The 72,089-nt window shown below is 41.5% G+C and overlaps 2 protein-coding genes across 6 annotated transcripts in view; one reads left to right on the forward strand and one right to left on the reverse strand.

The window, feature by feature from the left end:
- The first annotated feature begins 3,060 nt into the window (after positions 1–3,060).
- On the forward strand, positions 3,061–52,981 carry PSIP1 (PC4 and SFRS1 interacting protein 1). 5 transcript variants are annotated; one of them, XM_019554944.1, is made up of 17 exons: positions 3,061–3,082; positions 3,382–3,500; positions 4,740–4,816; positions 12,052–12,190; positions 15,345–15,458; positions 16,562–16,666; positions 21,046–21,108; positions 30,173–30,290; positions 33,383–33,458; positions 35,378–35,603; positions 36,047–36,165; positions 38,988–39,043; positions 40,611–40,681; positions 43,442–43,543; positions 43,789–44,008; positions 49,368–49,479; positions 52,198–52,981. In XM_019554944.1, exons 2-17 carry the CDS (start codon positions 3,429–3,431, stop codon positions 52,259–52,261), a joined length of 1,734 nt encoding a protein of 577 aa, XP_019410489.1. In that variant the 5' UTR covers positions 3,061–3,082; positions 3,382–3,428; the 3' UTR covers positions 52,262–52,981. The 5 variants fall into 5 exon arrangements, with proteins under 5 accessions (XP_019410489.1, XP_019410491.1, XP_019410492.1 ...); XM_019554943.1 differs by lacking the exon at positions 3,061–3,082 and adding an exon at positions 3,110–3,150; XM_019554945.1 differs by lacking the exons at positions 3,061–3,082; positions 15,345–15,458 and adding an exon at positions 3,109–3,150.
- Positions 52,982–63,033: 10,052 nt separating this feature from the next.
- Positions 63,034–72,089, reverse strand: part of SNAPC3 (small nuclear RNA activating complex polypeptide 3) — a 24,384-nt gene continuing 15,328 nt past the window's right edge. Inside the window, exons 4-7 of the mRNA XM_019554737.1 lie at positions 68,889–69,080; positions 67,447–67,611; positions 66,666–66,773; positions 63,034–63,329 (exon numbers count right to left, since the gene is read on the reverse strand). Coding sequence (XP_019410282.1) covers positions 63,182–63,329; positions 66,666–66,773; positions 67,447–67,611; positions 68,889–69,080 — 613 coding nt within the window. The 3' untranslated portion in view covers positions 63,034–63,181. The remainder of the gene's footprint in view (positions 63,330–66,665; positions 66,774–67,446; positions 67,612–68,888; positions 69,081–72,089) is intronic.

The following is a 72,089-nucleotide window of genomic DNA, read 5'->3' on the forward strand; positions in this document are numbered from 1 at the left end:
GGCCTGTGCGTGCGGGGCTAGCCTGGCTGCGTCAAGGCAGGGAGACTCGGAGCCTGTTGGGTCCTTTCCTCCCTCACATACACCTACAGATAAGGGGGGGGTAAGCTAGTTGTGTATTAAAAAAACCCCCACCTTTCCAATACATACAAGGCCATAGACCGAAATTGCTGCATGAGTTTAAGTCAGAATAGAAATCTTTTTGGAGAGGAAAGCAAATGAAAATGTGTTTCTAAAATATGTTGAACTGCAACATGAGCTTCCTTTTATTTTTATGGTGTGCATAGAAACAAATTACATAATTGCCGTATGGGGTTTATATTGTTGCTTTTGTTTGTTGTGTGGGACTGTTAAGTCTGGCTACCTTTGAACAATGTTTTGATGTGTCTGGATCTGTTTGGTTTTATTTTTACATAAAGAACACATAAATATGATTCTCTAGACATAATATTTGGATTCAGATTGAACTGCTTACCGATTTTAATTCATAACAAAGTTGTGACACTGAGCTCAATTACAAATAAAAATAACCTCTTTAATCCTTTAAGATACTGTGAAATCTTTGGGGTTTTCATTTCCTTTATATAATACATTGTTTTAATGGACTCTATTTAATTTGTATATCACTTTTTCATTACACTATCTCTTGGATTTTAATGGTATCTTCTTCAAAAGCCATTTTGACAGGAACTGAAATGTATTTAATTACAGATTTCAGGAGACTACTTCAAAGATGTAGAAGGTCACAATGTTCTCTGGGGAGTCCAGAAACATTCTTTTAAAAAGTTAATGTTTTGAACATGATATGCAAGACAAATTTAGTTACACAATTAAATGAAAAACTGTGTAGCCAAGGAAATCCATATGCACATTGATCCTTCATGTAGCATGGGACAGGACAGTTCTTCATATGTGAAAGAAAATTCTAACTGGGAGTATTTTTAGAGTACCCAACACTGTCTTTTAAAAGAAACTTATAAAGCCAGTTTGGACAGTGTAGAATGAAATCTTGATTCACATTTTAATGGAAATGGTCCAAAGTGAAGGAGTATTTGTCATGGATTTTGAATTTAATAAATGTAGTAAAACAACATTGTAGATGATGGTGAAAGCATCTCCTGTTGTTTCTCTTAAAAAATACTGTTAGCAGTTGCTTATATATCTTTGCCAAATGTTAACTAGCCTGCAATTTTCAATACCGACTATCTTGGCTTTGGCTGATTTGTTTGGTTATGTTGTGGTTTTAATTTTCAGCCGTATAGTTTAGCCATTGTTGAAAATGAGTTGAATGGAAAACATAATGCTTTCCTCATGTTAAAAAAAAGTTTGTGCCCCTCTGTTAGGATAAACCTTTGTCCCTCCCATATTTTGGAGTGGGGCCTTGATTTTGATAAGGGAGTGACTTTTGTGTCTCGGATGTGCCTTCTACGGTCTCCACAAAAATTTGGCCAAATTTGACAGTTATAAAAGACTGCCTTTTCTACATAGTCAGTAGACAATTGCTAGAATTTAACAGCTAAAACTGCTTAGATTCCTATTAAACTGAGCACGCTGCATCTTGCTGCTGAGCAGGACTTCCCTTGCATTTCTAGTGGCCTAGGTTGAGTTTGGAAACTCTGAGCTTCTGCATCTCAAAAGCCTCCATTGGTTCAGGCAGTATGGAGGAAGCTCCCCAACTTGACTGCAGAGTGGACAAGAGGTCAGGAGGAGTAGATTTAGAGAAGTAGATTTGTGGAGGAGTAGATTTGGAGAAGGAACAGTAGTATAGGGAATTGCAAACTACTGAGTTTGGCAATGGCTGGGAGGGCCATGTAGAAGGTGGTGCTGGGGAGAAAACTAAGGCCAGCTGAGGAAAGGGACTGGGGCTGACAACCAGTTAAGTGATGGAGAGCAGGTTGTGAGGGGGTACAAGAGGCAGATTTGAGAAGGACAGTTGGGCAAGGCTAGACCTGGCACTGGGTGAGCACAAGAGTGGGGGGAGAGGAAACTGAGGCTGAAAGAGAAGCCTGGAGAGGGAGAGCAGGAGCCAGGGGGCATCAGTGGCTGGGCCTTTGAGGGAGCAGGAGTGAGAGCGAGATGGAAAGAAGGGGGAACATCTTACAGACAAGGAGACCAGGAAGAACAGCAAAGTAGGATGCAGACAGAGAACAGTGCTGGAGGGAAGTCACAGGACCTGGCTGTGGCAGGACCACCGACAGGCCAGACATGAATTGGCGAAAGCCGTTTGTACACAGCCCCTGGTGCAAGCCAGCCCTTCTGCCCTAGCATTTGGCCACCAGAGCAGCGGCATGCCCCTGGGACCATGCTTCAGTTCAGGGACATGGCGCAGGGGTTGTGTGCTGGTCTAAGGACCAGGTTCTTTGGGTAGATGTAATATCTTTTATTAGACCAACCCAATCATTGGAAAAATTGTTCCTTGCAAGCTTCTGGGCACAAACGCCCTTCTCCAGGCAGAGGGGCAGCGTGGTGGTGCTATGTGCGTCTACTCTGGGAGGGTAGTCTCGGCTCACAGCCCCTGCGTCTACCCCGGCGGGCAGGAAGGGAACGAGGGAGTCTCAGCTACTCTAGCGCCCTCTACAGCGGCATCTCCGGCGGCGGCGCCCTGACCCCTGTCGGCGGCAGCAGACTTTGTTTTTTCACGTGGGGCCGGTGACTCCCCGGAGGGGGCGGCGGACTTGAGGCATCGGCGGCCACGGGAGCACGAAGACGCATGTGACGGCACAGCCCTCAGCAGAGCACCGCCTCCCCACTGCAGCTCGCGCCGCCAGCGCTAGGCCAACTGCAGCAACCGCGCGCCCGACTCGCGCCGCGCAGCCTCAGTCCGGCCCCGCCCCCGCAGCAGCAGCTGCAAGAGCCGCGGGAGGAGGAGGAGCGAACCACCTGGCCTGGGGCGGGGGGAAGGCGGGCGGGAGTGCCCGGCGCGCGGGGCTTCCCCTAGGTGCCCCCGGGCAGGTGGTCCGTCTCACTCGCCTCTGCTAGGTCTGCGCGCGCGTGCGCGTGCGCAGACAGGTTGGGAGGGGGCGACTCATCCCGCCGAGCTGCGAGGCCGTTCTTTGCTCCCCCCCCGGTGTTTCCGCAGCACTTGGTACGGGCCGGGCTGGCGGGAGGGCTGCAGCGCGGCGCTGGCGGCGGCGGGCGACTGGGCTGGGGCAGGTAAAGGGCGCGCGCGGGCGGGTCTCCCGCCCCTTGAGCGGCGGTCGCGTGCACGCGGGGGGAGGGGGCGCGTGGCGGGAGTCCCCTCGGGTGGGCAAAACGGAGATTACGAGGTGGGGCAACTGAGTGCGGGGGGCGGAGCCGTTGCCAGGGGAACGGGGGGGGGGCTGTGCGCGGGACGCCCCCTTCCTCCGCTCACGCGTGCTCTGCGCTCCCCCCCACCCCCCGCAGCGGCATCTCTGGTGGCGGCGCTGTGACTCCCGTTGGCGGCAACAACCATGAGCCGAGACTTCAAACCCGGAGACCTGATCTTCGCCAAGATGAAGGGCTACCCGCACTGGCCCGCGCGGGTAAGGCGCCCGCCCCCGGGAAAGGACCGTGCGGGGGCACCCGAGCTCCCCTGCGAGTGCACCTGGATGGGGGGGGGTGAGCCCCCCCACAGCAGCGGGCTGGGGGAGGGAGGAGGACAAGCTTCTTCCAGCTGCCTGGGTCTGGTCCTGCTCCTACTCGGTTACTACAAGGGCATTTTTTTTCCCTTCACACTGCGTTTTCTGGAACAACATATGTGTTATATGTGGGTGTGGGTGAGAGAAGATCAGCTACTTCTTTTCCTTATATAATTGTTATCTTACATTACTAGCATAAGCAATGAAGGGCTCCTACAATGAGGCTGCTTGGGCCTGTTTTGGCTTCCCCACCCCCTCCTCCCTTTCTCCTTCTGGCCTGGTCAGCAGGTGGGGCTTTCCAAACATTGCTGCATCTGGTTGTGGTAGTTGGCAAGCCGGGGCCAAGGGGTCTTGAACAGAGCCTTGCAAGCTGTAGAAGCAGCTTTAAAGCAGCAGTGCCTTCAGCATCTGTTTTTGTGTCCATCCATTTGGGAGCCAAAGCAGATTGTGGATCACGTGTCCTGTTCCCCTGCCCCCAGCAGCGGTTTTCTGTTCATCTCCTGTCTTGTTTTCCTAGTGGATTTTATTTTTGTGCTGCTGGTGTCTTAAAGTCTTTTCCACCTACCGTTTTCAGGAAGAGAGTGGTCAGTTGCCAGCCTGGTACCCTAGCTCTCGGGGAATGGCACCTACTCTAGTTGGGTTGGTACTGGTGAGGCTGCAGAGGCAAGGCTGGTGGTGTATACACAGGGTTAGGAATGGTAGAAGCCTGGGGTTTCCTTTCTGTTTTTGTATTGTGTTATTTTTTTCTTCCTTTTTCTATACCCTTTTTCCTTAGATATGTAAGGCATTGTGTCAGTGCCAGTCATTGGTTCAGCACGGGATAGGAAGTGTTGCTATGGATTGTGGTAAGAAGGAGGTATTTGCATTGGATCAAATACTGCTTACGCTCATCCTGCCCCCGTTTTTTTGAAGAAAACATTAGTCTTGGAACCTGCAGGTGCCCTTTTTGCTTTAAGGGCTGCTAACACAATTTGAACATCATCCTTGATACCTGCGTTTTGTTATGTTACTGCGTTAAAGTTGACAGAATAGTTCTTCTGTCAAAAGTTCTTTCTTTACCATTCTCGTTTGATATTTCTTAAATGTTTTCCCACACGTTCTGCATAATTACTAAATGTTTTGATTCTTGTCATCTGTCCCTAGGTGGATGAAGTTCCTGATGGAGCAGTAAAACCTCCTACGAATAAGATGCCCATTTTCTTTTTTGGCACCCATGAGACGTAAGTCCTGTAGATTAAAAGCAAAAAGGAAATGAGAACAATCTGATGGTTGTTTGTCTGCCTGCATTTGTAGCATTCACAAACTATACCATTCAGCAGTAGACAACTAAACTACCAACAGTTAACAAGTTAGGCACCTGAAGATGCATGCTAGTTATTTATATTACTTCAGTTGTGAAATACGGAGGTGGACACTGGTCTATAATCATTCCATGAAACTTGATGAATTTTTATTCAACTTTGTTAAATTAGAGTGATTATGATTGTCCTATGTACTGTATTTCCTTGCATATTATCTCCCCCCCCCCCCCAAACCACCTGGTGGAAATTGGAATGTGCATTATATGCAAAAAATACAAATCCCCACGGGTCTGGAAATTTGGTGATGGAGAAGTAGTGGCAGCTTTAATTGCTGCTGCTCTGGACCTGGCAGACAGGGGCCACACATGGAGCTTGGCTCCCTTCCTGCTGTTACTCAGTTACTATGAGGCAATTTTTTCTTTAACTTCATGCTGCCTTTCTAGAACAACATTCATGTTATATATGAGGTGTGCTATATATGTGAGAAGATATATTATTTCCTTTCCTCCTTATTTATATAACTTTTATCCTTAGATATCATTGTTTCTTTATTTTGTCCTTGAGGAAAAAGATATTTGCAATAAAGCTGAAATTTACAGTATATACAATTTTTGTGTATTACTGAGCATTATTCTTTAGAAAAGAGATAAAGTAGTCAATTATGTCTTTTCTGTAAGTTCTTGATCCCTTTAGTTTCATGACTGTTGCTCTGTGAAATATCCAGGTAAAATGTTAGCAACACAAACATTTTGAAATAGGCTTTAGAACTGGAATTGTGATGTTATTTTAAAAGCACATGCTATTTCTAATCTCCTATCATGAAAGCTGTTAACTGGTAATTACACAGCAACTTAAATGTACTATATGTTTGTGAGTAGTCTCATTTCTTGGCCCTTTGTTGTTGTAGGCTAGTGATTCTTCACCAAGGTGTCATGGCAGCTTGGGGTACTTCGAGATCATTTCAAGGGTGCCACACAACGTTAACATGCTAGGTGTTCAAGTGTGATTCACAAAATAAACCCAGAGATTTTGAATAGGAATCCACTATGCTAAAAACATGTTTCCCCGTTGTGCTCTTTGTGAGTTTTTTATGACAGAAAAATTACTCTTTTGTAGTCAAGAAACAAATGAAAACTGAGTTAGCATTTTCCAAGGAGTGCCTCAGGTTTAAAAATGTTGAAAACTACTGGTGTAGCATGTGTAGATAGCCAGTTGGAAGCTAGTCTTGGTATACAACACTTGAAAATACTCTTTGAATATTTTTATTATTTTGTAAGGGGCACTTTTTATTGCTGTTAAATTTCTTCAGAGGAAGAAAAGCACAAATTTGAGAACCTTATGAGGCTTATGAATTTGTAAAAATAAATAAAAATATTATAAGGTAAAGAAAACATGCATTAGCAATCTTCACTGACTTGGTCTCTCTTTTGTACTTAAATAACTTGGGCCTGACAAGTTGTTGTATACATGTTTAGTTCAGGTAAGTGTCACTGTTGTCACTTTTTGCCCATATAGATCTCTTTACCAGCTCAGAGCCTTTTTGTTTTGTTTTGCTGTACTCTTGTATATTTTTAAAAATAGATTCAGACCTCTTTGGAGCAAGAACCATTTCTTTCTGTGTGTGTGTGCTAGGTACTGTGTAGTGGAACCACAGTCCTTGTTGGGGTAGCTGTGCATTTATAATATCATCATTCTGTTTCTTTCCTGTCTGGTGAAATATCATTTATTTATTTATTCATTCATTCATTCATTTGCTTTTTTGGGGGTTTTTTGTTCTTCTTCTTTAAAGGATACAGCTCTCCATTTAAGTTAATAGCTTTGGGCCTGAAGAAATATCTATGCCCTTACCTAAACTTAATGTAAACGGGCATTTCCCAACCAGTGTGCCATGGCATGTCCAGGTGTGCTGCAGCATTTTGGGATGGAGCCATGCCTCCTGCCTGCAGCTGCTGCAGATGCAGACAGACGGGGAGCTTGGCTCCACCCCAGAATGCTGTCCAGCTGGTCCTGTCATGTCCCTTTCCCCACCTCCTGTGTCCAGTGTGCCACGGTGCTTTTTTATTTAGGTAAGTGTGCTGTGGGGTGAGAATGGTTGGGAAATGGTGATGTAAATTTTGCTTATTAAATATATAGTACTGCAATAGAAACAGCCACAATACTGACCTGTTCCTGTCATTTTCAAGGCTCCTAATAATTAGTTTTGGAACTGCTCTTAGAAGTTTTGAAAATGACAGGAACAAGTCAGTTTGGGGACTGTTTATATTACAATACTGACAGTACTGTGTACTTAATGAGCCTGCATAGTATTTCACTTAGGAAGAAGCAATTGATTGTACAAATACGAATTGAGGTATTGCTGGCAATGCTTCTAATCTTTAGAAAAAGACAAGCTGACTATGAGTCAACGGTGTGCCATTTGGTTCCAAAAAGCCAGTGGCAAATAAAGATATATTACCAGGAATCTCTTATGCAAGTCATGGGAAATGAGTGTATTTCATACCATTCAGCTGTGGTGAAGCCTCAGCTGGAGTGCTGTCTGGCTTAGAATCCTAAGCTTCAAAAAAGACATGAACAAATTTGAAGAGAGTCTAGCAGAGAGCAACACAAGTTATTTGACTCCTAGGAAATTCAGTGCACAGGAAAAGTTTGGAAGAACTGAGTTGGGTAGCCTGGAGAAGAGAAAACTGAAGGAAGGATGGACTATTGAGTTTTAAAGTATCAAAAAGATGATGGCGGACTTCTCTGTCCGCAGGAGACAGGACAAAAAGCAGTGGTCTTAAATTGCAAGACAGGAAGCTTGTTTGATATTTGGAAGAACTTTCTAATTCTGAGAGCGGTGAAGGATTGGCTTTAGATTACTGAAAGATTTTGTGGGATATCCATCATTGGAAGGTTGGGGTTTTTTTGTTTTGTTTTGTTTTTTTTAAATACAGGATAGGCCAGTGGTTATCAATCTCTTTAGAGTTGAGGCACCCCTCCATAACCTTTCTGAATTTAGTGGCACCCCATTTCAAAAACATTTATACCAGCATCCTTCCTGTTAGATGGTCCTAATGGATGGGGCGACTACATAAACACATAATATAAAATGTTCGTAATTGATACTACTGTACCTTGGTTCACACTATATTTTGATTAGTCAAAATGGTCTTAAATCACCTTTTCTGGTTTGCTTAATTGCTGTTGCCCCACTGTCTCCTCAGTATCTAGCAGTGCAGTATCTATTCTTAGGGGCTTACCGAAATTGTGGCAGAAGTTTGTGGCATAGCGATTCATTTAATCTCAGTCTTTTTGCTGCACACCCCTTCCTGCTGCTGAGTGGCCACGAAGGAATTACTGCTGTGGTTCTTTTTGCCACACCGGGGGGGTGGGATGCAGTGAAGAGAATGAGATTTAAAATGCTGCTGTGCTACAAACTTCCACCATGATTTTGGTAAGTCCCTATTAATTCTTCATGTAGACTTTCAGTCTGTGATTCAAGTACTTTTTTGTTGCATCAGATACCACTGAGGTGGAGTGACACACCAACTCTTTGATTGTATGCTTTAAACTGAGCAAGAATTAAAGTTATGTGAGATCCTCTATTTCTGCTTATTGGGTGTCTAGATAGAGTAGTTTTATTCCCCCACCTTTTTATTGTACTGGACACCAGTTTTCCTTTTAAGGTAATCCAATATATGTACTAAGTTTAGGGTATTCTCTTTCAAAGTAAAGACTGGTATTATTTTGTTGTAGTTTTTTTTAATCTGATAAACCTCATACAGGCTGGACTGCCCCTTCCTGTCACAGCCTGTTTGGCTCCATATGCCCCTGGAAATAGGGGTCTGGGGCAGTTGAGGACCACTAAGTTGCACAAACACTTGGTTGGGATAGTTTATGGAGAAGTTTCTGACTTGAGCAGATGGTTGATTAGATGATCTCTTGAGGTTCCTCAAAGCCCTATTATCCCATGATTTTGTTAGTGCTGTAGTATTAGTTTCCTTAAACTGTTAAAAGCCTCAAGAATGACACCAATTAATAGTTTCAGGGCTGATATTAGAACAGTGGTTTTCACCATTTCAGGGACAGGGCACCCGTCTACCACTCTTTTTGAATGTGGTAATATTTCTAGATGAGAACTGTTGCCGGTCCTGCTTCAGCTTACCTCAGTGCTTCTCAACAGGGTTCTGCTGCTTCCCTGTGCACCTGTTTCACAGCCAGTCTGAAAGGGCTATGGCACATGCACACTCTTCTGCTGCAGTCAGGCTGTGTTAAACCTAAAACCTGCTGCTGCAGCCTGTCCAGTACCCTGTACGTTCCTCCCAAAAACAGAAATGCACGGGTATAACTGTCCTGTGTGCCTCTTTCTGGGAGGAGCATTGGACAGGCCCATCCAGGCTGCAGCAGCCCAATTCCTGCCTGCTTCAGGCTGATCACAGCCCAAATGCAAGGAGAAGTGGGTTTTACCTGGCTGTTGCCATGGCAGCAGCACCTGCATCACAGCACCCAGGTTTGAAACCACTGTATTAGAAGCATTAAAAATTATGGGACATAGCTCGTTTTAGTGCAGCACTCGCTTATTTTCAAGGCCTCTAATAATGGCCCTAAAACTGACTAACCACTTCTAAAAGCGACACTTTAACAGGTACTTTCCTTTCATCACTTTCTATACATTTAACCAGAGTACATGTATATAAAGTAGATGATGAGAGTAGGTGATAGTACTTAAGTATCTGAATTACTTACCAGTTATTAGCAATAGGTGACAAATGGGGATTGGCAGTAAGTACCTTTCTGAATAGAAGCTTTCTGTTTATTTTCAATATGACGAGGGGCCTGTCAAATTGCTTGAAACTTAGACTTAAGTGAAAAGATACTTCGATATTTCTGAGAACTTGCTCTTAGACACTGTCACAAAAAATAAATATGGCTGAAGTCTAGTTGGTTGCATGGTAAATTCCATGTTATAATAATAGTGTCTTTGGAGGTTTCTTTAAATGATCTCTTAGAATTTTTTTTCTCTAGAACTTTAAATCTTTCCCTCATTGTGCAGTGTAATTTAGTGCGTTGTAGTTTTGCAATTTACCAAAAAGTATCAAGAGTCTGCTTGCTAAATTTCATACATTTGTAGATTTCTTTGCATGCTACAGCAAAATTTAAAGTATGATTGCCTGCTTTGCAAAGAACAGGACATGCCTCTTGGATTACAGTGGGTTTTTTAATAGTTTTGTCTTCCATTGATGCCTTTCCATCTAGAAACTAATGAGGCATGAAATGGTACCTGTCTGTTAATTAGTAATGTATTGCTATCTGTTATTCATATTTTAACCAAATGTTGGTCACATCTGCTTGTAGAGATTTGCCATTATCTTTCTACTGGTTCACTACAGTAAGTGAATTATGTATTTAAAGTATTTAATAAATCAGGGTGTCAAACATCTGGCCTGCAGTTTCACCCAGCCTGCAGGACTCTTAGAGTGGCTGAGAATTTGGGGGTAGGGACATGGGTGGGGCCTGCCATCAAGAGCCCCATTGGCCACACATGGTGGGAGACAAGCAATGGCTGTGGTCACTGACAGACATCTAAATTCAAGGCAAGGTGGGATCTAATGCCTTCTGCCATGTTACGTGTACATGGCAGGAGGCAAGACTGTGGGATTGGGGATCAGTTCCTGATGCTACCATATTGCTGGTACAGGGGGAGCCCAGAATCATGATCCCAAGCTTCCTCCACCAGCAAGTTCCAAACTTGGTTTCCATGTGCTCCCATGGCTAGGAGTACCAGCTGATTAACACTCCCAGGCATTCCCATGGCTGGGAGCACCACCTGATTGGAGCTGTCAGGTGGGGGAGGACAGGAGACCCAAGGGCACTGGTGCACTTCCCTTCCTAGGAGCACTATTTAGGTCTCTCAGTAAGGCAGTGTATCAGAGTTCTTGACTCCCCTGAACTCCCCACCAGCTGGGAGCCTTGATCAGCTGGTGCTCCTGGCTTGGATCACACAGGAGGCAAGGGTTTTCATGCGTTCTCTAGCTGGGAGTGCTGGGCAGCTGACTGGCAGTCCCTTTCTCTGGAGCACACCAGAATCTTGAAGGGATCTGGTGTGGTGTGCTCTGGAGGGCTGGGACTGCTGGCCATATACTCAAGGGCAGTGGGAACCAGACATAAAGTCATGTATTTTGTGTAATACCGCTCCTTAAGATGTAATTAACCAGTTAAGCATGTCTTAAGTGTAACATCTGCCAGAGGCCTGTATCAAACTAACTCCTGCACTGATGTTTGCCCTGCTGCTGGTAGCTGAAATCCAGCATAGGAGGCCCCTTGTAGTCCAGATCCAGCCCAAGAAAAACCCCACAGTCTGTATCTGGCCTTAGGAAGGCAAAGGTTAGTTTGACACCCATCATAAAGTTTTGTAACTTAAGTAACAGGTTCTTTATACTTAAAGCACGTTTAGCGGACAGCAAAGTAACTTACAGTGAGGAAAGGTTTAAGTGCTATTTATTCATTCTCCTTTTACTAATTTGGTGTGTTGGATATGAGTTTCAGGTAGACCTAAATATAAATGACGAGGAAAAAGTGCAACTAGCTTCTATAGGATTTACAGATTTACATTTGGTATAGACCGCTGTGGCCACAGCCTTTTGAGCAGTTGGGTCTTGGATTTACACTCTCTCAGACAGCACAGATTAAAAATGAGAATATATTTCTAAACTCTTCATTTGTACTGTTTATCAACAGACATATTCCTCTTAAGAAATGTAACCCTCAAGAACAAGAATGCAAGAGAAGTCTTAATTTGTCTTAATATTTTGCAGTGTAAAGCACAACATTGAAATGGACCTTTTTTACTTTGTTCTCCCAAGTCCAACTTAGAAAAAATAGTGTTGCTTATTATTTGACTCTGACCCTATAAAAAAAGGTCCTGAATGGACTGCTATAGTTCTTCAACTCAAACCTAATGTCTGTAACTTACCTAGCATCTCAAATCCCATTTTTAAGATTTACGGACTCTTAGTCATCTGATTTCTTTATTTCTTACACCTTTTATTACTTCAGATAACTTGGTAGTGATTTTTCCCCTTTATACTATATGTGCACATGTTTTGGGCAATTTTAAAGATTATGATACTGGAGTAGAAAAATATTTCTCTTAACATTTTTTTCACCTCTTATAGGGCATTTTTGGGACCAAAGGACATATTTCCTTATTCTGAAAATAAAGATAAATATGGCAAACCAAATAAAAGAAAAGGCTTTAATGAAGGGTTATGGGAAATTGACAACAACCCCAAAGTGAAATTCTGTCATCAGCAGGTAACTGGTTTTCATATGTATAGCTTACTACTAATGTCTACAAGATATTCTGGTCTAATTTGGTCAAGTAGTATGCATTGTCTGGCCATTGTGGAATGTAATGCAATAGCTCAGATGATGGGATAAATGTTACGGCTGTGTTCAGTTGCAGGTCAGACTGTGATAGTGGTTAGTGTAGCTTAGAATTGGTTGGTATAAAAGCAGGAGAGACAAGGGTGCTACTGATGCCTTGGTTGCTGCACTGGGAAAGACACAAGGTAGAGCAGGGTGGCACCTCTAGAGCCTAACTGGTTTGAAGGAGCATATGCTTTCGTGTGCTTCACCAGATAAGGCATTCCTGGTATCTGACAAAGAAAACTGCCTATAAAAGCTTCATTCCTCTTTGAACCAGTTAATCTCTGAAGCGCTGCCTTTTCCTGTCTTTGGTCTGACCTCAGAATAACATGGTTAACCACCTGTGTGCAGTGGCAAGGAATTTGTTAAAACATACTGGTATCTTAAGAAGAATACTGTCTACAGATGAAGACAGCCCTCTCATACCATGGCACAAACACAGTACCTTCTCACATATACAGACCATGCAAACTGTGAACTTAATGAACCTTGATGAAGAGGGCCTGCTCCTTCCTTGCTAGGATAAATCCTGCTTAAACTCCCCTGTTTGCTCTACCAGTTGCAAACCAACAAACCTAGGATACCATTTCCCTTTCTCTTGTGCTGTTGTCATGCTTTAGTAGTTGGGAGCAGTGTTGTATTCTAGTCTTTTATGAGGGACCTATGATCAAGTCCCTCATGTTTGCCAATTTGACCTCCTTTGCAAACTGAGGGGAAAAATTGATAGATTGTTAGGGGCTGGAAGGGACCTTGCAGATCATCAGGTCCAGGCCCCCCCCCCTCCCCCCCTGGTTTAGGCAGGAAGACAACGGGTCAAGTGACCCCAGCAAGGTGACTGTCCAGTCTCCTCTTGAAAACCTTGAAAAATATGTATCCATTCAAAGATTAAAAGCTCATATATTGAATCAGAACCCAGGAAAATTGGCTACTTTTGTTCAGTATGTGGATTCCAGTCTGGTTAGGGCAGATACCATTTCATGTCTACTGTACCTAGTACAATGAATCTCTTCACAAGTGATTGGAAGAAGTGCTAGTTTGTTCCAATAACCTCCACGTGTGGGAGTGGGCTCTGCCATAGAAGACATGCCCAGAGAAGATGAAGGACAGCCAGTGTCTGTACAGGCCTTTTCCATCTGAATCATGTGGTGTTGATGCATGCCATTCTACCTATGTCCCACAAAGAAAGAAATTAAACCCTCTACCTTGCTCTTATAAATTCAGTCAAATGAAAGCTCATTTTGAACTGCTGTTTCTGTGAGCTTGAAGGTTCTTACAGAGAAGATAACTTTCCTGGTAGTGGTGACTTCAGCTATTAAAGCAAATAGAATAGACTTAAGCCCCTAATATCCTGTCTCCGCCTGCAAGCCAGTTTTTAGAGAATCAAGTAATGTTGTTAAATTGGGCAATTACTCTTTACACGGTGGTGTTGATTTTCCACATTAAGTATCTTCATACCCTCTTGACCATCTCAATGATTTCTTCCTCTGCTCTCTGCTGAAAGATCTATGTATAGGAGGCTATGCCTGTGGAAAATTTAACTTATAACCAGTTTCCTGAAGAATGCTGAAGAGGATCAGGTCTAAATAACTAGCTGACTGCATTTCATATGGACAAAACCTGAGAAATATACCATAAACTCACTTGATCTAAAGCAAAGCTTTTCTGCCAGCTAGCCCTATTGATCTTTTTTCAGGATTCATTATTGCTCAGATTCAGCCCACAAGAAGAGATCTATGCAATCCTGTGCAAATAGGGGGAGAGTCTTTTTCCTAAAAATGTACCAGTCTAACAACAAGAGACAGCACGTGGATACAGACAAAGAGCACATAAGGAATAAAAGATCATTCTTATTAGCCTGATAGGCAGTAGTCTTGATAGAGCAGCTGCTCACTTTGTCAAAGTCTTCTTTTTGTAGGCATATTTATGGTGAGCGTTTTAGGAATGGATCTCAAAGACAAGCACTTGCTAGCTTTATGGGAGTATGTATTCAAGTGCATTAGTGTTTGTTTGAAGGTTGATAACAGATTGGATGAGGGACATAAGTGGGGATAGGATGAAAGTTGTTGGTGAAAGGCTATGAAAATTAAGATTTAAGTAGTTTTATGTGGAGAATGGGGAGTCATTAAGATAATATGGTCTGAGTGACAATCTGGGAAATGACTTTTAGCAGTGGTTTGATGTGGGCTAGAACTGCATTTGTCAAAGCTAGGCAAGATCTTTATCTGTGTTTAGAAAAGGAAGGCTGTATCTTAAGGAGGATAAAAAGGAAGAGGCAAGACTGAGATGCAGGCAGCCTGTGAAGATCTAGACAGCAGTAAGATGACTACCAGGTTATTGGCTTGCAATAGGGAAGATAATGGTGACTAAGAAAGCTCTGGGGTGCAGGGCAGAGCAAAGCTTGAGGAGGATTTTTTTGGTCATGTTGAGCTTCAGAGGCAGTGGGACATCCTAATGGAGCTGTCAGGCAGATTTTAGGTGGGAAGAGCTGGGTTAGGAGTGACAAGGTTGATTTGCAAGCTGTTTGCATAGAGCTGAGGGTCTTCATTTTGTGTTTTTCACCAAATTCTCTTGCACTCTTTTTGCCCTAGATTAGATGTTCAGAGGGCAGCATGTATACTGTGCAGGTATGTCTCTTGCAGCTGCTAGTAGTGGGAACTTCAGCTCTGCTCCGAAATCACTCTGGGTAGAGGAATCATAAATCTGGGGAGTTGTCTCAGGTCCTCTGAACAAAAATGGTACAAGAGTAAGATTCATCTGCAGTTAGCCTCAGAAAAATGGAGTTAAAGGCAAAAACTGTTCCTTTTTTCCTATCATCTAAATCCATTCTTCTAGTACTAGCTTTTGACCTTTTTTTACAGGAAATATCAAAGACATTTCTTTTTGTCTCTACATGTTTCCTGAAAGTGACAACTTGTTTGTTTGCTGAGCACTGACAGCTAATTTTAGTTGATGCATTTTAGTTGTTTTATAACAGTGCAGATACATAAAGTTTATTATTCCAGTCAGGTTTGAAAACTTCTGGTAATTTTTTTTGTCTTAGTCCCATCCAGCTGTTAACAGTGGTGTTAAAGAAACAGTTCAAGAAAGCTCTCAAGAGCCTATGGAGAATAATGAAGAAAAAGGGTCGAAAAGGAGAAAGACTGCAGTTCCTAAAGTAGGCAACTAAATTAAGCTGCTTGTATTCTCTCTGGGAAATCTTTTGAATTGTAAATTTGGCAGTACAATTGTATATGCTTACTTTTAAATGAGCAGTGCCGTAACTTTCTTGTTCAGGTATGAACATTTGTCCTTGTCTTTTGGCTGCTGTATCTAAATTTTAAAACCCAATTTCTTATAAATATGTTTATTCTGTCAAATAAAAATGTATTTGTAACAACCTACATTCAGGCTTGGTGCTGCTTCTTCAAGGGTCATTTAAAAGTGTTAAACAAATAGGTATCCCCTTCCCCTCCTTAACCTGTGCTTTTCTTTACAGGAGAATACATTTGCAACAAATGTTAGGCCTTGTCTAGACTAGAAAAAAATATTTAACTGGATCCTTTTTAATCTATTTAAACCAGCATAGTCTCTTACTTTAGATACAGGTAAATGGATTTGATGCTTGTTTATACTGATTTAGCCTTGTGTCAGAATTACCATCAACTTCCTGTATACTATTGTTTTCACACAGAGAGGGTTTCACTTTTTTTGCTGTACAAGATTATAAGCAACGTTAAATATTATATCTTAAAAATGAGTTAATATTAAGAGGACACAATAGATTTTGGAAACTGCATTTCTTTCTGAAATTTCTAATCTATTGATATTACAAATAACGCCTTTTAAAGGGTAGGAGGATTTTTTTCCCCCGTTTTCATCACCCTGTGCATTTAACATCACTTTGCAGTTGGCTTCACTATCCCCTTTGTAGTCAAGTTTTGCGTGTTGTGTTCAACTTTTTGACATTACGGCATGAGAGTTCTATATATTTGGAATTGTGTGTGCTTTTTTTTAATAAATGCCATTATAAAACAGCAAAATATACACAGGAATAGTTGGTGTGATAACTGAATTATCTTTTTCTCACTTCTGGAAAATTCTAGTTTTGGTAATAGTATTCCATTAACTTAAAAATCACCTGTTCATTAAATTATTTAAACTAAGGCTGGGAAGCAGCCTGATACAGGTGTCTAGAGGCTGTTCTGTTTCTGCCTTTTCCACATTTATAGTTTGAGTAATATAAATTGTGATGTTAAGCTGCATTCTCTTCCTTTACAGTTACCTGCTAAACAGGATAATTTACCCTTGGAAGGTGAAACAGAAGAAAAAGAAACTGGTGCTACCAAGGAAGATGATGTCCCTTCAGAAAAACCTAGTAATGAAGTATGTGGTATATCTTTCTCTTTTTATTTAAAGAAACTTCATTCAAACTTAATTTTTTTTTTTGCATTAAGGTGCACATATTAGAAAGTGCAACAGATGTCTAACAGAGGTTTTGCACCTGTGTCTTCAGACACCATATTCAGCTCACTGAGAGTTAAATCTCATTAACATTAGATGAGCCAGACTTTGGTGCTTAATCCATAATTATCTAGTCTGTTTTGGCAGGCAAAATGTATATTCTTCACTTACACCATTGTAGCAGGACACTAAGGTGCCTGCTACTGAAAAGCAGCAGTATGGGCTCAGATGCTGGTTGCTAGGGGCAACCAGGAGGAGCTAAGCGCCAGCACCTGGTGAGTCAGCTGACCGGAAGGGGCAGGGCTGACCACTATAAGACCCAGAGTGAGGCTGTGAATGCGCTCTCTCTCCCTCTCCCAACTGGCAGCTGGCCCGAAGGAGTACTGTTAGACCAAGGAAAAGAGCTTGGCTCTGAAAGGGGAAAAGGGAAAGGCCTGGAGGTACAAATCACTAGTGCAAGATGTTGCATGGTTTAGAGAATGCTTTGTTTAGAGAATGCTTTAGCCAGCAGGCTTAGATTTGAGTTACAGCCGATTGGCTTGTGTTATTGCTTTGGTTGTTTGTTGTTACACCATAGGATCGGGTGAGGCTATTAGGGGTTGGAGGAGGCCTCATAGGGACTCCACAGTAGTGTGGGGACCCCAGTGCCAGGGAGGGCACATCATTTCAGAGGTGCAGGAACCCCAGCCCCAGGGCGGGCAGCATTGTGGGAGGAGCCCCAGTGGGATGCAGGCCGCAAGGCGAACTAAAGAGTGTCTGTGGGGCGCAGGCAATTGTAAGATGAGCCAGGAGGCGCCCGCGAGGGCACTGAGAGGAGAATTCACCATACGACGTCCAGTACATCTGCGAGGCTTGGGGCGTGGTACAGGGGTGGTTGGCGCCACGCGTAGCCCCTAAGGCTTGAGTGTACCAAGTCACCCAAGGCAGGACACAGACTGGGCTACATCAAGGCAGTGTCAACGAGGACAAAAAAAAGGCAGCCTCCCTTAAAAAAAATTATTAACATCAAAGATGTGGCGGGTGAGATGGTGAGGGTGCGTTGACACCAACTTGGCACGGTAGGGGGCACTAGGGGTGTTCATGGCCATCCCTAGGCTCCTGCTCTGTCACAACCATATTGAAAAATTAATATACTTTTGCAAATCAACATAGTAGTTAGAAATTACTTAGGAGGCTTCGGAGATGGTGCCACTGAATGTACTTTGGATACCTTGTCCTTGATACACAGTTTAACTACAGCAGTCCTACGTGCAATAGATGGCATTCGTCTCACAGGCATAGAAAAGAAGCTCTTCGCTACGAGAGTCGCCAATTTGTCGAGGAGGGCTTTAAACTAGGCACGTCCAGAGATTGGGGAGAAGGTTCCACTGCTGTGCGTGACTCCTCTAGCCACAATGACACGTGGGAGGGCGCTTAAGCAATGAATGTCCAGATAAGTACTAACATCTTGAGACACAAGCATAACAAAAAACCTGAGATGACCAGAGGGAACTCGGGTTCTTTTATGGGAATGCCAGAAGCATGGAAACTAAACAGGTGGAACAGGTGCTCCTTCTAGCTGATGAGGCTTTCAGTCTGATTGGGTTGGCAGAGACCTGATGAGATGACACACACGATTGGCCAGTCAATATTGAGGGCTACAGGCTATACAGAAAGGATTGGGTTGGGAAGAAGGGAGGAGGTGTGGCTGTCTATGTGAAAGAGCGGTATCCCTCCCTGCAGGTAATTCCTGACAACGGGGAAGGTTCCTTGAGACCCTCTGGGGCAGGATACAATGGGAACCAGGAGGGGGAGACCTGATGGTGGGTGTCTACTACAGGCCTCCCTCCAAGGAGAAAGAATATGATCAGGCATTCTCTGGAGAGCTGACTGAGGGAGCTCACACTAGAGACATGATTGTCATGGGTGACTTCCAACTACTCTGACATCTGTTGGGAGGACCACTTGGCCACCTCCTGCATGTCAGCCAATTTTTTAGCAACAATAGACCATCTGTTTCTGATACAGGTTGTGGAAGGGCCTACTAAGGGTAAGGCCGCCCTGGATTTGGTGCTGGCGAAGGGGGAGGACATCACAGGTGACTTGAGAATTGGTGGTGGTCTGGGCAACAGCAATCACAACTTGATATGGTTCACCATCCACCATAAGATTGGGAAACTAGTCAGCAGAAAAGAAGTTCTAAATTTCAGGAAGACCGATTTTTGGCAGGCTCAAGAAGCTAGTAGAAGAGGCCCTCTGCGAACAGTGAGAATTTGGGAGTCTTTTGGGAGGATTTGGGAGTCTAAGAATGGTGGTGCTTCCTTAAAGAGGCAATTCTCATAGCTCAAAAACAGGCCATCCTCACACGGGTGAAAAGCGGGAAAAGAACCAAGAGACCCGCTTGGCTCAACAAGGGTGTTGGGGACCTTTTGGAAAAGAAAGAAGTAGCAATAAGCAATGGAAGAATGTATAAGCCGCCAGAAAGGAATACATCTGTATTGCATGGGCCTGCAGATACGAGACAAGGAAAGCTAAGGCAGGCATAGAAATAAAGCTGGCAAAGACAACAAAGTCGTTTTACAAATACATAGGAAGCAAGAAAAAATTGAGATCCACTGTGGGACCCCTACTGAATTGGGCGCACACAGCCCACAGTTGACGCCCAGGAAAAGGTAGAAATCCTAAATAAATACTTCACGTCAATATTTGTGAAATCAAACAGGAGCTGTTAGCCTGACCAGAGGCCCAAGGAATGTGGGGAAGACAACAGATTACATGAAATCAGTCTTGAACAGATGAGGGATCTCCTACAACACCTGGACACTTTCAAGTCTGTACCCAAGAGTCCTGAAATAACTGGCTGAGCTTATAGCAGCAGCACTGGCCAAGCTGTTTGAAGAATCGTGGAACTCGGGAGCAGTCCTGGACAACTGGAAAAGGGCTAATGTGATGTCCATCTTGTAAGAAAGGGAATGGGGATGGACCCAGCAGACTACAGACTAGTCAGCCTGACTTCAGTCTTGGGTAAAATCTTTGAAAAATTTGTTAAAGAGGCCATCAGTCATAAGCTGGCAACTGTGAAGGGGTGTTGTGAAGCAACCAGCATGGTTTTGTCAAGGGTAAATCATGCCTGACTAATCTAATGTCCTTCTATGACCAAGTAACTGGCCATCAGGATGAGGGACACAAGGTTGACATAATTTACTTAGATTTCAGTAAAGCCTTTGACTCTGTTTCCCATGAGTTTCTCTCAGTCAAACTGGAGGGTACTGGGCTGGACCAGACTACAGGGTGGTGGGTAGACTCCCAGAGAGTTATAATTGATGGGATGGCCTCATCCTGGAGGCCCATCTCCAGTGGTATCAGGTGCTTGGACCCATGCTGTTTAATATATTTATTTACAACTTGGATGAGAGGGTGGAAAGCTCAATGATCTGATGATACCAAGCTGTGGGGAAATGCGGGCACACCAGAGGATGGGGCAAAGATTCAGGACTACCTCAACATACTGGATTCATAGGCAGAACGAAATCAGATGAGGTTTAACAACAAGAAATGCAAAAGTCCTTCACCTGAGTAGGAAGAACCCTCACCATAAATACATGATGGATGGTAGCCCAGTGGCTGGAAAAGCATCTGACTAAGATCTGAGGGTCACAATCAACCAGAAGATGAATATGAGACAACAGTGATGAGGTTGCCAGAAGGGTAAGTAGAACTCTGGCATGCATCGTCTGATGTGTGGCCAACAGATCCAGGGAGGTGCTTCTTCCTCCCTCTATTCAGCATTGGTGAGGGAGGCCTCAACTGGAGTCCAGTTTTGGGCACTGCACTTCAAGAAGGATGCGGATAAGCTTGAGAGGGTACAAAGAAGGGCCACGAGTATGGTCAAGAGCATGGAGGGGTAGGCCCTGTGAGGAGAGACTCCAGGAACTGGGCCTGTTCAATCTGAGTAAGAGAAGGCTGAGAGGCAACTTGATAGCTGCCTACAAGTACATTAGGGGTGAGCACCCAGAACTTGGAGAGCAGTTCTTCAGGAAGGCACCTCAAGGGAGAACAGGGACCAATGGGCATAAACTCAAAGGTTAAATTCAGGCTAGATGTAAGAAAGAAAACTTTCATTCCATCCAGGAAGAGCACACACCAACTGCTGAAACTTCCTTAGCCTGATGAAGGGTTTTTGAACCCAAAAGCTTGCTTAATAATTGTTTTCCAGCTATTTAAGTTGGTCTAATAAAAGATACCAGATTCGCCCAAAGAACTTTGTCTGCCTTAAATTGGTCCTTACATTTTTGCTAACATCACAAATTTTATATTTTTAGGATACTGTGAAGGGAAATGATGTACCTATTCCTAAAGCTGCTAGAAGAGGGAGAAAAAGAAAGGTAATAGCATGCATAATTTATCTTCCTTGTGTTGTAGATGTGGTGATGTGTGGGGTTTTTTTATTGATTTTTATTGCTTTACTATAATCAAGTAAATCTTAATTTGCATAGCAATGTATATGCAAGTCAGTTTGCTTTCTGGAAAACAATACAAGTATTGATGAATTCCATAATCTAGAAATGTTGCTTTCATTGAAAGTTTACTCAAAAAAATCTTACCCCCAAATTTAAGTGACTGTGATTAGATTGAGGAAATATTTTCAGGATGATTAGTACGCAGGAAATGTGGAGCAGAGGAGGTAAGTGATAGCTGACTTTTTTTTTTGATCTGTGCTTTGTTTTCTCACATTTGGTGAGCACCTGTAAGTAGACCAGGTGAGTTGAGTATTTGCGAAGGATTGCAAATGGGAGTCCAAAATACAAGATTTTCAGGTTTTGTGTGTAAATGTTGGCATGTCTCTCCCTTTCCTCTGAAGCTTTTTTCCTTCCATTCTGTTATTTTTATTGATCTGCAAGCAGTTGCTGTTTCTTCAACCCATCTCCTAAATCGATCAGTCTTGCTTTTAACATTCTGTTGAAAATGTTCTTTTTAAATATTTATTTTGGATTTATCGTTATTCTGTGGAAAAAGCATGTTTGTCATTTGTTTTGGGAAGTACAAGGATGAAAGTGGTTAATCTTCAGAATTATACATTAGTTAATTGAAATAAATATTATAAAAAATTGTCATTGTTAAAATTTGAAAGAGATGACAACTGACAAGGGAAACCAAATAAATGGATATAAGCAATGATAATTATTTATGAGATTAGCAAGGAGATGCTCCCAAATTGTCACCAGAGGTTCTTTTTTTGTGAGTCATAGAGTGACATTGGCTAAATAACACACAATTAAACTGTAAAATTAAAATGGTGAAAAGTTATTAAGTAACTTATAAAATCAACTAAATTGAAAATGATGTAAATCATATATAATGATAAAAGCATAACACCTTAAATTTGAAAGCAAATACTAAGAATATTAAGGTAAAGTAGTCATAAAATCTGGAAGGATTAACAGCTCTTTAAAAAAAGATATTCTAAAGCTAAACATAACACTGAAACTTGATAACAGTACAGAAAAAATTTTCTTCAATGCATATGAACACTGAGAGTTTTAAATACTCATTTTAATGTGTGTGGTATACAAGCTTATTCTGTTTGGCAAGATACAAAACTCCTATACTACAACTCGGTATCAAGGATTAAATAAAGCAGGGTTGGTAGCCTATAGCCAGCAGGCAGTCTGGCCTGTGGAGCCATTGGATCCAGCCATGAAGCTGCAGCCTCTTAGCATGCTGCACCACAGCCAAGCAACATCTGGGTCTTAACACCAGCCCACTTTCGACCTCAGCTACACCATTCTTCCTTCCTTGTGAAAACACTGCTGATCATTGAAATAATGTTGGGTTTTTTTGTTTTGTTTTTTTCCTCTCCAAAGCAACTAGCAGCACAGGTCTGGGGGGAGGACAGCTGAGAAACTGAAAGTATGTCCTGCACACAGGCATACATTAAAACTGCAGGATATTTGCAGACAGGTAAATGTTATACAGCCATTAGGATGGTAGTGACTGAATCATAAGAGTTATTTCAGCATCTTTGAGTACCTGTGCACTTTTGGTGGCAAGGGTGGTGCATGTTATCCAGTTCAAGCAAACCAAGGGCATAAAGGAGTATAACTGTCCCAACTCCTACTCATGGTCCCTGGTTACACTTTGGAAGTATCCACATTGTCTGACACTATCATTTCCAAGTGTTAGTTTCTATAAATAGTTAAGGCTGGTGTAAAGAGACAATGACACTTTATTTGCTGATGGAATTTTTTTTCTCTTGAAGCCCTGAGGTTTTGTGACAACAAAGGAATCCTGTCTTAAAACACCATCCTTCTTGTGGGGCTGTTATGCCTGTGAGCAATAGGCATGCTGAATGCTTTGTCTGAGAGAAAAAAGTGAAAGAAAGTACCACATTTAGAAAACTTTCATGAATAGCACTCATATCTTGAGAGGCACAACTTAGGGAATACCTCAGAAAAGGCTTGCCAAAAACTTTTTTCCAACTACTCAGTTGGTCTAATAAAAGATACCACATCTACCCAAAGAACCTTGCCTACCTCAGAAAAATCTATTTGCTCAGCCTCCAACTACACTCAGCTGAAAGATCAAATTTAACCTTGCTTAGAAATACTCCTTCATTCCTTTTACCCCTATAAAGGGGACAAAGGCTCAGATATCACCAAAAGGATAATTTTTTTCCCTTCAAGTAGGACTTCTCCAAAAGTACTCAAGCCTTCTGTCTTTTCGGTACCTAAAGTTGTTTGGACTTCAGGCCACAAAAAAAAAATAATCCTCAGAACACATAAAGATGAACCCCTTGGAATAAAAGTACAAGCTATATTCAGCGTTCCCTACTACTTGGCTGAGCTTTGAGCTTCTGAAATACTGTCAAGACCAGTCAGTCATGGTAATGACAATTCTGATGAAGTTGGAACCAACAACCCTAAAGCCTCATGTCAGAAGTGTGCAACCTATGGCTTGTATGGAGCCATTGGATGTGACCTGCTGAGCTGGGGGGACTCATGGCAGGGGTTTTGCTCATACCATGGCTGTCTGGCAGAAGCTTTTCTTTTGCTGTGCCTCAGGCAGGCAGCAGGGAGACGCAGCAGCAGCTGGCTCTTAGTATTGGCCCACCCCCAGAAAACGTTGCCAACTGCTTGCTGTCCGATTTTATAATACCAAGGATTAGCTGTATCATCTAGTACTAGATGCTTTAAGTTTTACATGACCTAGTACACACCTTCCTATCCTCAGTACTAACTAAATTATAAACTTTGGTGCCAGTTTTAGCAGTCTTTGGTGTACCAGCCTCTTCACATTTAACAGTACTGAGCCTCCTATGAACATTAATGTCAGCCTAGTATTGGCTTTGGTGTCAAGGCTTCTGATCATTTAGGCCCAGCTTCCACATGCTCTTGAGCTATCACACTGGAACCTGATTCCTGGTGAATGTGACTGCCCCAGTTCTCTGCAACCAGAGTGAGTGCTGAGAGTGCCATTCAACCCTTTTAAGCACATCTGACACCTCACTCTTGCAAGCATTCCTTGACATAGCCTCAGTCTGTTCCAGCAAGCCTCGCATTCACCGCTCGCTCTCATTCTGGCTCCTGACTCAGCTTTGGCTCTTCCCGATCCTGACTTCAGATCTCCTCTGGAACTTGGCACTAGCTTCTTGATTGGCTCACTTCTCAGGTTGTCTCTCAGGTTCTCCCTCTTGGTTTTTCTGGAACTTGGCCCCTACATTCTCAGCACCTCTGACCCAAACCTTGACCTGATGCTCCAGTAATCTGTGCCACCCCCACTTTGCTGACCCCATGGCTATTCCTAGTGGCATGCCTCGGGCCCTGCCTCCTATGTCTTGGCTTGAAGCCCACATCCAGGTTTATTCACTTTTGTGACTCATACCAGGTACCTAGATTATCATAGACTACACATGCACTTCTTCAGAGTCTAGAAGGAAAGTTTCTGTTGGATTGTGTCCTGACCTTTTTGCTGTCCAGGTATTTTGGGACATCAACTCTGGTGATTTAATGGAGCATAGATTTAATCAAGGGCTTTTTGTTTAGGTTCTTGAGTTTTTTGTTCCCAGAGTGCCTTGGCCCCAGCTGCATTACCGATTCTCACTATGGCAGAGCCATATAACAGGCAGCCCTCACGTAGCCACCGTGGGGTAGGGGCAGCAACCATCTTGCCTGCAGCCCTTCAAGTGGGCAGCCCCATCCCCCCCCTCCTCACCGTGCCAGGCTGGTGCAGCACACTGAAGAGTGCTGGCTCCCTCTGAGGAATGAGCATTTTCTTTTCTGTAAGTCTTCCCCCCAGCCCCACATGGATTTCATGGACGTTGCCTGGATTTTGCGAAATCTGCAAATTTGGTAGGTCTTCAGTGGTAACGATACAAAATGATGTTATTACAAATCCTAAGAAAAAGGAAATAAGTACTTTAAATTGACCAATTTCTAAAATTTAAGCATCTTTATGTACTGAACAGTAGACAAAAAGAATGTACTTGATTCTAATACAATCACTGCAGTGTGTGTTTAGCTCTAACTTTTATGCCTCATAGAATGAAAAGAGAGACACTTAAGTCTTGTTACCTAATTTAAAACCTTGATGAATTTACAAGTCCTTATTGATTTTCCTTTTTACTGGGTGTCTTTTTAAATGATTATGGTACCTGGTTATATTAAGAGTTCAGCTCCCCTGGAAACTAGTAAATATTTTCACACACAGAATATCTCAACAATTGCCATTTGTTTCTTTAGCATCTTCTAATAGGATTTATTTATTTAAGATAACCTTCCATAACATGTATAATTTCATGTTATTGCATTTCATAGTGTGCTAATTTACTGACACTTTATGATTTTTTGATGATAATGATTCTTTAGATTCTGATTTTTGGAATCTGTAAAGGTTCTAAAAGGTTTGTTTTGTTTTTTTTAAAGGTGAAAACAGAAGTTGAAACACTGACTCACTCTTAGTTTCAGGATTTCAGCTGAAGTTTCAAAGTTAAGGGAAAGCCAATGGCCTGTCATCCTTTCATACAAGGCATTTATTGTTGCAAAAAAAAAGAAATACAGGTTCCTGATTAGTATAATTCTGAGAGCTAATTACAAGGAAGACACTAAATTAAAACATTTATAGCATAATTGAGTTCAATATTAACCTCTCCACCAGCTTTTTCTTACCCATATAACACCACCACTATTTACATAATCAACTCTTTCTCCACCCCCCCATCCTCCTTGTCCCTTGCCTCCTAAAAAGTATTTTTAAGGCATTACTATGTCTTTTTAAAGGGGCAGGTCCATAGATTGTGGAAACAGAAATGTCTTTATCTGAGGCTGAAAAGCCTGGTGTTTGAGGGGGTAGTAAGATGCTGTTATATATTGTGACCAAAACAGCACCCCAAGAGCCTAAGCAAATGAGAAGTGAAGTTAAGTGGTGGGGAGTCAGAAGAGGATTTTCTTACAAGCTTTACAGATTTCTGCCCCCCCCCCCCCAATCCCTGTCTTCATTCACTTGTTTTTGAACCAATAAATAACATTGAATGGATAGCAGTACCAACTTATTTTCAGCAGGATTAACGAAAACAACTTTTTTGGCGCTCATTCAAGAGCGTTTCTGGTAGGAAAGGGAACTAGTTTTCACTAGTGGTGGTTCTAAGAAGGATGACTTAAGCGTATGCAAAGCTTCTAGGCTAGGGGTGAACAAAATATAGCCTGTGGGCTGGATTCAGCCCACAAAGAGTCTTTGTCCCTTGGACCCACCTGGCCTAGGTGCCATCTGGCCTGTGGCACATCCTGCCGCCCCCAGGTATACAACAGAACTGCAACAGCTCCACAGTTGGACTCTATTTCTAGGCAGTCCAGGCGATAGAAGCTCCTTCCTGCTGCTGTTGCTGGCCCCAGCCCTGTGGAAACTGGCAGGGAACCACACGCACAGCCCTGGCCCCGGCCTTAATCTCTCCTGCACCCACTCTGAATTCACCCTGGCCAGAGTGGATCAGCTCTAGACCAGCTGGGACCCATGAGCACAACCCTGGCCCTGAACTGCCCCGCACCTGCTCTGGACCTGCCTGCCCATGATAAGCAGCAGTGTTGGCTGGGCAGCAGCTGCTGCTGGGTGCAGAGGAAAAGCAGTCACCTCCCCTTTTGCTGCTACCAGGCACTTCTTGTTGCAGCAACCTGGAGCCCATGCCTGGGCAACCCTGCAGCTCCTCTTCACTGTTGTCATCATCACCAGGACTGCCTCTGGGCTGCTCAGTGGGGTGGCAGTGGCAGCAGAGAGGAGCTGCAGGCTCTGGGAGGCTGTAGCAAGAAGGGCCTGGCAGGACAAGTGGGGAGGCAACTGATTTTTCCCTCGTGCATAGCAGCACCTTCTGTCTAACTGCAGTCGCTGCCACTGCTGTTTATTATGGGTGGGTTTGGAGCAGGTGCAGGGCAGCCTGGGGCCAGGGCCAGGCTTGCATGTGTAGGTCCCAGCTGATCTGGAGCTGGTTCACTCTGGCCAGTGGCAGGGCTGCACTCTCAGCTGCTTTTGGGCTCTGATGGCAGTGGCAGGGAGAAGCTGCAGAGGGGGAGGGTGCGGTGTGCTGACCAGGCCACAGTAGCTGACCAGAACTGCCTATGTGGCCCACTTCTCCCAAATAACTGCCCACCCCTGTTCTAGGCCTGTAGAGAGATCTCAGATTCACTTTTCAGCAAGTGAAAATCTTGTCCCTAGGTAAGTTGTTTCCCCCCCCAGATACCAGCTACCCGCATTTTGCATCATTGTGTGTCTATTACCAATTCCCCCTGATGTCTTTAGGCCTCTCTTGCATGCTGTATTTTCTTACTAGTCTGATAGTAATAGGCATCATATCTATGACCTTCCAGTTTGTAGAGGATTTGGACAGGAGACAATATACAGTACGTAAAGATACTTTTAACTACTCAAACCCCTCAGCAGCTTCGTCTAGTTTTAGGAGTAGCTTTCTGAAATCCTCCTGAACATCTGAATCGCCCCCAGATAATCTGAGACCACCTTTATTTTCTAGTCTGGTTGTCCAAAGAAAGGTTTCACAATCTGTAGTTATTTGGAAACTCTTGGTATTTGGCCTCCAGGAACTCCAGTTACTTGTATAAGACAGTGACTGAATGAGGAAATTTTGTCTTTGTAAGATTGCACCTCTCTGTAGACACTTCTTGGTACAGTAGTAGAATTTCTAGAAATTGGGAATCGACTTGTATTCTGAACTGCTAAGGTTACAAATCTCATTCAGGACAAGGCAGATAGCTATTGTATGAATCTTGTTGGTACTTCTCCTTAGAATTTATAAGCACTTAAGAGGTTTGCTTCTGTATTTGACATTCCCAGTGGATTTGATAGCTGTGAGTTGGAACAAGGGAAATTTTGTTCTCTTTGGAGCAGGATTCTTTGTCTGGTTTTTATCCCATGGACTTCCTACAACAGGGATTGGTGTATAGCGCTTTCAAAGACCTTGTTCCTTGTTAAAAGACAGTACCTTTTGCAAGGAGTTTGTGTTTTATATCAAACCTTTGATGAAACAACCTGTAAAAATAGCATCCTTTAAGTCAACTGATTAAGCATATGATGTGAATAGGATGCATAAGACTAAAGACTGTATCATTAAGTCTTTAAGAATTTAAGAGAATTGTTATAGTTTAGCCACTAAAGCCACCTCTACATGTTCAGGTAAAGGCAAGACGGGGTCTAATATGTGATCCATATAATTGCACTTCCTGCCATGCTACGTGTGCATGGCAGGAGGTGTGATTGTGGGATCATGCATTAGATTCAATCGCTCTGTATTGCCAGTATAGGGGGAGCCTGATCCTGGGCCCCCCTGCCTCGACAAGGAACAGGCTCCTATGGCCGGGAGCCCACTTGGCTGAGGGGTCTTCCAAGCGTGGGGGCCACATGCAGCTGGGACCCAGAGTTCTGCATATGATGGGGCTCTTATTCCCAGCTTCCCATGTGAACCCTGAGGTTGTGTTGTATCTCCGAGCCTTGGGGTTCATGGCAGTAATGATCCTCTGGGTCCTAGGGCTTCAGGTACCCCCAAGCCTTGGGGATTGTGGCTGCTGTGATCCTCTGGGCCCGAGGGTGCCATGCAGGGCATGGTGTACCTTTGTGGCTGGGAGGCCTGTCAGCTGATGGGTCCCCAGCCATAAGGGAGAACCTGCTACAAGTGCAAATTAAAGGTCAATAGCAACCTTATATCATGTTTACACATTTTTGAGGTCTAACTTCATAGCTGGTTGGAGCTTTTTATGGTATGATAGCTACTTTGCATGTGTAGCTGATTTAAATGTAATTAGGTAATTAACCAGTTGATTGCGTGGTAGCTTTAATGTGTAGAGGGGGCCTTAGTCTCTGCCAAAGATAAATATTAGTTAGGCATCTTTGGAAGTTCCTTATCTGGGAATTGTTTTCCCCTGGTATCTTTTTAAACTCCTGTTCTTGGTTTGGAACCTAAGATGCTTTGTCTCCTTCTACTTAATGAGTATCCATACCCTAGAATTTGTGAACTTCCTGGGCAAATCTTGAATCTGTCCTCAAATAGATTCTGAAAACTTGATCTTTAATGGCATCCTTGAAAATACAAGGAACAGTGTCTCTGTCAGGAATATAATGGAGTTCTGTGTAGATGAGCTCCAATTTGGATCTCAGTCCTAGTTACTTGAAGTTTCCAGTGTTTCGGTTGAAATTCAGTTCTAGCCTTTTTTCTTCTATTCTCAGTTTTTCCAGTTTTTTAAAGCAGCTTTTTTGAGAGGGCCATCTGAAGACTAGTTAAACAGTGTGATATCAGGTAGTATGTGAACCCTCTATAAATATATGTTGAGTGATGTTTCCTGTGCTTCCTGATAAAATATTTTCCTGTTAGTGGTTACACTAGCAAGAAGAGTTTTAGAAATTTGGGAGACTATCCATCTGGGATTCTTTTATGCATTTTCTTCTAGTGAGGCACTTTTTTCAGGACTTTACCAGAAGGTTGTAGAGACATAATTGGTTCTTAAAAGAGTTTCCTTTACAGATGTTATACTGTTAAGTTGGAGAGTTTTATATTTCTTTAAAGAAGCATGTCTGTTCAGAAGATAAACAGTAGGAACCCAGTTGTAGTAGATCATAGGGCACTAGGTACCCAGTTCAGATAGTAACTAAATTTTATTTTTTTTACTTAAGTGCTGAAAGAATTGCAAGAATTAATATTGTGAATCATCCTTCTGATTTCTCTTGTTGGGATAATTTATTGCTCTTAATGTAACTTGGGTTTGGCATGTATGTTGTAGCTTGTTTGTGTTTTAAAAAGAATAAAATACAAAAGTGGTTTGTGTGGTATGCTAGTGCCAAAAGGGTGAAGTAATTGTATTTAAATTTAGCCAAAGTTACTAAAACTTCCATTTTTTGGAAAAGACTGAAGAAAAAGATTCTTATCCTAACTCATGCAATTTATATTCTGTATAATAGGCTGAAAAACAAGCAGAAACTGAAGAGACTACAACAATGGTAACACCTGCCGCAGTGGCAGCAACATCCACAGTGACTGTGGCTCCAAAAGTAAGCCCTAAAAGAGGAAGACCAGCAGGTAACCTTTTTCATACATCTGACTTAAAATATGGAGGGAGAGGGGCAAATAGAAATTGAGAGGATTTGTGCACAATCAGAAGTATTATACAACATTTGATACCCAGTGCTTAAGGGAAACTTCAAGTCCAAAACAATGTAGTGTTGGGCTGAGATACTCAACACACAAAGTGACTTAAACTGAGATGCTATGAAACAGATATTAAAGCTACCACAGAACTTCCTGGTCTGTTAAGCATCCAATAAGAGTCAATTATTTCTATGGAGCATGGCTTAGCAAAGGTTTATATTTTTCACAAGGGCTTTAAAACTGATACTGAAATGAAAGGGCATTTCTGCAAGTAATGAGTAAAGGAAAGAGCAGGGGAAGAAGAGAGCGTTCTGTAACCTGGTTATTTAAAGCCCCCCTGCATGAAGGAGATGCCTATGGAGGTGCATTTAGAGCAGAACCAGTGCATCTGTGACACCAGAAAAGGGTGTGCAGTAAACCCAAGAGTTAACTGTGACTGAAGTTACATCAGTTGACTAAAACCACATTTGCTATTATATAGGACAGCAAGAAAAATACTGCTGTGGGCATAAAAGATTCTGAAACGTGTATTTTAATAATACATGTTAATAGTATCTGAGATTTATTTCATTTTGCATTAAAACCAATAAAGCTGTATTATTCTGGAAACTAGGAACATTATTCTTAATTTATACCATTTAAGATAATTAAGTAAAAAATGAATGAGTATTCTTGAGTCACCAGTTACGTTGCTACAAGATAAATCTGTGATTAAAGGTTTCCAGAGACGAAACCAAATCATAGGTGTGCAGAGTCAAAAGAAATATAAATAAGAGGAAAGAAAGGTGATCTATAAGAGATCATAGCCATATACTCACATATTAAGGCTTTCACATACTAATCCAGTTATATTTTACATAACATTTGAACACCTTCCAGGAGCACATTAGTCAGCATGACTAATATCAGCCATATTTGTTCTCTTTCTGTTTTTCTTCCCTGGCTACCTGGTGTAAAGCAAGGTATTTTTGGGGGGTTGTTTGTTTTGGACTGTCATGCATACATTTTTTATATCTTTATTAGATAAGGCAAGATCAAAAAATGTACCTTGAATCCGGGGAGAGATGCAATAATCCTGGTTTGCAATAATCGTGGGTTCCTGTGGGAGTTTATATTGCGGTCTTTTGGCCACCTTTTGTTTCCCACACAAATGAGCCTTATCTTTTTAAAGAGGCCGTAGTTTCTACTCTGAGAATGTTCCTAGAAGAACGCATTTGCTTTGGAATACCTGAGATGTAAGATGCTGTAGGGAGTATAGGAGCTATTGGGAACAATGTGGGGTTGGAGGATTTCTTTAAAGAAAATTATAAATGGTAAATATGTCTATTTTGATAAACAGGGAGAATGGAACTATCTGCAAGTCTTGGATAATTTGAAAAATATTGCTGCTAATTGTGCATTATTTGAGGGTGGGAGTTAAAGTATAACAGGGCTTAATTTATAGCTACTTTATTTTACTTGCTTTTTAGGGTGGGCAATAATTACTTTGCAAATATTCTTGTTGAGCAAAAACTCTTTTTAAAAATCATAGGTTAAATCATAGGTTATGTTGAAAAATGATTCTTGCAGCAGTTATATATGACTGCACTAGCCTGTGATCTGAGAAGTGGATAGTTTATTACTCTGATTCACTTCCATCCATCCAGCAGGCATGATAAAAACAAAACTATTTTTTGAAGCGCAGCTATAGCTTAACTAATCTTACACCAGGCTATTTTTGTTTTTGACATGAAAACTAGGAAGAAATGGAAGTTGTACCAAACTTCAACCTAAGTCATTCACAGTTTCTTCTAGTAAAACATAACTTCCTATTTTATTACTTTTAAAGAGATGGGCAAAATATTTTGAACAGCTGGAAGGCATGAGATTTGAAGTGTATTATTTATACAGAGTAGTAGCAGGAGGCACCTAAGCAACAACATGCTTCTAACACTCCCTGGAGAATTTATTGCTAGGTAACATGTGCAGAATCCCCTAATGGTACTGTAGCATGTGCATCTGTTGCTTAGCAGTTCTTCTTACTGACATTCTCAGTACTTCAAACATTGGATAGCATATTTCTTAACAACATGTCCACTGGGAACAGCAGGCCAGTATCTCCTGCCAATAGAGACATGTTTTGCCATTTTGGAAAGGAGTATATCATATAAAATGTGCCTATGGTACAGTATTTTAAGGGTATTTAGCATATCATAATGGAAGTAAGACAATGTTATGTTGTCTGTATTTCTCAAAGTACTTGCTCCTAACCGATATCCAATAATATTGTGAAAGATCACTTTTTCTTTGGGATTTTGGATTCTGTAATACAGGACATATAAAACTCATACTAGCAAGTACACTATTCAGAACAGTTGTGTTCTTCCTGGGAATGAGCTGGATAATTGAAATAATTTTCACTAAATTTCTGAGTCTGTTATTCTCTAGCTGTTCCATAATTAAAATAATAGACAGCAACAGGAGATGCGTCACTCTTAAAGCACACAGAGAAAAAGCAATGGGAATCACTGCATTTAAGCCTTTACAAACCTGTTAAAGTGTTACTGAGATGTTGGGTTTTTTTTAAAGGAACCTGTTTATAATTTAATGAAGGAGACCCTCGCCATTCGCAGATTTACAATTCGCAGTTTTGAATATTCATGGTGTGCCGTACCAACCCACACTCTCTCCCTGCACAGTGCAATGACACTTTACTGCGCTCTGGTGATACTTTTACATTCAGTATATTACAGTATTTCAGCATTAATCTGTTCCCTTAATCATGGCATCTGAAAGAAAAGTGAATGATAGTGCAGCGAGGATCCCGCCTGTTTATCCTAGCCTATTATCGATACAGTGCAGTATTCGCAGATTTCCCCATTCACAGGGATCTCTAGAATGTATCCCCTGCAAATGGCAAGGGTCTCCTGTACTTTCTTCATGTGTAAGTTATAGTTTGAATTTTTATGATAATGAAGGCAGACAGGCATTTTGGCTAGCTTTCAGCACTGGCTGTAGACTAACCTGGTCTTTCTATACATTAGCTACAGAAACAAAGGTTCCAAAACCAAGAGGCAGACCCAAACTGGTGAAAACACTCTGTCCTCCAGAGAGTGACATGTGAGTTGGCTTATATAAAATCTCTTTGCATATTTTTAAAGCAAATGATTGTTTTTCATGAGTTAATATAAGCGTTGTTGAGTTCCTACCGGAAGTTTGTTATGCATGTTACCTTGCTTCAGGAGATGAAGCAAAGAACTGTAAGGATGATGTGACAGCTTTAACTCCTGGATAATAAAAACATTAAGGGCTTTTCTTCTGTCCCTAATTTGTAGAAGTTATGCAGATATTTTTCTTATTTGTCCCTGTATATATTCATACCAGGTGCCTACATTTATGATAAAAGAGAGAAGGACCACCCAACAAAAAACTATTAGCTTACTGAAGAGCCTTTTACATCTGCTTTATAAAAGGTCTGCCATTCTCCCCACCACAAAAAAGAAATCCAACAAACGGACATCAGGGGAACCCTAACACTTTTAAGGTTAGGGACAGACATTCAAAAAGCCTGAGCCTGAATTGATTCAATCTTTGCAGGTTATCCTGACCTGGCTAGATTGAATCAGTTTGCAACTGCATAGATGTTCTCTCTGAACTGAAGAATTCAGGCACATGCCTGCAGTGGCTCAGGCTAGAAGCCAGGGAGTGCTAGAGCAATCCTCTCTTCCTTTTGCACAGGGCTGAGCTGAGGTGGGGATAGGGTTTGGCCAGGCCCCAGCAGAACACTCTGAGGGCGGTCTACCTGCACCATCCCAGACTTTATCCTGCTCAAGGAGCAGGAGGTGGTATGCAGCATATGCATGTGTGGATGATATAGAGCTTTTCAATCTCCTCACTGCTTCATCATACTGTCTGCAGCAAACTGACAGTGGAGCAAGCCAGCAGGCCAGCAGGGGGCTGAAAAAAGTATTTATCACCTCATCAGCAAAACAATAGCCTCTCTCCATTACTTCAAACTCTTCTTAAACAGCTTACCTGTTGGTTAGCTTCAAACAGCCCTAAGTGGTCACTTTTTTGTCTTCCTGCCCCAGTGAAATTGAAGACAGTCTCACACAGAGACACCTTGGCATTAACTAGCTAGTATATCACATGCCTAGGGGCTGGGGTCCCTGCTGTGGGAGATGGGATCAAGGGGGGGGATTTCCTGCTTGAGCAGTGGGGTGTGGGGGAGCCAGCAGACCCTACTGTGCCTGCAAGTCTCTGCCAGAGCTTTGGCCAGGGAGCAGAAGGGAGGGGTTAATCCTGCTGTGGAGCAGAGAGCCCCACCCAACCCAGAGAGCATGCTGGGGTGCTGGGGGTGTCTGCTTTATCTTAAACCAGCAAGGGGTCTGGGACAGACATTGCAAAAACTGGTTTGAGCCATATCAGTTAAGTATAATACTATATTCAACCAGGTGTATTTCAAACTGGTTTCAGCCATTTTCAAACTGGTTTATGTGCACTGAACATCAGTTGTTACAGGTTTAAACCAGTTTCTGATCACTTAAACTAGTTTGTGTGTAATGTCTGTCCCTAGCCTTCATGTTTGTAAAGCTTACTTTTCCCTGTCTTGTAGCTTCTGTAATCTTCTCAGTCATCATGATGTTTGAAAGAATGAATCAATTGTTCATATATTTGAAACTTGATCTTTGTGATGTGCAGCTGTATAAGAAATGAGCCTTAAATCTTTCTAGTGTAACTAATTTAAGATTAGTAGTGGTGACCCAAGCCCTGGTCCTGTAAACCCTTTTGCATGTGATTAAGCATGTGAGCAGTTCCATTGAAGTTGCTTATTAGAATATTTTAAAATTGGGTATATGTATACATATGTGCAGGATTGGAGACCAGGTTCTTAAAAATAAGAAGCCTGTATTTCTGAGGCTTCAATCCTCCAAATACTAGAGCATATGATTAAACCCTTTAGACTAGCTAAAAATGAGGATTATGAAGTTTAGGTATGGCCTGTATATAATTGACTAAAATTTTCTTAAACTTTTTAGAGTTCATGAGGAAGATAAGACCAAGAAAAAAGGACAGGAAGAAAAAACAAAAAAGCAGGTGAAAAAAGATGAGGAGAGTCAAAAGGAAGAAGACAAACCAAGGAAAGACCTTGATAAAAAGGAAGGAAAAAAGGAGGCTGAGCCAAAAAGGAAGAACACTGCCAAAGTGGGCTCTGCGTCAGCTTCTGATTCTGAGGAGGAAGGAGAAGAGCAGGAAGGTGATAAGGTGTGTGTTCTCATTAATGTATATCTGGACTTTTTTTTTTCTTTTAGCTTTTGTTATAAAAGCTTCTTCAGAAAACATAAGACTATTTTGATTATTTGGAGAGGACAGAAGTAGAGTGTGGCTATCTAATTACATTCTAATCTAATCACATAGATTCTGTTGCATCATCTTTGGGAGTTTGTGGCCTCTCCTTTCTTCTGGGGAAAGGAAAAGAGTCAGATTTCACAATTTTAACACATGCACAAGAATCTCTTAGCCCACAGTGGTTGGTTAGGGTTAATTGTGTGGGAATTCCAGGTTCAAATATTTCTGCTGAATGGAACACTGCTGTAGGTCTAAAAATTATGGCAGGTAGGTTTAACTATTAATATTCTTGATTTGCAGTAGTCTAAAGACTCCTTCTCTCTCCCCACTCCAATCCCTAAACTCTATTAAACAAACAGAAGAAAAAAGGAGGAAGAAATTTTCAGGGAGCTCATAGAAGAAATGTGTTAAAAAGCCAACATGAGCGAGAAGTAGGAGAAAGAAAGCGCAAACAAGAAGAGCAGATGGAGACTGAACCGTGAGTAATAATTCTTTGTTGGCTGTGCAAACTTGTAGCAGTAATTGTAAGATTAATAAAATGAGACGCAAAATCTGAGAGAGAATTCCTTTTCAAATAGTTTGCAATTATATCTGCTAGTGGTCTCCCTTCCCCCCCTTTCTTCCTAGTGCTATTTTTTTGTAATATTTATATGAACAGAGGGTCAATTTTTGTAATTCAGTAGATGAGATGACAAGTGTGATTTGGGGGAGGATGGGAGAAAATATTATGATGCTTGTTATATTTTTTGGATTCCCTTTTCCAGTGACTTAGGCTTCCTATAACATAAGCGCAAAGTTGACAGATTCTGTTTAAAAATGTAGATACTAAGGATGTTTCCCATATTCAAGCCTGCTCTTGTGAAGAAAGAACTAATTCTGTCCAATAAAACTGTTCCGGCCTTTCATCTGGAATATATGAGGCTGAGAGGGCTGGGTCCCATTAACTCCGTGACTGGAATTCTCGTCAGGTTGTGGAATGCATAGGGTCCCCTGGAAAACATTTCCTTCTCTGTCTGGCAGCTGGAGTCCACACCGTCAGACAGAACAAGGAAAAGGTTCTGCCTTATGCTACTCTGGCTCTGCAAAGCCAATTGAGTGATTTCAAGAGCACTCTGCACTCAGAAGAGAATTATCACAAACAAGCCAAGCATCCGCATGGAGAGAAGATACTGCCAGAAACTTGGGGGGGTGGGGACAGTAGAAAGAAATCTGCCCTATTCTGGAGAGCAATTCCAGGAATGGGTGAAGAAGGAGCCACCAGGAGATCATGATGTACCCAGCCCCACAATTAGTGGGAGGGAGAAAGAAGGGGAGAACAAGGTAACAACTCTGGGAGAACAGCTAAGAAAACGGTCCCTCCCTCAACATGTAATGACGACATTTAACGCACGCCCTCTCTCTGCTAACTTTTCCGCACCCATTAACAGAAACCCAGCCTATTTTTGTCCTTCTCCTCAGACCTTTCCTCTTTTCTTCTACTGCTCCTTCCCTGGAGCACTAAACTAATTTCTCTTCCTGGCTAGCTGCCAAATGGTAAGCATCTCCTGCCTTACCATTTCTTTGCAACTGCTTTAATGTGTTATGTAAATTCTGTAGTATATCTTTTATTTCTGCAACAAATTTGTAGTGTATTGTTTTGGTTATACTAATGTATATAAAAAAAAAAAAAAAGCCTCTTCCTTTTGAAACAGGTGTCTAATTTGCTTCATATCTCTGAGGAACTAAGCCCAGGTGCACTGGAGTAATTATAGAGAGAAGCTGTTGGTTGCAGTATTGGGATACAGCATATCATGGACTATAGTGACCAGTGTTGATGCTAAATCTAATATAAAATATATATTTATATATTTTCTGTCTATGCTGTTTTCTGTAAGGTTCTCAGCCAGTTGAATGAAAATAAGATGACTTGTTCTTTGTCAGTTTATCTTAATCTCTAATAAGATACCCCTTTATATCATTAGTATTAGCCATTTTTATCTGAGCCAAACAGATATTGTTGTTATTTCTCCTTAGGGGGTCTGTATAATTGATAATAATAAGAAATCCTAAGGACTAAGAAATCCATGACTCCATCATTTTATAGATTATGAAAGGAAAGTGTAGGACATGATGAGCATGAAAGGGGGAGGACTGACTTTTTTTCTATATGTCTTCTAACATCTAGTGAATTGAAAGCTTCAAAAGCAGTATATGAATTACAAAACATGCCCCTAAAGCCTGCTGGGACTTATCAAGCAAAGTGACAACTGAACGTGACGTATTGGAGATTTTTGATAAGCAGTGGTTTGTCATAGTTACTGAACGTGTAGTGGAGTATCACACTTTAGTTTTGCTTCAGGCTAAGATTTCATAACTTTAGCGGGGGGCGGGTTTCTTCCCCCTTCCCCCTCACCCAAAGAGGGAGAGCCAGGAGATTTGAAAAATAATAAATAAATAGGCTAAAACCCTTACTCTACCTTAAAATTAAAATGCAGTTTGATTTTTATATACAATTGATTTTACAATTTTGATTTTTAATATACAATATAACTAGTAGGATACTTAAGAATTTACTTTGTTTTGTAGATATCTTTACTTCATTACTGTTGTATTGTGCTGTTTTGTGGTGTGTGGGTTTTGGGAGGTTTGTTTTGGGCGGTTTTGGCTATATGATCACTTTTTCCCAAATTCCTATGCATAACTGAGGTGGAATCATTTACCACTTTCAAAGTGTACTAGTCATTAAAATGGTCTTACAGTTAAAGATTCTGCATGCACAAATGTTTCATAGGTTACAGCTTTTTCTGTAGAATAAATAAAGAATAAAATTTAGAAATGCGTATTTATTTCCTTGACTTTTGTTTGTTTCCATTTGCTCTGAAAACACTAACTTCTGTTGATAGCAAACGTATTATCTGGCCAGATACACTTTTCCATTTGCCAGTAGCATATCCAGTATATTATTTTCCAGAATATAATTCAGCACATATGAATTCAAGGACTGACTACTTCATTTGCCTTTACCTTCTGTTATGGGAAAGCAAGTTCATCATTTTTATCAGGCATTATATTTGACAAAAATAGATTTCACTTAAGTGACTACAATCCTCTGAAGTTATATTTGACAAAAAATGGACTACAATCTTCTGCCTACAGGATCTTCTTTAAATAAAAGTGTTAGTTATACAAGATCAGGGCTTGCCTTTTCCCTTTTGCTAATGTTTCACTAAAGCATCTCTAAAACACATCTCATTAAAAGATGTTTTACATACAGCTTTTAAAAGATGTCAATTGTTGTAAAATCTTTAACATTTTTGATAGGCAGAGTAAAGAGGAAGGCAAGAAACCAGAAGTTAAGAAGATGGAGAAGAAGCGAGGTTAGTTTGAAGAAGCTGTTCAGACTTTTTAAACCTTTTAATTTTAAAACACAGATTGTGTCTTATTTCATCAGTGAGGAGTCTTTGGATCGTAAGTCAAGGATACCTGTGCTGTGACTGCTTCCTGCAATTGCAGATGCAGAGCCAGCGTGTATGGTTTGAAGTAACTTCCTTCAGCAGTGCAAACAGCACTTCTAATGCACTTCTGTCTTGGCTGTTGTCATCCCAGCTTTTGATAGTATTTCAGTTGGGCAGCAGTAAGCAGAATCTTTCTCCTTAAGGAACCAAAGGTTCTAGTTCTCTGCACTCTGAATAGGACTGCTATAGGGGTTACTTTGTCCCCCTTGTTGTCTCATAATAGCAGAAAAGGTCAAGAGGTGCTTAGCTTTTGAAGTAATCCTCTACTGAAAACACTTAACTGCCAGAAGGGCCTCAGATTCCCGACAGTTGATATAGCCTCTGCATCCTCATACACCAGCCCAAATTCTTAATGAAACTTTTGCAGGGCAGGTCACTCCCTTTTTCCTCTCTGCCATTTAATACTATTGTCTTTGGAATCGGGTTGGCCCTGGGAACAATCCAGATCACTTTTTTTTTTTCAATGCCATCCTCCTTTACTCTTTTCCCTTTAGTATCTTTTCTTTGTTGTCTGCCCTGTCTCCATTATTTTTAGTGGAAGGCTCAGGATCCACAATGGGGAAGCAGTTGCCCTAGTTCTTTTAGAACCGAGTCCTTCAGTTAGTGTTCCTGTCACTCCCTTGAACAGCCCTTCGAGTGCTTCTATAGTAGCCTGCTCAGGATGTACTAATAGGAATAAGTGAAATGTTGCTGGAGACCATTTTTTCAGTCTGAACCAGGAGAAGACTGACAGGTTGTAACAAATCTGAGCATCAGTGTTTGCAGGGGGAGGGGGCTTTTGCTTAAACCCGTCTGGCCAGATACATTTTTTCAGTTCCCAGTAGCACGTCCAGGATGCTGTTTTCCAAAATAATTCAGCATGTGAATTTAAAGGATTGACTACTTCCATTTGCCTTTACTTTCTATTATGGGAAAGCAAGTGCGTTGTATTTTACCAGACATTATATTTGACAAAACTGGACTACAATTAAGTGACAAGTTACTGCTAAGTTTCTAGGAACCCAGCTAACAACATTTAGATTCCTATCTGAAGGTTTTTCTAAATGTTTATCTTTTGCTTCTAAACCTAGGGTTAATGATCGTATTCCAATTCCAGAGTAACAGTTGGCTATAGCTATGAAAAACTGAAAGCTTATTTCTGTCTCCTACCATAGCATATGCTGAAAAGAGATGGCTTCATAGCTTGTCAACTACTGTCTAATTTTTTAACAATAACAACAGTGTTGTTGAACCAGTTCCTTTTTAAATGCTCCATAATGCTTATGATCAAAATAGTATGTTTTGCATGGGTAGCTACTATAGACTGCTTAGGCACAACTGTTTTTAAAAAACCTTTTCTATGCCAGGAAATCAAGTTTGTAGAATTTTTGGGGGGTAGTATTCTGGTTCAATGGATCAAACAGTCAAAATATTATTTTTAATCTTACAGAAACATCAATGGATTCTCGGCTTCAAAGGATACATGCAGAAATTAAAAATTCACTCAAAATTGATAATCTTGTGAGTATGCTGTGTTAGTTGGTGTACATGCATAGTGCCTTTAGCTAATATGTTTTGGAATGTATAGTTGAGATCTGATCCTGTGGGTGTTTTGAAAGGGGAAAGAATTCCTGCTGTTTACAGAGTGACCATTCTACTTAAATGAGAGCACTATAGATGTACGAAGAGCCCTTGGGTAAGCATGTTTAAAGAAAAATCCAAAACAACAAGACTTGTCAAAGTGGGTTCTAAAATTTTATTTTACTTTTCACCATTTTATCAGTCGTCGTTTAAAATTTTTCGCTCACCTTGGACAAAGAAAATAAACATTTTGAACATGCACATTTCTTATGTACACGATTTCTACAAGTGGTGTATTTGCATACAACTAAAACCTCACAACATCAAGCTGTGTAGGGGACTGCCTAAATTCGATTATTTTCCTAACATTTGCCAGTCTTCAGGTTTAATTAATGGTGAACATACAAGTGTGTTCTGTTTTTGTTTTTAAAAATAACCAAACTTATTTTCTGATTATGAGCACTTGGATGGACTTCGAGTGTGCTTGTTTGGAGGAATTTCCTGAAATGTACAGAACTTGTGAAGTTTCTCTCTTGGTTGCAGCTTAGGATTGAGGGAAGGATACTTTTCCATCTTCTTCCTTGTTGGACATGTTGTTCTTGGTCTGCCTCTCTCCTGCCATTATGTGATATTCTAACATGGGTGGGTGAAAAGGTAGATCTGGCCAGCAGCTAAACTCCATTTCCCAGGAGTCCCTGCCTGCATGGCTGGGGGTGGTCTCCATGGAGACCCCAGCTGCTGTGCTGTGATAGCATAAGTCTAGGGTTGCCATGCTGCACTGGCAGGGTGCAGGACAGGGAGCTGAAGATATCTTGTGGCATGGGCAACTTGGTCAAATTGTAGTTCTGCCCTGGCCCCAGACGAAGCTGGCCCCAGCCATGCAGGCAAGGGGTCCTGGGAAATGGAGTCTGGCTGTTGGCCAGATCCAGCCCATGGGCTGGATTTTGCCCACCCCTATTCTAACAGCAGTGAAGAAGCAAGCTGTTAAGGTGCAGTTGGGTGGGGGGAAGAAAGGAATGGGACACTGTTTTTAGGTCCCTGCTTACCTAATTGCTTGTGTTGCCATTTCTTCACCCATCATATGGGAAATGATGCAAGGAAACTTGACCGCCTGCTCCTCATGCCTCTATCCCTTGTGCTGTTTCCAGAACCAACAAGCAGCAAACATTTCAGCAGCCCCTGATGGTGGCACCCTGAACTGTAGCTCAGTACTTGGGGGTTCAGTCTGGCATCTACAGCACCATCCTTCAGTTGGGAATCCTGAGGTGTCAAATGCTATCAGACATCATTCCCAGAACTCATGCACAGAAAAATGTCCAAGAGCTGGTAACACTGAAATCCAAAACTGAGGTTTAATTGTCATTTTAAGATTTAAAAAAAAAATACCTGTAATACTATTTTTTTTAAATTTTTTTTTTAAATTTTATTTATTTTTATTTATATGAGCCTCAATTTTATCTAAATACAGTGTTGCTCTACTGGCCTGGCTTTAATGTTCTACGACAATTAAACAAAATTTAAAATTGAGTGAATTTGTATTGGTGTAAAAGATATTAGCAATAGTCTTTCTTATGGGTTTATAGTGGTTACACAGTGTACCAAGTATGTCAAACTTCCCCCTCCCTCCTTCCTAACCTGCCCCTGCCCCCAGCCAGATCCAGATATGGTAGCAAAGCAAGTGGAAGCAGTGGGAGTTAATGCAGCCATTGCTCACCCCCCACCTCCAGTACATGTTGCCACATGACACCGTAATTTTGACATCCCTGCAGTATGCAATCATAACAAGAAAAAGATTGGTTGCAGGGAAAAACACACTGTTCATCCAGCATGTCCCACCTGATCATGCTTTATCATTAAGCAAACATGAGGTCTTAGTCCCAACTCTTTCCTTGCTGCCTTCCTTAAAATAAATTTTGGCAATTAATAACATCCATGTATATGTGATTGAAGATCCACTTTGGTTGGAGATACCTAGGAAATAGCTTGTTGAAGGAGAAGAACAGTGAGGGCAAGAGAAGGACTGTAGTAGGATTTGTTTTCACCTTGAAAGCTGGTGTTAGAACTTGGCATACACGGGTATGTGAATCTTACTAATTTTAACCATGATATTAAATGTTATCAAAAGTATCAGAGGAAGAGGGAAGAAAGGGCTGAGGAAGAGGGCTTCTCTGGTGAAGTCTTGAGGATAGCTGAACTTGTGGAGTCACCTTAAGCCCAGTATTTTCACCTTGGGTATTAAAAATGTGAATTCACAGAAGTAGCAGAAAGTGCAAAGCGAGTTTTATTTTTGGCATTAGTACCAAGCCATGTGTAACTTTAGTATGAGTTACACAAGAGAACTTAGATTTGACACTTTGAACCAACTGCTATGTGTTGAAACCAAATGAAGTGTTTGAGTTAAGCTTAATTACTGTATGTCTCTTCTATGAAAATATGAAGTACTGTTTCTTTGGCATGGTAGGAATTAGTTAAAGTTGTCCGGTGTTCTCATCTATAGATCTGGGTGTGCTGATCATTTCCGTGTTCTACTAAGGTTTTCTAGCTGCCAGTATTTTTTTTTTTTATTTTTATTTTTTATTTTTTTAGTCTGAATGCATATTTTACAGTGATAATCAAGTCTTAATTTCCTTCCCCCCCCCATATTTATTTGATCCTGGACCAAAAGTTAAAGTTGAAACCGACTGCTTCATTTTTGTACAGGATGTGAATAGATGCATTGAGGCCCTAGATGAGCTTGCTTCACTTCAAGTCACAATGCAACAAGCTCAGAAGCACACAGAGATGATTCTGACACTCAAGAAAGTAAGATGTTGCTTTACCGTAAAAACTTTTGAAAGTTCAGTGGATTGATTTTTAGCCATTGTTTTTAAGCTTATTTATCTTAGTTTGTGAAAATGTTTGTTTGTTTCTTTTTAAATTTTGAATGAATTTTACTAGATTAAGCAATTTATGTATCCTTTATTAAAGGAGGATGAGCATAACTTAAAAAAAATTTAAAAAGCAGATATGCATGTAGGTCTGGTTACATTTCATTTGTGAATCTTCAGATACGAAAGTTCAAGGTTAGCCAAGTTATTATGGAGAAATCTACCATGCTGTACAACAAGTTCAAGACCATGTTTCTGGTTGGGGAAGGAGATTCTGTCCTCTCTCAAGTGCTGAATAAATCACTTGCTGAGCAGAAACAGCATGAAGAAGCAAACAAAACCAAAGAACAGTGGAAGAAAGGCACAAATAAGAAAACAGAAAAAGAGAAAGAGCAAACAGGTATGTAGTGGCTTCCTCAAATGCACTCTCCACCATCTCCATCTTAAGCAACTCGATTTCAGATTGCCGTAGTCCAAATGTAATATAATGTAGGTTTCTTTTTTTATTATTATTTTGGAACAAGTCCTGGACCTCAGTAGGTAGGTTATAAGGACGTCTTGCTGCAGAATCTGCCCGTAGGCTAACATAAATGCAAGCTACAAACATTCATCTAGCACAGGGGCTATTGTTTTGGGCAGAGGGCTGCTTACTGAGTTTCAGCAAGCCATAGAGGGGCTTGTGACAGGTAGCCCAGGGCAGATTAATATAAATTTTTAAAGTTTTTTAGGGGTCCCACAGGCTGGATGGAATAGCCTGGCGGGCCCACATCTGGTCACCGGGCCGCATTTTGCCCACCCTGATCTAGCATCTAACATGCCTTCTCTTGAAACATTTATGCTGTTGGTTCCATGGCCAGAAAATGGCTGGAAGGGTGGTTGTGTCTTTACCCCATACATTCAATGTTGCTGACTTTTATATTTTTTTGAACAGCGAGATAAGTGTTAAGAGAAATGTAGTTGCCTTTTATCTTGCATGTCTTCAAACACTGAAAGCAATTATCTGTATTTTCTTTAGGAGTTCTGTCCTAGCTAAAGCAAAATGTCAGTAATAGGGTGGACATATTTCACATGCTATTGCCTATAGCTGACTGTTTTACTAGAGACCTTAGACTGCAGTTAACATCCAGAAGATTTAAATATCGGGGGAATTGAGCACTTAACGACTTCCGGAAAGGTGGGGATAGAAATAAGTGTTAAAAAAAACCCCTGAAAATGGTCAGGGTGAACTTGGAAGGAGTTCCAGTAGGAATAGATGTAGAAGCCAAAATACTATAAAAAGTAACCAAAAAAAGTTGTATTCAACTCCTTTGGGATGGCCCAAAGACTGTCAGGAGAATTGGGTACCTACCAAATCAGGGTTTAGAAACCTACAGCCTGCAGAGAGCCAAGGGGCTTCTGTGGTGTTTTAGCAGCTGGGGACTTCACCTAGGCAGGAGAGAGAAGCAATGGTATTGCCAGGGGTACTGGTGGCTCCAGCCCTGGCAGTGCAACGCAGGTTGGAAGCAGCCTGCACCCAGGGCCAGGTAGATCCCTACTGCAAAACGTTACTGACCACTTGTTTTTTGGGTGTGTAAAAGGGAGGTAATTTCTGAGTGTCCTAACCACTTTAATGCATCATGGTGGAATATGACCAGAAGTGGATTACACAGGTACTACAGAGCATGCAGCAAAGGTTTGTGTAAGCACTCTTAAGTAGCCTCCTACTATATTAGCACTTACACATGGCCTTCATGGAAAAGCTTCCCCCTCTCCCCTGCGCAGCCTCTAGTAAAGAAAACTAAAACAAATTAATACAAAGAAGAGCTGTAGATTGTAAGTAAAGAGTAAGATGAGAGTGCTCCTGACCAACTGGAAGGAATTAAAAAAGCAAACTTTGATGAAGTTCATCCTAGGGTGCAGACAGAACTGGCTGAAGGAATATCATAGTTTCATAGTTAGTAGAGTCAGAAGGGACTTGAGCAGATCATCAAGTCTGACCCCCTGGCATGGCAGGAAAGAATGCTGGGGTCAAATGACCCCAGTAAGGTGTCTATCTAGCCTCCTCTTAAAGACCCCCAGGGTAGGACTGAGGACTTGGAAGTTGGTTCCAGATCCTAGCCGCCCTGAATCTGCTCTCTGTCAGCTTATGGCCGTTGTTCCTTGTTACTCCTGGTAGTGCTTGGGGGAACAGGGACTCTCCCATTGCCTGCTGGTCTCCCATGGCCAGTTTATAGACGGCCACCAGATCCCCTCTCAGCCTCCTCTTCTGGAGGTTGAACAGGTTCAGATCCCATAGTCTATCCTCATAGGACCTGCCCTGCTGCCCCCTCATGCAAGTGGCCCTCCTCTGGACCCTCTCCATATTTTCCACATCCCTCTTGAAATGCGGTGCCCAGAACTGGATGCAGTACTCTTGCTGGGGCCTGACCAAGGTTGCATAGAGGGGGAGGATCATCTCCTTGGACCTGCTCGTGATGCATCTGTGAATGCATGACAAGGTGTGGTTAGCCTTTCTGACTGCATCCCCACATTGGTGGCCCATGTTCATCTTGGAGTCAGTGATGACCCCAAGATCCCTTTCATCAGCACGGAGGCAGAAAAGGGAGTTCCCCAGCCTGTAGGTATGCTGCTGGTTCTTCTTCCCCAGGTGCAGTACCTTACACTTATCAGTGTTGAATCCCATCCTGTTCTCATCTGCCCACCCCTGTAACCTGTCCAGATCTGATTTGCAGCTTGTCCCTGCCCTCTAGCGTGCCCACCCCTACCCACATCTTGGTGTCATCTGCGAATCTGAACAAGGTGCTATTCACCCACTCGTCCAAGTTGCTGATGAAGATGTTGAACAGTGTGGGACCGAGGATCAGAGCCACTGGCAACAGTATTTGCCTAAATAATGATACCTAAAGTACATAAGGTCTTGCAATTAGTCCACCAAAGCAGCTTTTGTCTAAATGTACAATTTTTAGTATAGTACATGAATTCCAAGAATTGTATCTCTTTACTGCTTCAAATTTAGGCCTTTATTTTGCAGAAAATGAGAAAACAACTTTTGGGACATTACAGTAAAAAATTATAACATTAATTAAAGGTTGGCATGGAATAATAAGGGTTCTTGCTATTTGGTAACTGGAAGGTAATGTTATTTCTCCCACACTTGAGCGGCTTTTGGTTCCAATACCCACACATTTTCTTTGAAAGTAACTGAATGTGTTGAGATATTTCTTGGCTGCTTATTTAAATGGAAAGAGCTTATCAAAGAACAAATTAATCTGTATGACATTCTAGCAGTAAAATATACATATGGGTTTCCCTCACTTTATGCAGGTTCTGTATGTGCGAATTTGCTCTTATGCGATGACCCTTTTTATAACAAATATTCATTATATGCGAGGTAAATTCACTCTTATGCGATCAGTGTGGTGGAAGCCTGCAAGTTAGCTGCTTTGTGGGAGTGACACATGCCTGTGTGGATCGGTGCTCCTTACTCGTTGTCTGCGACACGTTTCTGTAGTTGCCATCCCCATTATGATTGTGCCCTGTGTTGATGTGTACCATCTGCTATTGATGAATACCAATATTTTGTAAAAGTGGTAGAAGTGGGTCTGGAGATCAGTACAGTTGAGGTCTTGGAATGTATCCCTATTTGTTACATTGTAAAACGGGTTCCTCATATGCAAATTCAGGTTATGCGCCATTTTCCAGGAAAGCATGTACAGTAGGGCTGCGCGAAGCTTTGGTTACCAATTCAATTCAGAGAAGATTCAGCCGAATTTGGCGACCAGATCTCCAAATCTGAATTGAATTGGGAGATTGCTAAAAAGGTTCAAATCAATTCGGAAAAGCTTCAGTGGAGATTTGGTGATTTGGGCAGCCACAACTCTGCCAGTAATTTGGCAGGGGGGAGTTGGAGGAGGGGATCATAGGGGGACCCCCCCACCAGGCCCCATCCTCTGCCTGCTCCCCCAGGCCCCCTGATCCCCACCCACTCTCCCAGTCCTGTCAATGGCTGCCCTGTCCAGCCCCAGCATCCCAGCACTTAAAAAGAAAAAAAAAGAAAGCCTTGCACTCACCAGCTGCTGCAGCAGTTGGTGGGGCCTCTGGGGGCTTGTGGCAGAGCCCCCCATGCAGCAGGGTCGTCCCCCCTGCCTGGTAGGAACTGGTGAGTGCAGGGCTTTCGTTTGTTTATTTTTAAGTCCTGGGATGCTGGGGCCGGGCGGAGCAGCCATTGACGGGACTGGGAGAGCAAGCAGGAAATGAGGCCTGTTTGACTAAGAGATCTGGCCAAATTGATTCGGGACAGTGATTCGAATCACAAAATCCATCTTACCAAATCACTGTCCCTTGTATCAGCCAAATCTGAAGTGAATACTACCCACTTCGCACAGGCCTAATATACAGCATGAAGGAAGGGAAACCTGTATATTTATTGCCTCTATCAAGAAAATGAGGCTACTGCTCAAGTGTTTTCCTGAAGTCTGACCTTACGTGTGCTCTGAATCAGGATTGGGCTTCTTTAAATTTTTTATGAAGAATATTGTTTTAAAATGGGTCTTCTGCCTTCTAGTATCACTTTCTCAAAGGGCTTGATAGAAGATAATCTTGGTATTGGGACAATTATACCATTATTGGTTTGTACCCATATGCTTCTTGATTAGAACATAGAATTGAGGGGGGAAGTAGAAAGTTTTCTGTCTGTGAAAATGGGCTATATTTTTAGCGACTTCAGTTAAGTAACCCATAGCATCTTTGATTAGAAACTCCACTTGTAACATGAGACTCTTTTTCCTGTAGCGACCGGAGGAAAAACTTGTCCCTATTCAGTTGTTTGGTTGGTTTTTTTTTTTTTACCTGAAGTATAAACTAAAGCCTGTAATGTCTCTCTCTAAGTGTCAAAGTGCTTGTTAATCTATTTTACCATTCACTTTTTCTTATAATGCTTATACATATAGTCAGATTTGTGGTAAAACTCACAGAGCAATTTAACTTTCTTGGATCACTGTTCAGTCCATTACTCCCAGTAACTGACACAAATGGAGTACTAGACTACTTAATCATACTTTTTTGTTTTGTTTCCTTAAAACTTCCAGTTAAATACTGCCACATCATATTATATAGACAATAATGGGTCTTTGGATGTGGAAAATTGAGATTTTAAATCATTGTAGCACATGATAGTCCTCTTTCCTACTGTAGTCTCATAGTACGTCTATGAAGAAAGTGGCGTTTGTTTCAGCAGGGGAGGGAGAGCTGCTACAGTTGCATGAGAGTCCCCTTCGTGTCTCCAGCGTGGCCATACCCCAGAAGAACAGAAAATCTCTTGAAGCGGACCACATTGTATTTCCTGTCTTTTTTTTTTTTAAATAAGCCATGTGCTTTTTTAACTTGAAGAGACTTAACTTATCCAGTACTTGCATTTGTTTGGAGTGTGTGTTGTGAATAGTTAGAACACAGATTAACTTGCAAGTGATGGACTTCAGCAACATTTTATACCATTGTTGGTTTTGGCTTCTTAAGTATTCTTTGTAAAAAGGAGAACGCCTGCTTGTTTTACTTAAATACTCAAGGAAATTGTGAGTCTGAGCTAGGTAGATAGACTCTGCTACAGTGTTTTTGCTTTCCAATTATATTCTCTCTGCTGTAAACGTTAGGATTAGGGGTAGCAAACTTTCACAGTGCAGATGTTGATGTTAAAAACAAAAAGATTCTGCATCTTTTTTTGTTAAGTTTGGTTTCTGCTTACCTATTGCAGCACCAACTTTTTGTCTTTGTAACATTAAAAGGTTCAAAGATGCTGAATGGAGGGCCTGATTCTCAAGACAGCAACCAGCTGCAACACAATGGAGACAGCACCGAGGAAAAGAGAGACAAGCATGAAGTCAGCACCAAGAAAAAGTGAGCATAGTTCTAATCTTAGAACGAAAGGGCTAAATCATTTGTGGTATGTGCCACTCATTCACTATCTCTCTTCCCCCAAGATAACATTAAGCCAGCATCTCTATAAACTTTGAACAGCCTGAAGGATAGGTGAAAGTTCAGGCCATTTCTAGACCTTACCTATTGGATCTCTGCTTTCACTGAACTCTGCATTAGCCAATGTAGGACCACCATTGTTGGACCACTGGGTTTCATTTATTTTTTCTCAAGCATAAGCCAATCTCTTGCGCTTTTAATTAAAAGAAAAAAATAACCCACACTTGAAGTATTGGACAGCTAATTGGGGGCTTTATTGTGTCAGGGTGGGCAATCTGCAGTATGTGTGCTGCAAGTAACACATCAGAATCATAGAAAGTTAGGGTTGGAAGAGACCTCAAAAGGTCATCTAGTCCAAACTGCTGCTCAAAGCAGAACCATTCCCAGCTAAATCATCCCAGCCAAAGCTCTGTCTAGCCGGGTTTTGAGAACCTCCAAGGATGGAGCTTAAACAACCTCTCTGGGTAACCTGTTTCAGTGAGACTATTATTCCTAATGTCTAACCTAAAACTCCCTTGCTGCAACTTGAGATTGTTGCTCCTTGTTCTGTCATAAGCAGCCACTATGTGGCACACAGCAGACTTGGGAGGAAACAAGGCAGCAAGAGACAGGGCAGAAAGCAGAGCAACAGATCAGGCAGAGGAATGGGGGTTTGGAGTGGTACTTGGGGAAGATGTGGGGCTAATTTGTGGCGTACCTGCATCCACTGCATTATGTTATTGTGTAAAAAGACCAACCCCTTAATCTATTCCAGACACTGAAAATTGTAAAATATAGTTATTGGAAGATCATACTAAATGCAGCCCTCCCGCCACCACTGCTGCAGGGAAACCAGTGGCTGGGAAGGGAGGGAGGATGTAGTCTTACCCTCTGCTGCTTGACCCATCATCCCCCATTCCCTACTTGTGGCTCACTGCCCTTTTAAAACCCCAACATGTGTTGTCAGTACATTTCTGAAAATGAACAAGTTTTGTTGGTAGATTTTTCTCTATTGTAGATTCTTAGCTTTTGGTATTTGTCTCACCTGGTATAGTCCTGCTTTATGAATCTGTAGCTGAATTTGTGGAGGGATTCCCTTCAGCCTACAGGGGAATGAAACCAGTCATTCTAGCAGCATGGGCCTGAACTTTTAAACAGTCTGGTTAAGAGATGCAAGTGTTTGCTGTGTCAATGTACTAACACAATGTGGTTTAATAACCCAGATTTAAATAAATCAGATTTATTTGAACAAATATAGGCTCTTAAGGGGAGCTTTATTGTATTTAGCTTGAACTGCTTCTCAATTTGATCTGATTTAGTTTGGTTAAACCTAAATAAGTGTTTATGCAGCCCCAGTATTGAAGGCTAAACCAGTTTCAAAGTCTTCACAATCTTTATTAAAAATGGTGAAACTCTCCTGTGGAGAAGGCCTTTGACCAAGGTGTCAAACTTGCTATGTACTCCAGGCCAGATTCCAACTCAGAGCATGAAGAAGCGATGGCTTCATCTCCAGTCCCAAGCTGGAGCATGCAGTGGTGCAGCAGTTCTTGCTCTGGTTGTGATGCAGAGCACATGGCAGTGATTGCCCCTACCTCCATGCACTGTTCTAGAGCTGTTGCCAGTGTTGCATGTCCCAAGGCATGCCAGTGGCTCCAGCACAGGCATGAGGTGAGGGCTGTGGCCACAAAGTGCAGATGAGAGAAACAACTGGAGAGCAATTAGGCTTTGTCAGCCCTTAGTTGCCTTCCTGCTGCCAACTGGAAAGTCCACAAAGGCCCAAGGGCCCCCAGTTCTGTAGCAGGCGGTTTATCCCCAGCCATACTGGTTGTCCAGTAGGCCCAATACAGCCTGCAGAGCTGCTTTGTTTTCACACTACATATTTGAGTCTTATTCAAACAATTAAGTCAAATTTCTTGTTAAAAAAAAACACTGCTCCCCAGATTTAATACTACAAAAATCAGCCTTGAATGGGCAGCAATAAAATCTTTGCATCCAACAGACTATGTATCGCCAGCATTTTTTTACATTAACAAAGAAAACAATTACATACATAATACCTAATAAAAGACTCATTGACTACTAACTAATTTCTGTTCACCTGGTTTATTATCTAAACATTCTTTTGTAAACAGCTCAAGGAATGGGGCATGTCTGTCTGAGCATAAGAATGCATAAGCTATCTTTCTGAATTTACACTGAAGTATAATGGATAGTGATATCAGTTTAAACAGTTAATTCATTTAGAATGGAGCACTAATGTATCAACCTATTTGGTGACTGGAAATTGTGGTAACACCTATTTTCATTCCCTTTGAAGCTGTGCTGTGTTAACAGCTTTAGAAAAGACAGTTAGTTGTTTTGTATAATTTTATATGCATGGATGCTTTGGAAAGATTATGAAGAAACTTTTGGTTGGTTGATTATTTAGTTAGATTGCAAACATACATCGTGGAAAAGTTCTGGGTGCAATGAGTAATTCAATGGCAGTAGAGCAGTATTAAGTTACAACTATTAGAAGTTATTTACTAAATAAGCATGTGCTCCCTACTGAAGTTGTCTGTTTCAAAATAGGATCTAACATACTTTACTTATTTCTACAGGGGGAAATTTAAGTGTTCTTTGTATAGGTAGCATTAACCCTTGCTGCTTTTATTCTTCTAGAACATCTGGTGAAGAAAGAGAGTCTGAGAAAACAACAAAAGAATCTGCCTCTGAAAATAAATGATGCCACTGGAATTTTTTTAAAGTACAAATTACAGAGGATTCTTATGTTTTGCATTTAAAATCTATAGACTGCTGAAAGTTTTAAATAATTTTATAAGCATAGTATTTTAATGTTAAAAATTTTGTGGAATAAAGCCCCCTTTAATCTTGGTTTTAAAAGTATTTAAACATCCTTGCTGATAGTTTGTCCAGTATTAACAGGCAATACGCAGTTCAAGTGTGAAAAAATCATTTAGGAAATGAATGCTTGTGTTACAGGAGTTAGAGCTGTAGTATATTTTTATCTGACTACTGTATGTTTGTCTTGTTGAAAAGAGTGACACTTCTTAAACTGCCCAAATGCTTTATTTGTATAAACCTAGTCTCTTCCTAAAATACTGACCTATTTGTGCATAGTTTTCAAAACGGATATTTGTCAGGGTGTCTTTTCACTGTGTTTTGTAGAGTTGAAAGCAACACTTTTATAGCAGTTGAAATGTTAAATGTCTGAGTATACTTAATCACTCATTTTTTAATACAGAGGTTTAGTTTTGTTCTTGCAAACTCATTGTGCCAATTTATGCTATGTGACTTTCCATAATAATGCTTTTGGTATGATAGATGTCATACTAGGGGAAAAAACTGAACCAGTGTTTCCACAGAACCTATCGATGCACATCGATCAGAAAACACTGTCTTGAACATTTCTAAAAATTAAAGAATTTAAGCTGATACAGAAACACGTGATTCTGCATATTTTGTGAGTTGTATAAATGGACACTCATTCTTTTGGACTAATTTTGAAAATTAACCCAAAATTATATGAATAGTTTTGGTTTTTTCAGTGTATTTTGTGAAACATGTTCTTTGATTCTGATGCTAGATTTAGGTGATCTATGGATTCATACCTAAGTATTGTTGCTACACATTACATCAGATTTATAGTTATTTGTAGATGGCCAGAAACTCGGGTGTACAGGGACTTCATGTTTACAAAATCCAGTTACTTGAATTGCTTTACACCATATGCAGTGTTGGATTTTTTTTCCTACACTAAATGCTAATACAGAAATAAATGTAGGATTGAAGGCAGCAGGTGGTGCCATCCACCAAGAAGGCCAAAAGGAAGTAAGTTTGGATTTTCTATTAGTATCTTACAGAAAGTGGTTTCTAGTACTGGGAAATTTAACTGTTTTACCATCTTGTAAGATTTCCCTGAAAACTTCAAAGCCAATGTGCTCACCCTCTTCTAGGGTTTAGAACAGGTTTGCCCAGCTTCTAAGCTCCCATGGGCCACACAAAGCATGGGCAGCACCAAAAGAGCCATGGGCCACTACACTGAACATGCTCTTCCCTCTCCAACCCCACGTGACCCACTTACCCTTGGCTCCCTGGACTATACCATCCAACCCCCCCCCCCCACACACACACACACAGGCAGGGAGCAGCAGCTAGAGGAAGGAGGGAGGGAGATAGTGGCTGGGGTGAGAGCCTGGGGGCCTTCAGTTGGACATCGATGGTTCATAACAGTGGCTTTCAACCTTTAATCATTTTGTGGACCCCAAAAATGTTAAATGGGATTGTGGAAGTTCCTCTGGAAATTCCACAATGGAAGTGCATTTTGAATTGTAAGTGTGGATATGCACATACTTTGAATTGATCATGGTAATCTTTCATGGACCCCTTAGACATTCTGCAGACCCCCAAGGGTCCACGGACCACAGGTTGAAAACCACTGGTTTAGAAGAAGAGAAATTAGAACTTCACTGCAAACACATGTGTTCTTAGGCACATAGAGTCTGGGAAGGCTATTTATTGTGCAATGTCACTTTTTAAAATATTTTGGTAGCAGGGAAGTTGCATTATTGATTCTAACTTCACATCTGCTAACTTAATATGAATGTATATCTGGTAAAAACATCGTTAGTTGCCAAAGCAAACTTAATGCTCTAACTAGGGGCATTGCTTACATTGATAGTTACCAATACTGTAGATACATCAGGAATATGGAATAACTGTATTCTTTAGTACTGGTCTTGTCAGTGACAGATATGACAATTCCATGGGGTTTTTTTGTACTAATCCTGAATCTCTTGTGTCCTCAGATTAGTATGCGATGGGATTTCTACATTGCTACATGCTTTGTTTCGTCTTAACACGGCCATAGACTTAAAATTACAATAAAGATATTGAGGTTGGACAGTAGGATGTTTGTCATCTCCATCACTGAAAGTTTTTAAGAACACGCAAGACCATAATTAGGAATGGTCTAGGCATTGGGTGATCGTGTCTTTCAGCACTGATCTGCTGAAGTGTATTGCCTTGAGATAAACTTGTGTTGGTTATTATCCAACTCCCATTCACACAACGCTCAGGCAGGGAGGAGGAAGACGGTTCATGGGTGGGGGCAGGCAGGTGCCTGGTTGTTGCCAACACAAGCTAGGAAAGTAGTGGTTGGGCAGAGATGTATCTAGTTTAAGCTGTAGCTGTAACTCCTGAATTGCTAAACCAATCGTTCCTTGTAACTTAATACAAGCTTCAGGGTTTTGTGGTGTGGATTCCTTCACTGGATCCAGTCTTCCTTAGGGACAAGTCTGTGGAGCCTAACCCAGATTGAGGTTTCAGTAGATGAGTTTGTAGAGGAAACTGATGGACTAAGTAGCAAATCACCAGAGTCTAATGGCATTCCCCCTAGAGTCCTGAAAGACCTTAGATCAGAAACTGTCAGACTCCCTAACTGTAGTATGTAACCTGTCACTATAAAGAGCCTCAGTACCAAAGGACTGGAGGGTTGCCAAGGTGACTCAAATATTTTTAAAAGGCTCTAAAGGAGACCCAACAAACTATAGGCTGGTAAGTCTGTCTAACTTCTGTTCCTGGAAAACTGGACTGAAACAATAAAAGAATTTTTGAGCACATGAATGAACATGACTTCCTGAGGAGGAATCGGCATGGTTCTGTCCAAGGGAAATCATGCCTCACCAACCTATTAAGCAGGTGGATCAGGGTGATGCAGTTGACAGTATATCTGAGCTTCCAAAAAGCTTTTGACAACCTCCCCTATCAAAGGCCCTTTTAATGAAGTTGGGAAGTCATAGTATTACAGCAGTGATGCCCAACCATGTTGCCCCATAGGCAAGTACCTTGTCAGATCTGGCGCACAGGGCAAGCATAGGGGCCCAATCTGGCCACACAGGGCTTAGGAATTTGGCAGTGGGTGAGGGGTAGCAGTATTAACTGCTACTGCTTTCTGCCACCAGGTTTCCCAACCTGTAGAGAGCACCAAAGGCCAGGGGGTTGAGCACTCCTGAATTACAGGAAAGGTCTACTTCTGGATTAGAAGTCGGTTTAATGATAGAAAACTGAGTCAGTGGTAAAGACCAAGGCAGACTGAGGAACTACAGAAGGATCTTAAACTACTGGGTAAATAAGCAACTAAATGGCACATGAAATATAATGTAGGTAAGTGTAAGAAGTGATGTACATGGGCAAAAATTACTCAAACTATATGTACATTATGGTGGGCTCTACACTGACTGTTACCACACAGGAAAGAGGCAGCTGGGAGTCATTGTGGACAGTTTGCTAAAACTATCAGCTCAATGTTCAGCAGCCATCAAAAAGACAGACAATGTTAGGAATTAAGGGAATTGTGAACAAAGCAGGAAGGTTTCATCCATTGTGCTCTTTATAAATCCATGGTGCATTCATACCTTGAAAATTGCCCCCGTTTTGGTCTCCACATCTCAAAAAGAACATAGAAGAATAGAGAAGGGCAACAAGAATGATTAGCAATATGGAGAGACTTCTGTATGAGGAGAGACTAAAGAGGTGCCTGAAGAAAAACATAAGGGTTTACAAAATACTAAATGGTGAACAGAAAGTAAATAAGGATTTTTTTTCCTGACTCAGGTTGTGGTAAAAAGGGTTCTCATAAAAGTGGTGATCACTTCAGCATCCATGCTGCTGATCTCTGCAGTTTGTTATGGTTTCTGAAAATTAGAATGGTGTTTTTGTCCACCTTATTAAGGCTATAACATCTTTTGTATAGGAGAAGTGATAAGTCCAGTTGGAAGAGGTGCAAGCAGAGGAAATTTAAGAGGCCTTTGGGTAAATCAGGGCTTCACTGATTGGGCTCTCATTACCATTATGGTCTGAACAGAAAAACAGGTGTCCTCTGAGTGAAAGTCAGTGTTGCTGACTGAAATGGTCTGTGCCATTCCACTAGCTTACTCTAGCTATTAGTTTACTTAACTTCAGGGTTAATTTTTCCTGTTACGTACATTTTTCATCTGTATCCAGCTTCATCCATATCCTCAGCCAAGACTTTGTTCAGCACTAGGACGCTGATGATGGTTAGCCACCCGTGAGATACACTTGCGTTACATGAATATTCTTAAGCCTTCTGTCACTTATTTTAATTTGGCATTTGTGGAGCAGAGTGCTATGCTTAGGGCAACACAGCAGCCATGAACTTACGTGGTGTTCTGCCAAGAACTAGACACAGTTCTGAACAACACATCTCATTGAATCTGGCCGTTTGTTACCCAACACTGAACTGCCACTGCTCTCAGAACAGCTTAATGCAAGGGTGGCCAACCTGTGGCACAAGCTGCCTCTATGTACAGCATGTGAGGGACTGGAGAGCAGATCAGGCAGGAAGCAGAGAGCCAAGTGCTGCATCAGGTAGGGGAGGGGACTAGAGCAGTACTTGCGGAGGGGACAGAGTTTAAACTTGTGCCACAACTGCCAAAAAGCTTCCACTGGTTTAACCAACAGAATAGGTGGAAGAGCGATGGAAAATCCGGTAGAAAAACAATTTTCAATATTTAAACCAGATATAGCACAATTCAAACCACTGATATACATGAAATATTAAAATTAGCTTTTTACAGAATTTTAGTTTTGTTAGTAACATTTACTTTTTTTTTTCTCTTTATGCCTTAATTTTCTTACCTAGGTCTCAATGTTATCTGAATGCTAGAAAACATTGTATTGTGTGCTTTCTCTCTGAAGTCCTTGTTTTCTATTAAAGTGGGGAAGAAGTGTTGTACAGGGAAAGCCTCCCATTTTTTACTAATCAGAAGCTTGGACTCAAACTAGAAAGATCTGCTGAATGAGCTAACTAAAAATCTAGAAGACACAAATCCATTAAACACTAACTGGAAAGTGTTCTTTACTCGAAGAAAACGACAATCAATTGCTGGTCTCCAGCCCGCAAATTATTCCACACAATTGTATCCATATGTAAGCCAAGTATAACTGGCCAAGCAATGATGATGCTAAACCATTCACTGCATTGCAGTATCATATCAGAAGAAAGTTTCCTGAATCCAGAACCCAAGCACCGAATTTAGGAATACTGTCAACACCCACTCCCTATCATATAGCTATATACTCAAATCCATTTACAGTAACCACTTGAAAGATAAAACCATTATAGGAACAAGTTCTAGTATGCATCAAAATATCTACAAAGGGCTTTCCTTTAGACGCACAGTAAAGTATACACAAACCATTTGCATTCATGGTATTGATACAAGCAATTAAAAAATGGTAGAACAAATGCAGAGATAGACACTTACCTTTGCATACTTCATTTTTAAAAAATTAAAGTGTAGTTGCATATAAAAATTAAATTAAAATTAAGTGAATCTTATTCACAGCTATTAAAACCACCACTTTGAATTCTACCAGCACACAGCATTAAATCTACTTGGCAAGTTCAGTACATTCAGCATCCTGGTTATCTCCAAAGATAGCCTTGTGCGAAAGTATTACAACAGTTAAATATAAAGGGGACATAAAAAGGTTGTGGTGCTATTTCTGCAACAAAGAAAATGTTCATATTCACCTAGCAACCACAAAAAGTAGCCCTCACCAAGGATTTGCATAATACCCACAATGTTTTGTTGCCTAGGGGTTTTCTGTTTGGCTGTTTGGGTTTTTTTTGAATAAATAGAAATTTTTATAACAAACTCATTTTTGTCTGAATTGTTTCTGCAAAAACACACCTTTTTGACCAATAAGAGATGCATTATATTCTTCAAGTACCCAAGATGGGGCTCGTTTTTAGTCTTGGTAAGAAAAAACACCAGCCAAGTAACCTATGTTCATGTCACTGTCCACCAGCCATCAGGTCAATTATTCCAAGGTTTTAGGAAAACTTAAGATAACTCCATATCCGTTATTCGCTCTCCAGTTCAACTTGCTGCCATACAATATACAATCCATTTCCACTCAACTGTTTGAACACTTCTATCCTGATGTACTGTTAGCTTTACAAATACGGAGAGATTCTATTCCACTCCACCAGTTAACTACTCCTGGACCTTTTAAAACCAGAATGGCTCAGTAGCCATAAAGGGACCAAGACAACCTTGAAAATTAATACTTCTAACATCATGCAGTGCAGCAAGCATGACACTTTTTTGCCCCCATCATTTTTATACCATACATTATGATTGCATGCATCTATGTCCTTTTTCTTGAATCTCTGGCTGCCATTTACACTAACAAACTGAATCTTCATTCAAATGGACCAGAACCAGTAAAAGCTGAACAATGCACTGTAGAAACACTACATATGTATATCTGCTATGTATCCATACACTTGGGATATGGATGTATCCTGGGTACTGATCCCATGGTTTCAAGTGCAAACTCCTTTCAGCAGAGTCCAGGAAAATTGTGGAGTAAAAAGTTCAACGTTCTATCTGTCCTCCAACAAATGACAACAATTTCTAAATCCTTACCATAAAATGGAAGGCAGGAATCAAAGCATGGTTAATTCAAGAGACTCCCACTGCAACTGAATCCAAGATTAGCTTAATTACAGGCTACACCTTACTTTCAAAATCAAGTTTACTAGAATTCAGGCAGCTGAACAATACCAAGAGGTATTTTGCAATGCAAGGGATGTTCCTGTGGTGTAAATCTCAGGCATGCCCAGGCAGTGTGAGAAAGCAATGTTTCTTCCTCATGTTTCTTGTGACTTTGGCTGTGTATATGGCACTACCATAAAGGAGAAACTTGGAAATTAGTTAGGTTTCCTTAGAGCATGAAATAACATTCTGTTTCACCATAGCACTAACCAAAAGGCAAACAATTATTAATGAGGGGATGCTAAGCCTACTGTAATGCTGCTGGATTTTGCTTCTCTATCTTGGATTCCTATCATGTGCTTCTCCAAGTGGTGTCATTTATGCAGCATGATGGGGATGAAGACTTAGTTAATCAAATTCTTTGAAGTGAAGTGCTTTCAAAGGCTCAGGTTAGGAGTTATGTCAAGCACCAAATCTGCTTTCCCCTAAAGGAAAAAACTGTTGTAATAGATGAAAGGTAAGGTCACTCTATACACTTTCTAGTAGTCCCTATATCTACTCTCACCTACCATTTTAAATACCAACTACACTTCCTAGCAGGAACTGAAGGGCTGAAACAAGGTAAGCTTCTGTATGTCCAAAAGCAGGTGCCTTAAATTCAATTTTTTCTAGACCTCCACACTTGCATTTTTCATTCTAGTTTTTCTTATAACTGCCCGATTAAATAATTACTGGCTCCAAATACTAAGTTAGCTTCATTTCATTCCAGCATTACTCTGTTGCTCTCAAGGAAAAAAAAAAAAAAAAAAATCAGACCGGGAGTATAAGAAGGTGATCTTTGCTCATTGATCATTGTGAGGCATTAAAAAGACACTGAAGCTGTGACCATTTAAATGCCAAGAGCATTTAACAAGTAGCCAAAACACAAGTACACAGCTGGTGTCATAGACACTTAATTATGAGTGGACAGCTGGATCTAATGCTGATTTGACTCCAAGGACTCATTCAGAAGAAAACACTAAACCAAAACTAGACCCAGACACACTGTGACAGCTCTTGGGACTTAAGAAGTTAAATTGTAGCATTTAAAACTCCTTTATTACTTTTTTTTTTTTTTTTTTTGGCGGTGTGTAGCATCTGAGTCACGTTCCTTGGCATGCAATGGGGCCAGAGGACACCAACTCTTCATCTCTCCAACAGAAATTTGCATGGATAGATTCAATTCTCTCACACAGAGTTCTAGGTTTTACCTTTTGGCATCATCAAATACATACAAGTATGGCCCTAATAAGGCTGTTTTAAACTATACAAGTTTGACAGTATCCTTCTCCACATCTCAGAGCTCTTCTGTTCCTGCTAGTAGACAACCATACTGATTATCCTCTTAGTATTCAGCATGATAAGCTATCACACAAACAAGCAGTAGGCTCAAAAGTGATACCAGCTGTCTTGATCACAGCTGCAGTACGGAAGAGGATTGTAAAGCAAGTATGTCAGGAGGAGTGCGCCAAAGAAAAGGGGGTTGGTGAAGGTAACGAAGAGTATTCTAACAAATAATCAGGAAAACATTTGGCATTGCAGTAAGAATCATTCTAAGGGAGATTTTTAGAAATGCTTTCCTAGAGTACATAAGCTGTAGATCTACCTGCTGTTCTCTATGGCACAAATACTTTAAATTAAGTGTTCTACTTATACCTTGATGAACCATATGAGCCTGATGAAGGGCATATGAACCCGAAAGCTTGCAGAAAAAGGTATTTTTTTTACAATTTCTCAGTTGGTCTAATAAAAAGGTATCATTTTAGGAACCAAGAGTTGTAGATTTTTTAATTTTGTTTTTGTCTCAGACCATCACGGCTACCACATACTTCCCTGCCTTTATCTTTTGCCTTCTAGATTTAATTTCTAGATACCAGCCATGTTTACACCTATACTCCTACAACTGAAAAGCTTTAAAAGGATATCTGTGCTGGAACACTGAATCAATTCCCCATTAGCAACTGGGGCCTCTTTTCTTTAGGTTTGCTGTCCATGACTGGCATTTCCTTTCTAATACCTAAATTCTAATTTAAGATAAGACTTGTTTGTGTTAAATGGATCACTGCTTGAATGCTCCAAAAAAAACTCCTGAGGGGTGTAAAAAAAATATCATACCATGAAACTCACTGCCTTTCAGTCTGAAAGCCAACAGCATTTCCTCCGATTCAGTCTTCAAAGGGAGGACATACAACAGAGGTGACAAGATTTTGAAAAAGCAAAACAAAACCTCACATCTTTCTTCCTGGGACAAAGAACCATCTACTCATTTATTACACCCTGCAAGGCAAATACCACAGCAATGTGTGCCACAGGGCCCCTAACAAACTAACTTTTTGAAAGACAATGGGTTTTCTTTCAAATTTACATGAGAAAAGCAGCTCATGGTATCACTACTACTAACCAGCCAAGCTCTGCTTTGGTAAATTCCCCAGAATTCTAGATCAGTTAAAAAACAAGACACTAGTTCTAAGCTACTGGGAGGATGCAAAACATCTTGGCAAGCAGAGGTACTATCACTCAGACTCATAGAAAATAAAGGCTGAAAGTGATCTCAGGAGGTGATCTAGTCCAACCACCTGCTCAAAGGAGGATCATCCCCAACTAGATCATCCAGGCCAAAGCTTTGTCTAGCTGGGTTCTGAAAACCTCCAAGGATGGAGCTTCTACCACCTCTCTGGGTAACCTGTTCCAGGGCTTCACCACCTTCTTAGTGAGAAAATTCTTCCTAACATCTAACTTCCCTTGCTGCAACTTGAGACGGTTGCTCCTTATTCTGTCATCCACCACCACTGAGAACAGTTTAGCTCCATCCTCTTTCAAACTTCCCTTCAGGCAGTTGAAGGTTGCTATTAAGTTCCCTCTCAGTTTCTTCTTCTCTAGACTAAATAAGCCCAGTTCCCTCAGTCTTTTCTCATTAAGTCATGTCCCCCAGCACCATTTTTATTGCTCTCTGCTGGACTCTCTCCAATTGGTTCACATCCTTTCTGTAGTGGAGGGCCCAAAACTGAACACAATACTCCAGATGTGGCCTGACTAGCGCTGAATAGAGAGGGAAGAATCACTTCCCTGGACCTACTGGCAACACACCTACCAATTAGGCTCATATTCAGCTTATTGTCCCCTGTAACTCCCAGGTCCTTTTCTGCAGAACTGCTGCCCAGCCAGTCAGCCCCCAGCCTGTACTGGTGAACAGGATTAACTTCTGTTAATATTGGTACACAGAATTAACTTCTATTAATATTGCACAAACAGAGTAAATACTAGAGAGGTCACTTTTAATAATTCCACAGTGCTTCATAAAAGACAATTCAAGCACCATTTAAAAATACTTGCAACACATTAACTTTAAATCATTTATGCCCTACACATACAATTAACCACATTTGAAACACAGACCACAGATCAGTCCCTTGCGTAACTGTACAGTTCACAAACACCTCTTCCCTTACAGAGGGAAAACTGAAAGGACAATGTATGGCAAATGACAAATAACCCGCTTGAAGAAAACATCAAAAAAAATGAATAACCGTTCGTTCTCTCTAGTTTCTTAACACATACTCCCCTTCAAGTGATCTGGGTACCTACCATCAGCTCTTGGGCAAAAAACACTATGGCCAAAATTTTCAAAATCGGGATGCTTTCAAAAAAATGTATTTGCAAGAAGATGTATTAGGCACTCATCTGAAAAAAAAAGTCTGTTTGACATTCATGGGAGCCACAGAAAAAGGTTCAGCCTCTTACAAGTTCTTTTTCTCAGTACCTCAGCTTTAGATACCCAGATTTGAAAGTGTTGGCCTTTATGCCTAGAAGTTTCTCATCCCCAAACAAATACACCACAGGCACTGCTAATTTTTTTAACTTGAAGACATAATACTTTTAAAATTAAAAGAAGATGCATGGCTGAGGAAGTTCCTTCCACACTGGCCCTTCCTCTGAAATCAAACTCTCCTTTTCAAAAATTACCCCACCAAGACACAAGCTGAGCAGCATCGGAAGGACTGCTGATTGTAACAACCAAACAGCCATAGCAGTAGATCCACCGATCCAGATCACCAAATTCATCCTGGTGAAGGCCAGCTTTAGTTGAAAGTCCCAGGATCAACATAAGGGTAAGCAAGGAACTCTCCCAGTTTGTTGCCTTCTGCATCATAATGGAGCATTCGGAAACAAACATCACAGAAGAAGCAGGGGTCCTCTGGAGCAAGACTGTCCTCATTGGTCACCCATCTGTAGGTTTCAAAGTACAGGTGTTTCATATTACTGGTTTCATATCTAGCAGGTACAGGAAACACACCCAAGAAAAACCTATTCTTAGACGGATTGCATTTAATACCTATAAATACAGGGATATATAAAATACACAGTAATCAACTGGCTAATTTAATTATCACTGCCGTCATATTCATGCCACTCCTAGAGGCAAAGCTCTTCTCCAAAGACAGGTTTCCCAAACACCCACTCACCAGCTACACTCTGCAGCAACATGTAGTAGGGATTTCTTGGGTCTATCCTGCTATTAGCACAACTCTGATTATTCAGATTATAATATGAAACTCCTGCTTCCTGCCAAACAACTTAAGGAACAACAGTTAAAGCTCCATGTTCCCCTATTCTCCACCCTATGACTTAAACAAGTGGTTCTCAAACTTTTTAGATTTAGGGCACCCCTCCATAACTTTTTAAAATTTACTGTCACCCCAGGTGAAAACCACTGTTATACTGCTTCACCTTAGCTTAATAGTTCTCAACTGGGGCCCTGCCACCACTGCTGTCAGGTAAAAGTGCCCCATGTGCCTCATGCATAGTCAGGCTGAGACAGCAACACCCAATAGCTTCCCCCCCCGCAGTTGAGAACCACTGCTTTAGACAGAAAACAGATTCCTGAGTAATCTGAACAGCCTGAGCAACCACCAAATTCATTCAGAAACCTGGCAAATAACTGAGCAGGGAGATACAATTACATGAAAAACAGTCTGATCACAGGCACTGGTATTTAATGTTGCTCTTAAAGAGTTGATGGCTTTCCCCCAGTATTATTAGCATGAAGATTTAGTAGGTTCTAAGCTGTCTTACTATTACACAGAGGCATTAGTAAGTTTTCATTATTATTCGTTAATTAAAAAGCAGAGTTTGCAACAATGTTAATTACTGACTGATCACTTCTGAATTTGTTTCAACTCAGGAACACACACACACACACACACACCCCCTCCCCCCACTTTCTTTTAAATCATAGGCTGAAATGAGTCAGGCAAAACAGAAGATTACCAAAAGGAGGGTATTAGTTACAGGAGAAGTTGACACCACTGGCACCATCAGAGTAAAGTGGAGGCAGCCGACTAATAATTTTCTTTATGATAGTCTTTAAATGCCCCAACAGATAAAGTCCCCTAGTGACTACAGACACTGCTATTTCAGCATAGAACAGAACATACACAATATGCACTCAATCAACATCTCCCACCTAAGTGCTAGTCCTGGATTTAAACTTAATGTCACTGGAGACTATCACCTTTGACACTGCTTTCCCCATCCTTTCTTCTCCCTACATAGATTCTTTAGCTCCACACTTATGCTCAGGCATCTCTAATAGTAGATCCAGGGAGTGCAGTGGTGTATTTTTGGATTGTGCCAGGAGCAGCAACAGGGATTTTTTGAAGTCCCAAATCAGGTAAAAATACCACCCACCCCGTTCTTGGCACCTTCTCCCTTCCCCTCAGTCCTCAGCAACACAGGCACCCCACCACTGCTGCTGATCACGGTCTCCAGCTGACATGGGGAACTCCAGAGCTCTCCTGCCTGCTTCATCTGGAAACAGCAGCAGCAACAGCGGCAGCAGGAGGATTCCTCCTATCCACCTAGGACCCCGTGTGTTCCCTGCCAGCCCAGGAGCAAAACACCAGCAAACTTCTCACTGCCATCCTCTGCCGAGCCCAGCTGCATGGCCTCTGGAGAACATGCCTGCTGGAATGAATTGGAGAGCTGTGATTTGAAAGGGTTGTGTATGGAAGGGCTACAGAGCCACTACAGCCAGGCTCAGCACGGTACACTGGCACAGCAGTAGCAGATGGGTTTGGCACAGCAGCAGTGGATGGGTTCCCCTGCCCTGAGTGAGTTGGCAAGGGAACACCTGGGGTGGGGGGGGTGGAAATCAGGCAGAAAGGAGAATCCCATCCACTGCCTCCACTACTGCCTCAGCCCAGGGGCTCAGAAACTTCTCTGGAGCCATTCCCAATCAGCCTGGGACAGCATCAGTAGTGGGTTTGGGAGGGGGTGAATGGAAGGGATGGGGACGTGCAGCTGAGGGTAGAGGGGAAGGGACAGGGTGCCAAGTGTGCAGGGGATGGTGGATGGGATTCTTAACTGATTTGGGGCTTATAAATAAATGAGTTGCTGCTGCTCTTGTAATATGGTCTGCCTGTCTGGGAGCAGGGGGAACTGGGAGCTGCATTGCAGTTCCCCCTGCAGTGCCCATTGCTGCTCCTGCACCCTGTCTTCACAAACTCCTGGATCACCCAGGGGCATCTCACATGATTATAAGCCCTATTTTCAAAATGGCATCCAGGGAGCTCAACTAAAAGTGCTGGGATGGACTGTCCCAGCAAGATGGATGCTGGCATTCTATCCTAAGTGAGCTTAAATCAAGCCCCTGAAGATATAAGACCACAGTTCTTGTGCCAGAGTGGGAAAAGGGGCATGAACTTGTTTTTGAGAACAACCACACCAAATTTTCTTGAAACACAAGAATCTATACCTTGTTCTTGGGACTAGTTTATTTTCCTGCTACAAAGATTTATATAATGACAATAGATGAGTTTTGTCCTACCACCAAATGAATGACTCCCTCTCAGCTCTCTAACTTAACTACTCAACCAGTAAAGCCTGGTTATGGTATTTCAGGAGATCAATTCATGCACAGGGTAGAAAACAAAAGACGTACATTTGTCTATGTGGAACCAAAAAGGAATCCTACTAGGGGTGCATGGACAAAAACATCAGACTCCCAGGAGAAGCCATATTTTAATATTTTAACATTTAACAACAATTACTATTCTCAACCTTCCTATATTACTCTAAATGTATGCTTTACTCCCTTCCTCTGTAATCATACCACCCCCCCAATATATTGGATTTAAGAAATATTGCATATTTCCCCTGAGAAGAGGGAGGGAATACCATGTTCCATTTTTGTAATACTGATTCTACACACTTAGCAGAAAAACCCTCTCCAAAGATTTGGCACCACTATGATTTCAACTCTTTTGACTGTTCTATAAGAGGTTTCCCTGGCATCTGTTCGTTTATGAGATGGGCATATTATAAGGACTGTAGAACACATTTTTCACAAAGAACAAAATCAAAAAGCACATGAAGTTATGCACTGAGAATCATGCTGGGTTGTACTATTAATAGCTTGAACTACTTATAATCACAGACGATTAAAAAAAAGTCATGTGTGCACGCACGCACACACACACTATATAAAAAGCAACCAGACTTCCACAAATAGAAGCTTTGGTGGGGTGAAGCAACCTGGCTAACCAAATAAGTTTGATCACTTACCTGGCTATATACATTTTACACACAAAGCATTTTCTGGTATACAGCCAAGGCTTCTTGATTAGCAGGGGATAACGAGTCCTGTCCAGACAATCATCACGATGAATAAGCCTCACAGAAAGAAGGAGAGAATAAGACTTAACTATATTGCAAAATATCCCCCCAGATACTGATGTAAAAAGATGGCACTTAACATGATTTAAAGGCCAGTTTAAGTTAGGATAAATCATATTCAATGTGGCTTAACACAAATGTAAACCGTAAAACAATACCAACTGCAACACACTGGAGATTTGTTCGCTATGTTTACTAGTACTTTATATTAGTCATGCGACCCCTTTTCCTAGGATGTTCAGAGTGCCATGAAAGCCCTAAGTGCAGCAGGCTCAAAAAAGACAAGTTGTTTTTTGGTTCCAGCTACAGAAGAAGTAGAAACGAAAGAGCGTTTCTACCTTCTTCCACTGAGGAGACCTATGATGGATGACCACAAGTAGCTGAGTACAAGGTGCCCAACTTTTCCCAGGATCAGGCTGTTTAAACGAATGCTAGTGAGATACAGGGGGGGGAGAGAAAGAAGTGGAGAATATGGGGCAATGCAATATCAGAGGGAAGGGAAGTGGGAGAAGGGGCATCTCCTTTCTGCTGCAGAGAATTAGGCACAGAACCTTTTCCTAAGTGTATTCTCCATGACACAAACTGTACGAGGTGTTCTACTAGAGAGGAGGTTAGGAAAGGCAAAGCACTTACATAACTACATGAACACTCATAAATTGTAGTAACTTACCTTATGTCTGTGACGGTAACAATGTGTTCACAATCACCTTGGTGACAGTACAGATATGGAAAACCAATTTTGAGGGACAAGTCATTGAAGGTATAACCTTCCATATTAACAGCCTGAAGATTCCCATAGCCTCTGTCATGAGATTTTGACCACTCAATTATTGTTCTAAAATGAGGAAAAGAGTGTCAGCATTGTTATACAAGAACCTGGGTTTAGTAAATCTTTTCCCTCACATGTTCAAGAAATTAATGGTATAACAAAACAGTAAGCCAGCCACAAAAATAATCCATGAAAGACGTATAGTACTACTGTGGCTGGTTTCCATCACATCTTAAACTGAATATGGTGTAGGGTAGCGACAAGCCAGAGCAGTTCTAGACCCTGTGTGGTCCTGGGACTGGGAGTAACAATCAGCCGATTGTGGGTCCGAGCCCTAGGACCACCCCAGTTCACATAGGCAGCCCGGCTTTCAATTTGCCACTGCAGAAGGGGCCTTGGCAAGCAGTAATAGTACCACTGGATCTGAACACATGGCAAGGCAGGAGGTGCGATTGTTGGGATCAGAGATCAGATCCCATTATGCCATTAAATAAACGTGGGCCGTGACAACATGCATTAGAAATAGTTTAGTTTATAACTGATGTAATTGTATTAGGTTCCTTAGATGTAAAAACAAAGCAGCCCTATCAATGAAAACCATAAAGAAGGTAACAAGAAAAAACAGAATGATGAAAAACAACATTTCATAGTAGTGAAAGGAAGATACAGAATCCCCCCTTCCAGAAGTGTAACTTTCACCAAAACATAATTCCCAACTAATTGACACCTTCCACATCCACAAGGGAACTGGTTCAGTCCCGTTTCAAAGGTTTCAGTGACGCAAAGAAATCTGAACACAGCCAATTAAAACATTTAATGAGCAATTCATGTCTGGGGTCATAAACCTGAGGAGAATGAAGGATCTGAGACACTGTACAACCCACAAGAGCTGAGAGATCTTGCGATCTGGCCTACATCCATCCATTCTTTTTCCTCAGATAAGACACCTTTTAGCAGATGCTATTAATGGGCCATTTTTAAATCTATTCCAGGCCAAACTGTAACTACCCAGCCTTTCCCTTTCACAGCTGCCAACTGCCAATAAGTAAATCAACCCCCACTGCTACCATGTTAGAGGTGCAAGAGAATTTCCACCAGCGCTGGAAAAGGGTATGGACAAAGAGAGAAATGAGGGACCTTCCCTTTTTTCAGAAAACTTGAATGTAAGGAGCAGGCAGAGGAAAATAAGTCAGTCAATACTGAATGGAACAAGTCCGATATACTTTCACCCAGCTATTAAAAGTTCCTGCTTCAGAAACACACCAGATCATCAGGAGACCTGGTCAAACTTTCCTTCTCCCCAAGAAGAGTTCCCTCCAAAACAAGATCTATGAATACTATACCTGCTCAGATCTCTGCACTCTGGATGCCTTTTATCATTGTAAAAAACTCCTTCAAAATAAAAGAAGGCAGCTTTGTACAGATCCTTGGATAGAGAGAAAAGTGAGGATTTAATAATACAAAACAATACATTAACATGCCAGAAACCTTGCAAAATGAACCCTATGAGGAAAACATAGGCTTTCATAGGCAGTCTGTGTACATAGAGGTTTATTGAGTCATAGCATACTGTCAGTTTTTGCCCTGATCAACCTTACTGGTTTCAGCTTAAACACAGATGAAATAATGTGGCTTCTTTTACTGTCCGTGGCTATGCAGTATTACTCTCCTAAGGACATGCTGATCTTACTCATACATATTCTCTCTTCTTTCTTCCCTCCCTTATGCCATTGATCCCTATTTTTTAAAAATCAGGAGCATCATTCCATGGCATTTAGGCAAAATTTTGCTGCAAAGTACTGAGGAAAAAAACAAAACAAAAAACAAAAAAACAAAAAACAGCAAGGTCAAAGAAAACTAGGCAGCAAGGTGCACTGTTCCTCAGGATGACAATTCTGTTGTAATCCTGCATCAAAACACAAACTAGAGGCGGTCATGTGGCAAGAACAAATGCTCACATCTACAAAAAACAAGACAGATGTTCTGTTTTAGAAGGTCAAAGCATCCCCCTACCCCTTTTGGAGACTCAGAAGAGATCCAACATTCCAAAAAATGCCCTCTTTAAGCTTGGAATTGCATGATTTGTTACACAGAGACAGGTCATCTCAACCAAACATGTCCCTACCAAAATAATTAACACTGTATGATCTTCATATCAGCATGACCTGGGCACAGAATTCTACATCAAGAAATTACTGAAGCTATCCACTAAGTAGCCATTATTCATGCAAGGTTATATATAAAATATATCTTCTCTCCCCCCTTCTCTCCCACAACACGAAAGGGTAAGTATATCCCTCTTATGAAACTCTCTTTGTATCATCAAGGAAGGAACAATGCTGGGGTGGAGGGAAGGGAAGCACAATAACCAAGAGTCACTTTCATCTCCACTGCTTTTACCATGACATTTAAAGGACTGTTCTTGTTTATAAAGCTAAAAGGAGAGGCAAACAGTATTTCTTCAAATGAAAAAAAACTCATTTTAATCGTCTTTATATCAGAACTTGAAGCAATAGGAAAAAGACCAGATGAACTTAACAAATATAGACCTACATGTTGTCAAAGGACCTACAGATGGTCCGTTTTTCTCACATGTACACATCAGGTTTTACATAATATAAAGTAACTGTGGGAACCTATTACTTAGTTAAGACAAACACTGACTGACTACTAGAAAACGCCAACAATTACAAGTTATTTAAATAATATCCACAAGTTTCTCCAAAAAGGAAGTAATTTGAGGGCAGACAGAGAATAGAAGAAACTTTCACCTATATTCAAGAACTTTAAAACACTGAACTGCTTTTTCCCCACACTTCTTCTCCCCTACCTCCCCACCTTTAAAAGGTGCACGGTGTTTTGTTTTTTTTTTATTATTTTTAAATGCTACAGGATAGCCTATCCACTTCAGAGCCAAGGGCCAGCTAGCTTTATACAGGTACCCAGCCCCATGTGACAGCTCTCAGGTATTCCCTATGCCAGGGGTTCCCAAAGTTTTTATGCCATAGCTCAGCAAACCGTGGCCCGGCAGTCACAGCTGACTGCGGCCAGAATTTCCAGCCAGCAGACAGGTCATGATACACCACCCCTGGGGTATCCCTGCGCTGCTGCGGGCTCTGCAGAAGGAGCCACGGCCTCTCCTCCCAGCTCTGGGGGGCCGCAGTTTGCTGGTCTGCAGCCACTTCTGGTCCAGCAGCCGACTGTGTTGTGGACCAGCAGCCAACATGCTGCAGCCCGGCACCGGACCACAGCCCAGGGATTGAGAACCCCTGCCCTATACAGCCTGTTGAAGAATAAAACTGTACCCTGAAAGAGACTTAGGATTCCAGACAGCAAGTCCTTCTTTGACCAGGGAAACAGGCCGACTGCCTTATGGGTAGACAAGCACTCAAAGCAGAAAAAAAAAAGTGAGAGGATGCTTTAGAACATTAGCTGAACTCCATATGGAAACGTCTTAGAATTTAACACTTCTGTAAAGAAGCTTTCTGTTTAGGAACACATCTTACATATGTTGTGCATCAGTATACTATACACACACACGGTGTATACACAGTTTTACTGTAACAAAAGGAAATTGCAAATGCAAAGCATGAGCCTCCCCTTATTTTTAACTGCAACATAAAATAAGAGAGCTGATTTTTCCCTCTGGAATCTGCTGACTTTGGGCAATTAACTTGAGCTGAAATTATTCTGTACTTAGAAGCATGAGGTGCTTCACACTACCCAATACCATGAAAACCTGATTGTCTTTACAGCATCCATGCATCTCAAGGTACCTGACAAAAATCAGTAAACATCATGTGCAAGTATATCCTAGTATCCCTACCACGACATCCAAACATTAACAAAACTGTGTAATCCTAATTCAGTAAGAACAATCTGAAATCTCTCCACCCTTCCCTCTAATTACCCTGCACGTTTTACACTTTGCTGGCTATCAGCCATTAACATAAGCGAATGGACAAAGCTACCATTGTGAAAATGCAAAGACCAAGTTTTTGAAGCTGTGCAATCAGGGTGGTGATGGCTGGCCTGTTAGGGATTCTGTGCAATTCTGTCATTCTATTTTGTCACCAAAATCCTGCTGCAGAAAGTGCCTTGCCTACAGACTCTCTAGGGGGATTCATTCAGTCACAGCATTTTACTGCAGGAGCTGCCACGGACAATCCAGAGACAATCCAGATCCTCAAGAGAGCTTACAATCTTAATACAGAAGTCAGAGAAAGGGTGGAAGAATGCTGGAGGGAGTACTGTTAAAAGCATTTTAAAGGTTAGGATCAAAAGGGTGAAGGGACTGCACAAGCATTATGTAAGAAGGTTGCAGGAGAGCCCAGAACTGAATTCAGGTATCCAGAATCCCAATTCAGTAGCTAAAATACATAACCACTTTTCTTCATTACACACATTAAGCTTTTGTTACACTTTAAGCTGTCAAAAATATAGCAAACCAGGAGTCACTCTACCAAAAAACAGGGAATTTAGAAAAGAAAATGGTTCCTTGTTCAGCCTGGGGTCAGAAAGGAGAGGGCATTACATAAGGTAGA

This window comes from Crocodylus porosus, unplaced genomic scaffold, assembly GCF_001723895.1.
Source record: "Crocodylus porosus isolate Cpor-Errol unplaced genomic scaffold, CroPor_comp1, whole genome shotgun sequence".
NCBI lineage: Eukaryota > Metazoa > Chordata > Crocodylia > Crocodylidae > Crocodylus > Crocodylus porosus.

Excerpts from the sequence above, each read along its gene's own strand:
- PSIP1 (XM_019554944.1), top strand. The coding sequence starts at position 3,429 with ATGAGCCGAGACTTCAAACCCGGAGACCTGATCTTCGCCAAGATGAAG. Across the intron at positions 16,667-21,045 it reads CAGAAAAACCTAGTAATGAA|GATACTGTGAAGGGAAATGA; the intron begins GTATGTGGTATA and ends TTATATTTTTAG. Across the intron at positions 33,459-35,377 it reads TGTCCTCCAGAGAGTGACAT|AGTTCATGAGGAAGATAAGA; the intron begins GTGAGTTGGCTT and ends TAAACTTTTTAG.